The sequence below is a fragment of the Vigna unguiculata genome, chromosome 3, assembly GCF_004118075.2.
Source record: "Vigna unguiculata cultivar IT97K-499-35 chromosome 3, ASM411807v1, whole genome shotgun sequence".
In the NCBI taxonomy this organism is placed as follows: domain Eukaryota; kingdom Viridiplantae; phylum Streptophyta; class Magnoliopsida; order Fabales; family Fabaceae; genus Vigna; species Vigna unguiculata.
The window spans coordinates 992,128-1,048,664 of NC_040281.1; the positions used below are offsets into that span (position 1 = coordinate 992,128).

At 31.7% G+C, this 56,537-nt stretch overlaps 6 protein-coding genes across 10 annotated transcripts; 4 read left to right on the forward strand and 2 right to left on the reverse strand.

The window, feature by feature from the left end:
• Positions 1-445: 445 nt before the first annotated feature.
• LOC114179060 (pectinesterase inhibitor 7-like) lies at positions 446-1,702 on the forward strand. Its single transcript, XM_028065263.1, has one exon. It carries the CDS (start codon positions 540-542, stop codon positions 1,179-1,181), a length of 642 nt encoding a protein of 213 aa, XP_027921064.1. The 5' UTR covers positions 446-539; the 3' UTR covers positions 1,182-1,702.
• An 8,582-nt stretch (positions 1,703-10,284) lies between these two features.
• Positions 10,285-16,629, forward strand: LOC114179055 (aspartate--tRNA ligase, chloroplastic/mitochondrial). The gene is made up of 15 exons (XM_028065254.1): positions 10,285-10,833; positions 11,044-11,187; positions 11,464-11,573; positions 11,978-12,089; positions 12,224-12,295; positions 13,139-13,230; positions 13,447-13,567; positions 14,779-14,901; positions 15,088-15,283; positions 15,375-15,562; positions 15,655-15,726; positions 15,847-15,945; positions 16,023-16,103; positions 16,191-16,248; positions 16,323-16,629. The coding sequence occupies exons 1-15, from the start codon at positions 10,465-10,467 to the stop codon at positions 16,487-16,489; spliced, it is 2,004 nt and encodes a 667-aa protein (XP_027921055.1). The 5' UTR covers positions 10,285-10,464; the 3' UTR covers positions 16,490-16,629.
• Positions 16,630-23,224: 6,595 nt separating this feature from the next.
• Positions 23,225-27,206, reverse strand: LOC114179058 (pectinesterase-like). Its single transcript, XM_028065257.1, has 3 exons — positions 26,263-27,206; positions 25,097-25,570; positions 23,225-23,926 (listed from the first exon to the last, which is right to left on the reverse strand). Exons 1-3 carry the CDS (start codon positions 27,140-27,142, stop codon positions 23,712-23,714), a joined length of 1,569 nt encoding a protein of 522 aa, XP_027921058.1. The 5' UTR covers positions 27,143-27,206; the 3' UTR covers positions 23,225-23,711.
• Positions 27,207-30,334: 3,128 nt separating this feature from the next.
• LOC114179056 (pentatricopeptide repeat-containing protein At3g14330) lies at positions 30,335-33,713 on the reverse strand. Its single transcript, XM_028065255.1, has 2 exons — positions 33,479-33,713; positions 30,335-32,407 (listed from the first exon to the last, which is right to left on the reverse strand). The coding sequence occupies exon 2, from the start codon at positions 32,331-32,333 to the stop codon at positions 30,387-30,389; it is 1,947 nt and encodes a 648-aa protein (XP_027921056.1). The 5' UTR covers positions 32,334-32,407; positions 33,479-33,713; the 3' UTR covers positions 30,335-30,386.
• Positions 33,714-38,635: 4,922 nt separating this feature from the next.
• LOC114179059 (protein APEM9-like) lies at positions 38,636-43,910 on the forward strand. 5 transcript variants are annotated; one of them, XM_028065259.1, is made up of 8 exons: positions 38,636-38,922; positions 39,069-39,151; positions 39,906-40,022; positions 40,100-40,243; positions 40,317-40,394; positions 40,828-41,110; positions 41,891-42,243; positions 43,520-43,910. In XM_028065259.1, exons 2-8 carry the CDS (start codon positions 39,105-39,107, stop codon positions 43,647-43,649), a joined length of 1,152 nt encoding a protein of 383 aa, XP_027921060.1. In that variant the 5' UTR covers positions 38,636-38,922; positions 39,069-39,104; the 3' UTR covers positions 43,650-43,910. The 5 variants fall into 5 exon arrangements, with proteins under 5 accessions (XP_027921060.1, XP_027921062.1, XP_027921063.1 ...); XM_028065261.1 differs by having other exon boundaries at positions 39,069-39,112; XM_028065262.1 differs by lacking the exon at positions 39,069-39,151 and having other exon boundaries at positions 38,637-38,922.
• An 8,431-nt stretch (positions 43,911-52,341) lies between these two features.
• Positions 52,342-56,323, forward strand: LOC114179057 (pectinesterase-like). Its single transcript, XM_028065256.1, has 3 exons — positions 52,342-53,285; positions 53,978-54,451; positions 55,622-56,323. The coding sequence occupies exons 1-3, from the start codon at positions 52,406-52,408 to the stop codon at positions 55,834-55,836; spliced, it is 1,569 nt and encodes a 522-aa protein (XP_027921057.1). The 5' UTR covers positions 52,342-52,405; the 3' UTR covers positions 55,837-56,323.
• Positions 56,324-56,537: the final 214 nt, after the last annotated feature.

The following is a 56,537-nucleotide window of genomic DNA, read 5'->3' on the forward strand; positions in this document are numbered from 1 at the left end:
CGTCAATTTTATCAAATAGATAGAAGCTATATATTATAGCTTCTTCGTGAATAACGTAAAAGCAAACGTGCTGGAAATCATTACTAGCTCAAATGCTACTTTTCTTTTTCATTCAATTCACATTTCAATGCATCCAAATTAAACGAAAAAAAAAAGATAACGAAAAAAATAAAGCAATTTTTTACTTATTAATTTTTATTCATATAATATATTAATGTATTTGTTTGTAGTAAAATATGTTAAAAAATTACATTTTTTAAGTATTCTGAGTTATAACTCAATAACTAGTTTTTTTTTTTTTTGAATGAGAAAATAAATCAAAATCCAAACGTTGGACTTATTTTAATCTTGCATTGGAAGACAGAAATAGAGTCGATGGCAATATTGTTATTTGAGTTGAAAGGAGGAAGGTGGAAGTAATTTCACGCTAAACTTGTGCCTACAAAAACCCCTCTTCATTTCTCTCTCACTCACGGACACACACTACTCACACAAGGCAACAAACAAACCCATAACAGAAACAGAACCAAACTATAACAATGAGAACCCAACACCTTCGTCTTCACCACCTCCTCCTCACTCTCTTCCTCTTCGCAGCCGCATTATCTCTGGCGTCCTCCGCCGCAGACGAAGCTTCAGCCCCGGTGCCTGACGACGGCGACACCGAGTTCATCCGCTCCAGCTGCAACACCACTCTATACCCTGACGTGTGCTTCACCTCCCTCTCCCGCTACGCCAATGCGGTGCAGCAGAACCCCGGCCAGCTGGCGCGCGTGGCCATCGGCGTCAGCCTCTCCAAGGCCCACCGCGTGGCGTCCTACATCTCCAACCTCACGCGTGACGCCGACTATGGCACGAGCGGCACGCGCGCGGCGATGGCGGTGCACGACTGCTTCTCGAACCTGGGCGACGCCGTGGACGAAATCCGCGGGTCTCTGAAGCAGATGCGGCAGATTGGCGCCGCCGGCGAGGGCTCCGGATCCTTCCTCTTCCAAATGAGCAACGTGCAAACGTGGATGAGCGCCGCACTCACCGACGAGGAGACCTGCACGGACGGATTCCAGGACGTAGCGGAATGTGCCGTGAAAGCGGATGTATGCAATCGCGTCACCAACGTCAAGAAGTTCACCAGCAACGCTTTGGCTCTCGTCAACTCCTACGCCAGTAAGGGTTCGCCCTGAACTCTTCCCACGTGTCACATCACTCACCGTCTGATTTTAATCCTTTCCAAATTCCCAAAAAAAAAAAGGTTAATTAATAAACCATAGGTTGTGTTAATTAATTTTAAGTTACAAAAAAAAAAGAAAAAGATAAAAGTGTAGTGTGTGTGGGACGCGTGAGTCCTCCTTGTATGTAAATTTTGGTATTCTTGTAGTATCTGCTGTCACGCAAGAAAGTGGAGAAAGGCATCACTTCACGTGATAGAATGGAGAGTGTAGATATATATTTGCAAAAAAAAATAAAAATGAAGTGAAAGTAGTGTGTGGAACTGTGAGTTATGACACTTTAGTTTGTCTGGTTATTGGTTGATGCTTTAAAGAAGGATAAATTTGTAGGGTTATATGTTGTGTGGATTATTTGTGTTTTTTTGTTGTAGTTAAAAGAACAGTTGTAAATTTCAGGATTAGTCATTAATTTAAATTCGCTCTACTTTCTCCCTTTTGGAAAGGAAAATAAAATAGTGGTCATTGTTTGTTCCGAATTCATTTAGATTCTTTGACTTGATTGCAATAACGGTTGGTGGAAAAAGTAGTCGAGATTGGCGGGAGTAGCAATAGAGCATGGAATAGCTCTTCTCTTCGCAACTTTCTTCACATGGATGAAACATTAATAGTGTACAACATTTTAAAAATTTGAATTTGAACTTCAATTCAATTTGTGTGTAGTGTTCAATAATTTAAAATATGTGGCACAACACCTGTTTGTTTAAATGCCAAAGTAATGGAGTAATTTAGTGTGGTACGCATAAAATTTGATGGAATCATAGAAATATCAAGTTAATTACTGATATTCCCTTTTAGTACCAGACGAAATGAAGAAGGAATCAATTTTGTGCTTTTACAAAGGTTAAATCATGGTAGAAAAATACAGTTATCTCAAATCTAATCGACATTATTCAAGTGTATGATGGTAGAAACCTGTCCAACTTTGAGGGTTAAAAAATGTTTTTACGCGGTGTGAAAGGAAAGGAAGTGGGGTTCTAATTCAATCTTTAGAGACACCAGACATCACGGGACGATCAAATCATCACATGTATGGGTCTAATTCAAATAAAAAAACTTTGTCTGCTACCCGGTTTTCACTTCGGATAAAAATATTATTTCATTGTTGCTTCTCATGATTAAAGGAAGAAAACAAAAATCCTTTTACACTTTTTTTTTTCAGAATATAATATTAACAAAATCAGCAAGCTCTTTATTTATTTGAAGTAAACAATCAAATGCTCGATTTAAAACTCTTCTTCCTTTTATTTTGTTTGCTTTTTCCTTTAATATTATTTTTTTGCATAATGTTGGTATTCTCTTCTCGATTCTTTGATATTGTTAATTTGAAGGAAATGGAAAAGAACACTTGAGAGAAGATAAAAAAGCAGATTTCTCTTTAAATAACATATTTTTAAACTTTTTCTACTAAATTCATATTATGTGTCAAATATGATAGAGATATGATTAATCGTGTTTTTATTTCTCTATTATATTAATCGTGTTTCTGTTTTGTGGTTTTTGTTCTGCTTCTCTGATAATTTGAATATGCTATTATATTTAATGTCTATTTTTGAAATTTTAAGGTGTATTCTTTTAATAAAAATTCTCTTTTTCTCAATTCTCTTATTCAATTCACTCACAAAATATTTACCAAATATAAGTATTTATTATAATATAATTGGGGATGGGACAAATTAAATTGCTTACTAAACTATTATAATGAAGATAATTTTGATAGTTTTAAAAAATTAAATTTATAATAAGCTGCGTCAAAATATAAATTTATAATGAGTTGTGTCAAAATATAATGAAACCAAATTTTAAATTATTATTACATTATTAATAATATTTTCATTAATAGTTTTATTTTGCTAATTTGAATTTAAAAAAATAATAAAATAGATTTTACTTTAAAATAATTAATTATTAGTGAAATTGATACGAGTATTTAATTATTTTATTGATGATAGATCCGAGTATTTAATTATTACAGTAAAATTTATTTCATTACATTTTAATAATATCATTTTTTAATCTGTTTTTTTAATTAATGGTTTAGTATGTAACTTTTAAAATAATATATATAAACAAACAGTACTTATTTGTTTTTCTTCCACTTTCTTTTCCAAAACAAAAACCATCTTAATATATTTATCAACTTTGGATGAGGTTTGCCCAAAGTTGACTGTTGGCAACCACACAAATGTTCATCTTCGTCATCATCGTGGAATATGGCCATATGTATTTTTCTTCAATCATATTATGGAATAACATGTTTCAGTACGCAAAATTAAATAACCCCTGATCCTCAGGGTCCACACCAATCTTTATCAATCTGTTTCCATTGTTTTTTCATACACCACACCATTGATGTTCTTCATTATGTTCCCATGCACCAATATTTCTCTTTTCCTTTCCCTCATAATTTTTAATCTCACACAACTTACAACTTTTTATCACCTTACTTGCACTGGAACCATTTTATATCAAAGAAGAAAAAAAAAATCCTTCACAATATAATCGTACATATATTCTTATAATATAAAAAAAATATATACTTTTAAGTTAAACAAGAGTGTGTCATTATGAGATTAATATTTTCCAAGATAAAAACACACGGCATGAAGATGCATGATTATGAATAGAGTTGTCAAAATCGGTAATCCGACTTGATCCACCTCGACTTATTATGAGTTGATGATTTAGTGAGCCAACCTAATTCGGTTCACTTTTTATCGAGCCAAAAGAATTCGAACCCAACTCAGCTCATCACGGGTTAGCGAGTTAAACAGGTTGACTCACAAGTTCACTTAATTAAAAAAATATATATATAATTTTTTATTATTTTTTCAGTCAAAACTAAATTGCAATTCTAATTAAAATTTAAATAAACTTTAATACAATTCAAATACAAACCAAAATATAAAAAATATAAATTATTTATATGTTGACTAAAAACAACAACCTATTATGGGCTAAATATAAAGTTCAATTCGGCTCATCACGGATTTAACCAGGGTGAGTCAGATTCTAGATGAGTCGAGTTAAAAATCAATTCGTATTAAAATTTGTAAAAATTTTCCATTTAATCCGAACTTATGGTGAGTCGACTTGCATGCTTCAACCTGACAGCACTAATTATGAATGAGACTAGCCGCCATTAGTTGTAAGTTCGAACTTTTTGTTTGATGAAAAAGTCTTATCAACCCATATAAATAGATAATCCAATTGAATCTCACTATACCTTATCATGGCACGTAACAAGATACGTGCAAACAAGAAGTTATTTTGGAGAAAGATAATAATTATAACTATAATATTTCATCGACAAAGATTTGTAAACTAAAACCGGACACTAAAGTCATTTAGATTCTTACTCTTCATTTCTGATTCATCGTCTACCACAAAAGAAATGCAGTAATATGAATCACTCGTGTAACCTACGTAATTGCTTTCTTCTATAAAATATTATTCTAGAAAGATACCAATACCAAATAAGTAACTGTTCATCTATGCTTTGTGGTCAGTTTCAGACCACAAGAAATGTCGTGACATATCCTTAAAATTTTCTTTTACTGTTCAATTTGTCTTTTACCCCTGTTTTACACTTTTGTTTTATATCCAAACAATTTCTGGTTACTCAATTTTACGTCATCACTGATCAATTTCTCTTATACGATTTTTTAAAATTAATACAAGTTTTCTCGTATGTTAAAGTGAACGTTAAGTCTAACTTAATCTCACAAAATTGACTTGTAAAATAAGGATTGTAGTCTGTTAATGATCCGATATCGGATGAAATACAATGTCTAAGAAAGTTTACTAGGATATGTTCTAATTTAGCTCTTATACCATATTAGAGTGGAATTTAAGCCTAACTTAATCCCACAAAACAAACTTATAAAATAAGGATTGCACTCACTTATATATTATGAATTAACCTTATTTATACTTGATGTAACACTTTTAACAAAATCAAATAGAATTATTGAGGACGATATTTTGTTCTCCTCGCAATAATATAATGACATGAAATTGAATTTAGACAACAATTATTAAAAATTACTGCCATTAATGATAGATATTATTATTGTACACCACAAAGTAGTTTTCTGATACAATATTATACTAAGAAGTGCATTGACTGGGAAAAACAATTATGGAAAAGCAATTGTCCTTTTTCTTTTTGTATAAATTGGTTAATTTAATTAGCTTTAGTTACATAATACAATAAAGATAAAGATAGAGATGCTGTCTGGTCCTTTCTCTTTCATACATAGTTTTTTATAGTTGAGCTTTAGTTTGGGGGAGGCTGATTCTGGGGATGCATTTTTATATGTATTAATGGACACTGATTATTGTGTTAGGTTTGGATCCAGAATTATATGCATGCGTATGTGGAAAAGGTACACCAACATGGATTTTTGGCTCTTTTGTATTTGTTATTATTATTATCGCAACTCCTAGGAAACACCTATCTCGTCCCAAACAAATACATATGTATGCGTGTACAGTGTTTATTATGACTAGCGTAACAGATTGCGTATGTGTGTATGTATTTTTTAAATATACATGATATTATATTAGTAGATGATAATATTATAATGTTATTAAGTTAATATATATATTAAAATTATATTTATTAAAAATAAAGTGAAATATATCAGAACAAATAAAAGAATAACCATTGATAAATAAAGAATAAGAGAAGAAGTAGAGACATATGATTTTATAAAAAGTTTATAAAAATAACGGTCAATTTTAAAAAATTTAATAAATTATTATATTTAAAGGGTAAAATCAATATTTTGAAAAGTGGACACAAAAAGGAGAATCCCCTTTATATATTGTTATAGATTATTAGGAAAATAATGTTATAATGTCTATTTTTTTTCTCATATTCTACATTTTTTATGTGATTTAATATAAACTATTAATTATTTTAAAAGAAAAAATATTGATACATTAATCAATAATTTACACTAAATCACGTCAGAAAATAAAAAATGAGAATAAAAAAATAAGAGTCATAGTATATTTTTCTCAATTATTATTTTCCGAATAAGAAGGACACAAAATTGATTTCGAGCGAGCCAAATAATTGTGTTAGCTGCAAAGGTTTAATCAAGGTTTTGTCTTTTGGTAGGTGCAGTTGAATAAACGTGTGACCAGCTTTAGAACTAACTATTTTTGCTAACAACTTTAGTTTCCTCTTAATCTCGGCTAGGGTGCTACAATACTTTGCGATAAATAATGTATATTTCAAAGTTTTAGTTGGATAATTATGTTTTCAGTAAACATTATTTCAGAAAATTGTATTATTGATTCGGGGTATCTGTTAACTTTGTCGTCTAAAACTAACTAACACTCGATAGCTCCAATAATAAGTGATGAGTGAAATTGACCAATCATCGCAATGTAACTAGCTTTAGACTATGCTATACCATGTCCTTTTTCAAGAATTGGCTTCATATAATAATCGCACATTGATGATAAACCTTCATTTATGGCACCTTGAGTTTAGGTTTAATAAATTTCATATGAGAAAAGAGAAAAGTTAGTGAAACTCGAGAATTTTAAAAAAAAAAGTGTGGGAGTTTTGTAAATTTAAATTTGAGTGTGAAATATGTTTTTATTCTTTTAAACTAGATAGGAAATTAAAAATTTTCATTATTTCAAATTTTGTATACGGTATGATTTTTAAATTAATCAATAATAATTTTATACGTTCTAACTTAAATGTCAATTTAAAATATATGTAAAATTTTTGACATCATCAAATTAAATGAATAATATTTATTTACTTAAATTTAAAAACAAAAATATATCAAATTTTATGACATATCGAAAGTATCAAAAGATATATCAAATATATATCAGATAAATATTGATTGATACTTTAACATGTTAAGTCACCGATGGTTATTACACATTAATTTAAACTTTTCATGATTATTCTATATTGAACCCAATCGAAGCAATCAACATCAAATTCAGAGTTGCAGTAACATGAACCAAATTCACATGAAAATCTCATTTAAACAAAATAGAGAAATCACAACATGAAATTTAAAAATTTTCCGAAAACAAAACAAACAAACGACACTTAAAGCAAGGACAATAATAATGATGTCTTACTTCGAAGGGAGGCATTGGCCATCTTAAGATTGTCATGATTGCATGAATTACATTACGGTACACCTAGACCAAGTAGGTTTCAGCACCAATATTTTCGACAAAATTTTGATTTCATTTCATAACCATAATATAACAATAATAAATATTCTTATTGTTAGCCAAGTAAGAAATGTTATTATATGTTTAGGAAATAAATTTTATTGTGCTTTTTTAATTTTTAATAAAATATAGTTTTCTTTAAAACATTAAAAAAATAACTCAAGTGCATTTTGAATGAATATACGTAATCACTCCTTTCTTCTTTCATACCGTGCTGGTATCAAAATATTTTAATAAGCAATCTTTACATTTGTTCTATCCACCAAAGAAGTTGATAACAAATATTATTTTTGTGTTCAAATTTTATATTATTGCATGAGTTTTGGGGTCGAAAGATAGAGCGAAGGCGAAATTTGATCCAAAATTCTTAAATTTACGTATCAAAAGGATCTTATCTTATGTATCATTAAGAGGCTCTTTCGCCGTAGAATAAAAGATAAGTTTGAGACTTTTGGTGGATGAAAAAGAACCACTTAAACACAAATCCAGTCACGTGAACAAGCTTTATTTAACTATTTATATAGAATTGTGCAAATACTTTATGATTTTAAGGCATTGTGTTTGCGTAAACTACTCAATCAAAACCTTAAGTGAGTTGATGATTAGTTTTCTTTAAATGGATTCACTCCTGTGCCTAAGTGACAGTGTTTGTTTTGGCAAAGTAAAAATTACAATTTGAAAGAGATAAATGCAAAAGGATTGAGATTTGTTATCCTTTGAAACTTCGATATATTTTAATTTTTTGAATTTAAAAAAATGAATAAATATAATTATTTTAATTCAATAATGTTAATTTCTTTTGACATGTAAAACACATTTCATATTAATAATGTTGGAGTTATTTACATAGTTTGACACATTCTCAATTTAATATCTGTTGAAAAATACGCTCGACGTTTAAAAAAATAACATAATTAAATTAAAATGACTATTTATATATATAATACTTTTAAAATTTAGCGACTAAAATATATCAAAATTTAAGATAAAAACAAATTTTAAATTCGAATCAAAATTCAGAAAAAAAAAATTGGTAATGAGTGTAAAAGTTTGAAGAACATGTGTGTTGTTCATGCGATGATTGAAAGGTTGATGAGCACGTAAATTGAAGCAGAAATGAGAGTGACAGGTGCAGAGAGGGTTAAGAAAATTGTTTGGCATATCTCATGTGTGGGTTTTGGAGTTAACGTGAGATGAAAAGACTAGAAGCAAATGTGGTGCCAAAATGGGAATGAGACAAAAAAATCACCAACATCCCACGTACCTATTTAACCACAAAAACCATACATAAAAACAACACTTTCCCTTCTTTCCTCTGCCCTTCACGAGACCAACTCACTGTTACTATAATTTATTCAATAATATTTCTTTTATATGTCTCCATGCGCAAAGAAAGTAACTAGATTCTGTTAGTTTCACGGATGTTCACAACAGTCTTATTCACTCCCCCAATCATCTATTATGTTTCTTATTTTAATCATTACACTTTGGTTTCATCATTCACTTCACTATTTATTGCATAAGCTTTTTTTAATATGAGTAAATATTTAACAGAATCTATATACATCCATATTATAAATAAATTTTATAGTATCTGTTAAAAGTCTTATATTAATTAAAAATATGTCAATTTTACAGTATATAAATAGAGTAAAAATATAACATAATATAAGTTCAAACGATTTTACGTTTTTTTTTCTGAAAATAAAATAAAATTATTGGCAATGCAGCATTGTTGTCTAATTTTAATGTTTGTATTATTTGCGGCGCACGTTTCTCATCTATACAAGATTTGCATCCCTAATCCAAACACGATATAGTTTCAAGCAACAAATGATGGAAGATGTCCGCAATATTTTATTTTAGGGTTCACAATATCTCAATTTTTTTTCCGTTTTAGTAATTAGTTAGTAGTTATTTTAATATAATATAATTAAATTAAATTAGATCACTATGCATCATTTGGACTATCACACGTGGCTTGCTGAGTTCATTTTCCACTTACCACCTCAACATATATAAAGAGGATGAAAGTAAGACAAATCCAATTCACGGCTCGATCCGGTTTAGTAGCCTGTTTACAAGGAAGATTTCTTTTTTCACCCCCATAATTTTGTTTTCACCAAATAAATATAGAAAATCTCCATTTGTTCTTTGTGGTTTATGAAAAAGATGATTTCAGAGTTGTGACATTTAGAACTCTTTTTTAACCTTTTTTTAAGTAAATAATTTAAAGTTTTTTTTTCTAGATTATACAATTTACTTTTCTTAAACTTTTAGATTTTACAATCCAACAAATAATCTTTTATATATATAAAAAACTTCAAATTACTCAGTTTGAAAGAAATTTTTGAAAAATAAAAAGACGTTTAGTTTGTATGATTCTAATTTCTTTTAATCTAAAAAATGATTCCCGATTTTATGAACACGACCAAGCAACACAAGAGAGTGACAGCTGCAAGAAAGACAGTTCAGTCTTTTAACCACTCTCACAGGGTATACATTGAAACTATGGAGTATAGATAGAAACTATGGAGTGCAGAAAGAAATAAAAATTTTAAACCATCACGACACGGGCCCTTTTTTCACATGCTAGCCCAATCTTTATATTGAAACTGGGTCGTTTAGGTGAAAGAATCTCTCATCTGTTATCTCCCTCTCCTGGCAGTTTGCTTTTCTCTATTGTGTTCTACCATACTTAATCTTTCTTTTTCCTCATCTTCTGGTAATGGACACACCACAGTTATTCTTTTTCCTCCATTCACAGTCTCCACCCACTATGTTATGTGGGAGTAGCTATTCCTCTTAGCTCAAATTTGAGTTTTTTTTTTTTTTTTTTTTTTTTTTTTTTTTTTTTTTTTACGAATTCTCAATTTTTTCAATTTTGATTTTCCAATCTGTTTCCTCTACAAAGTCTGAATCTTTTGTTTTAATTCTGAACTTTCAACGGGTTCTCAAGGAAAATTCGCTACTGGGTATCCATTATCTAATTTTTATTTTTATAAACACAAAATCAACAACCATGTCCCTGTTCCTTAAAGCTCTGCCTTTGATGACCTCCCGAACCAGACCATCTTTAGTGTTTCTATGCAGAGTTTCCAACACAGTTCTATTGCCACTTTCCAGAACCAGAACAGTGTTTTCCGTTTCTGCCTCCGCAACCCCTTCAACACAACCACTTCCTTCTGCTTCTGAAACACTCACTTCCAATGCTAAACCACCTTTGGCCCTCACTGAATCCCTTGAGTGGATCAACAGGACTGCATTATGTGGTGAATTGTCTTCAAATGATGTGGGAAAAAGGGTCCAGCTTTGTGGGTGGGTTGCCCTTCACAGGGTCCATGGTGGCCTCACATTTCTTAATCTCAGAGACCACAGTGGAATTGTTCAGGTACTTGCCTGTTTTCGAATAGTTGGTTTTGTTCATCAAGTTTTCCTTGGAGTTTTTTTATTGGCACCTGAATGTTTATTTAGCTTCATTCATTTCAAAACAGTTTTTGTATTTAATATGCTTCTTTTGTACTTTTCTGTTATGCATTTACTACTTTACTGTTGTTTGTAATTGTACTGGGTGTTTATTCTAAATAAGCTTGAATTTCAGGTAACTACCCTTCCAGATGAATTTCCAGATGCCCATTCTGCTATCAATGACCTGAGGCTTGAGTACGTGGTTGCCATTGAGGGTGTAGTCAGGTCTAGGCCAAGCGAGTCAATCAACAAGAAGATGAAAACAGGTTCCATCGAGGTACATATTATTAGTAAGGGTAAATTTCATTTTGGTATTAAATTGACAACAATTTGTTTCCTGAAGATTTTATTTTATATATGAAAGCTCTTTATTTATTAACTTATTTATTTTCTCCAACACTTCTCCATGTTCCTTGCTTGTTATTCTTTGAATAAATGCTTTATACTGAAGTGATTGGTTTCTGGACTCTGAAGGTCTGTTTTTTCTTTTTTGTTTGGAATATTCTATTTATTTGTATCAACCACTTTTTGATTTATATATATCGTGTATCAGGTTGCTGCTAGTAGAGTTCAAGTGCTAAACTCTGTAAATTCAAAGTTACCATTCTTGGTTACTACGGCAGATGATGCAAAAGACTCTCTTAAAGAAGAAATCCGTTTGAGGTACTAGCTGTCAAGTTACATGACACTCACAATTGCTTATTTGTATTTATTTATGTTGGTTGGTTTCTTGTAGAGTTTGGTAATGATTAGAATCTTATTATTTTTGCTCGTTAATCTGTGGAAAATAACTTTTATTCTTTAATTTTCTGGAGTCACATGGTTAGTGCATTTACTTTTATGGATTTGAGGTATTCAAGGAATTCTCCTGTTAGTTTTATGCTCTAAATTTGCACATTAGAAAGTCACTTATTTAGTTATCAAATATTTGGTTTATCTTTAGGTTTTGTAGATAGAAATGAAAGAATTTTCTTGTTGAACCATCCAAGTTTCCTTCATTATACGCATTCATCATTGTTTCATATATGTCTATATGGGATAGCTATTGCTTACAAATCTTTTTGCAGATACCGATGTCTTGACCTGCGGCGGCAACAAATGAATTCCAACATATTGCTGCGACATAAAGTGGTTAAACTCTTTCGAAGATATTTAGAAGATGTTCATGGTTTCGTGGAGGTACTATCCTATGAGTTAATCACTTATGTTATTTTCTCTCTTCATTGTGTAATTGTACTTCTCGCCCTTGCTATTCTTTGTGGTTTGGTGTTTGATATCCTGTGTTGATCTTGCCTTTTTTGGTCATAAGATAGATTGAAACTCCAATACTGTCAAGATCCACTCCAGAAGGTGCCCGGGATTATTTAGTTCCATCAAGAATCCAGGTACTTATATCTTTTCAATTCATGCATGATACTAATAGTTTTTGTTTTTGTTGCTCGAGATTATGACCATAAAATTTGTCCAATATATTCAAACCATTGATTTATGTGTAATATTTTAAATTGGTTGCGTTTCTCTTGGTCAGCAATAAGGGTGTCCAGTTTGGACAATCTAGCATTAGATTTCTCTAAAAAAATTGGCAGTCCAGTGTTGTGAAGTCCCAGATCGTCTGGCTCAAGTTTTGGAGTGCAGTATATATACATATTGGACAACTTCACTCAATGCCAATTGGTTTTAAGTTTAACATGGTATTAGAGCCTATAGCTCACAGTAAGTGCCTGGTTTGGCAGGCTCGCCTGATTCGGCATATGTGGAGCTGGAGTATTGGGCAACTTCACTTAATGCCAATTGGTTTAAAGCTGAAATGTAACACCAGTTTGGAACTTAAAAGTATTGGTCCTGTCCTGTCAATACTGTGAGGCAGTTTCAATTTAGCTTCTGTCAGACCTAATCCACCCCCTGCAACTTTTATCCTAGTCATGAAGACAGAGCCAGTTCACCTCTCCTCACATCCTCATGAAGCAATGTCATATATTATACTCATGCCCTTGCAATTAAGTTTTTATGTTATAGTAGTGAAAAACATGATTGAAAGTTCTCAAACGATAGCTGTATTGGCTATTTGTCTGCATTGTGCTACTGAATGATGTTATTTTACTGGAGTAACATCTTTGAGTAAAACATTGCTAAGAGTAATTGGAAAATCAATACAAGCCTTTTTATCTATCTTTTGTGAGCCACACTTCATATAGTTTTGTTGATTCACTGTCACATGAATTATGAAGCCAGGAACATTCTACGCCTTGCCACAAAGTCCTCAGCTATTTAAGCAAATGCTAATGGTAGCTGGTTTTGATAAATATTATCAGGTTGCAAGGTAATATATTTTTCTTATGTTTGGCTTCCTTTAGAGAATATGTTATTCTCCCACATGTAGTGCTTTTTCACTATAAAAATAAGCATTTGTTTAAGTGACTATATAAACTAAGAATATACAATGTTAATTTCTGTAAGCCATACCAGATATAAAATTGAAGAAACTATCATGCAAGTGACTTTTCTGTTTGGATAAAATGCAATTTATGTTTTGCAGATGTTTTCGTGATGAAGACTTGAGAGCAGACAGACAACCTGAGTTCACGCAGCTAGATATGGAAATGGCCTTTACTCCTTACGAGGATATGTTGAAGCTTAATGAAGAATTGATTAGAAAGGTTAGGTTATACTATTTGTAATGGGACCTCTGTAACAACGGCTTATAAAACATTTTGAAACTTGGGAGTTATCGTGATTTGAGGTTGAAATTTCGAGCAGAGCAATAAAGTATATAAATAGAAGGGATTCCGTTTCTAAAGACAAATTTTAGGGGAAAAACACCACCTTGTTCTTCAATATATTTCTAAACTTCAACAGGAATATTATCAGTTGGTCATGGGTTTGAATCCAAGAACAACCTCTTTGATTATGTAAGGGTAAGGCTGTGTTGAATGACCCTTTCTTATACATTTGTATGGCAAGGAACCTTCTTGTCGTGAGGTACATTAGTTTTTTAAGCTAAACCTTTTGGATACTGATATTTTATGTATGTGGTTTTACATAAAGATGGCTAAATTTTGGACCATATTACTAATTGGTGAGTAATTGAGGATGATTTCGTGGAAGAGTGTGCCAATTGGCAGATTGTTTGGGGAGAAAATGTGTTATGTCTGTTTTAAAGTTATTCATCTTCAATATTAGAATATATATACTTAGTACTTATGTACTATTTGATTTAGAAGAAAACAAGAAAGAAAAAGATGAGAAAACGAAAAGCTTATTCTAGCTTATTTGGTTTATCATAGAAAACTCTATACCAAAGAAAACTCTGGAAGCTGTGAATGTAGGATTTTTTCTAATTAAACTAGCATCTTCTAGTTCACAGTGAGGTGCTGGATGACCCAAATGAACTTTAAGTGGTGGAGAGTGAGTCACATAAGCTCAAGTCTTTGATTGACATTCATACCTTATTATTTAACTTCATAGTAACCCTTTTTGTTGGTGTACCCGATGCTATCAGAAGTCCTTTACATTCAAAAGTTGGTTATATCAGTTGATATATTTATTTTTTGTTAGTTTGATATAGATGGTATGATGATGGACTTTTAAATTTAACAATTGATTTTCTGAATTTTTTTGACCAGCAGTAGTAAAGTTGCTGGAAAAGTAGCGCTGATGTCATTTGTCAGATTACAGTTTTCATCATTCTCTTATTTCTCGTAGAACAAACAATAAAAACGACAATTCCCATTTTCTTTGTCCACTTTTTCTTGCAAGCCAAACAACCTCATGAATTTCACTATTTTCTCTTTTCTTCATTTTCTCTCTTTCCATTTTCTCTCATTTGCCAATCAATGTGCTAAGTGTAAATAGGGCACATTTGTTGCAGGTTTTCTTTGAAATTAAGGGGGTTGAGTTACCAAATCCTTTTCCTAGGCTTACATATGCTGAAGCAATGAGTAGATATGGTTCAGACCGGCCAGATACCAGATTTGATCTTGAGTTAAAAGATGTAATGATCTATCTTTCACCTCCTCCATAGCACTTCTGTAGTTGTTTGTTGACAATCCTCTATTTTGTTTCTGTATTCTCTCTGATTTGGTAATTGTTATATCTTTCTGTTGTCTTGTATTGCACTAGATACCTATATTTGCTTCTTAAGGAATCTTGGTGTAATATAATTTTTCCGGACCTGCAGGTATCTGACATTTTCTCAGGTTCTTCATTCAAGGTTTTCTCTGATTCCTTAGAAAGTGGGGGAGTTATCAAAGTGTTATGTGTACCTTCTGGTACAAAAAAGTACTCAAATTCAGCTCTTAAGAAAGGTGACATTTACAGTGAAGTACTCAAATCTGGTGCAAAGGGTTTACCCTTTCTTAAGGTCTTGGATGATGGTAAAAAATAATTTTGCTATCAATAATTTTTTATGTTTTTGGGAGACATATATTATATTTCATTTTCTGTGGTGTTAACCTTTGACTTTAGGGAACATGGAGGGAATTTCTGCATTAGTATCAAGTATGGATCCTACAACTAGAGAGAATTTATTAAGGCGATGCTCTGCAAGACCAAGTGACCTCATTCTATTTGCAGTGGGTCATCATGCCTCTGTAAATAAAACTTTAGACCGTCTGAGAGTTTATGTGGCCCATGACCTAGGTTTGATCGACCATGTAAGTTAGTGGTTTCTTTTAGAGAAAAAAAGTGCTCTTTCTCAGCTATTTCTTTCTCTAATATTATTTTGTTATTTTGTTTGAGTTTCTAGGACAGGCATTCAATTTTGTGGATAACTGATTTTCCAATGTTTGAGTGGAATGATCCAGAGCAGAGGCTCGAGGTTTGTTCTTCTAATAGCAACTGATAGTGTATTCTGTTCGATCTTTCTCTACATTGGTGAAATATGGTATGTTCTAGTAAAGTGTTTTTTGTTATTATTCTTAATTATGGTTTAATGCAGGCTCTTCACCATCCTTTTACCGCACCAAATCCTGAAGACATGAATGACCTTGCATCTGCTCGTGCTTTGGCTTATGACATGGTTTACAATGGGGTGGAGGTATTTGAGATTCATTTAGTGATGATTTGACCACTGAAATCTGTATTAGTAACAGTTTGTGGCTATTTTTTTGTTAGATTGGTGGTGGAAGTCTGAGAATTTATAAACGTGACATACAAGAAAAGGTTTTGGAAATTGTTGGCATCTCAATGGAGCAGGTTACTGAAATAAAAACTATATGACTCCATTGCTGTGCTTTGTTATGTTCATTATATAATGTTTGAATGCACTGTAATTTGTTTCAGGCTGAAGCAAAGTTTGGTTATCTTCTGGAAGCACTTGACATGGGAGCTCCACCACATGGTATGGTGATTCTGAAAACAGTTTATAGTTAGTTAGTTAGTTAGTTAGTTAGTTGATTAATAATTGTTGTGTAGGTGGCATAGCTTATGGGTTGGACAGATTGGTTATGCTGTTGGCGGGTGCTAATTCCATTAGAGATGTCATTGCTTTTCCAAAAACAACCACTGCACAGTGTGCCCTAACCAGATCACCTTCTGAGGTGGATCCTCAGCAGCTCAAAGATCTCTCAATTAAAACATAGTATAGTATATATATACATTCAACTTTTTTTTTTTTTGTTATTTCACTGCACATCCATTTTTGTACTGGTGTAAGGAATAAGTTTTTAACAAATACTCAATGATTAATCTAATGACTAATGTTACTGTCAGAATTATGTCACTGTATGATATTTGCTAAAAGTATTAGGTATAATAAATAATTTGATTTGATATTTGAGTATTCAATTTATTTATTGGCTAGCTTTTTATTGAATTTTCCATGTGATGCACTAGTTTCTTTAGTTGATTTTTCTTCATGTTTAGTATTTTCCAGGTTGATAATAATGCACCGAAAAAAAAATTGTTCAGTATTCGTCAATTTACACTTGTGTGTGTTTGAAAATATTCTCTCAATTCAAGTATTGTTCCAATGTTTATCCGGATACATATAGAAGGTTAAAAATTTTGATAAGAAAAAATTAGGTTGAATTTTTGGGTCAAGTACATATGCCACCAAAAATAAAACAAGAACTACATATGTCACCAAAAATGCAAGAAGTACAACACTGAATCTAATATAAAATGTACTACATAGATGTTCTTCGATATTATTAATAAAAAAATCTATTATATATATATATATATATATATATATATATTATTTCCTCTCGTCAGCTAAGGGACAAATCCTGTAGTGGTTTACTTTTGAATTCTTAGATGAATAAATTTTGCAACTCAGTGTCTTATCTTATTGTATTCCTCTTTCGATTTCTCTTTTAAGAATAAAAGTAAAAAATGTTAGCTTAAAGTTTCAAAGTATGGTATGCATTATTGATATGGAAATGACCTTTTTTTAGACAGTGAAGGTGATTGATTATATCGGGATATTTAATTAGCATCAAGTAAACATACAATCTTATCTATTTAAATAGCTCTTTAGTTTATTGGTTGACAAAATGCTTTTTAAGTGATCATTAAGGCAATTAAATTCGTGACATTAATTTTAATACTAATATGTGGATCAAAAGTTGATGATCATCGGCGAATCTTCGTTAATAATTTTAGAGAAGTTTAAATAATACATTCGACATTTATATTTAATTATGATTATTAATATAATAAAAATTAATATATAATTTAGTATAACCGTAATTAAAAAAAATTATCTATAAATGAAATATTATCATATATTGGATATTCCTATATTTTGACTTTGGTACCATGTTAAGAAGACTTTAAGTCTAACTCAACTTCACAAAACCGACTTATAAGATGAGATTTACACTCATACTATAAACTCATCTTATCTTTAATCGACGTGGAATTTCCAATGCTTTTAAATATGTGGCCTAAATTATCCTATACTTTTAAATAAGTTACCTAAACTATTTAAAATTTAAAATTTTAATAATTAAGAACTTAGTTATAGCTTATAACTATCTAATTTTTGAACGTGTTTCTCAAATTTTTTTTTTTTATAAACTCTGAGTTAAAAGCAAATAAAATTCAGTATATAAATTAATAATAAAAAAATGTGACTTATATTTCTATTTTAAATAATGGTTCTGGTGAATCGTTGTCATGTAAGTATACTAAGATTTCAATTTTGTCGGTGAAAATGGTGTGAGAAGAAATGATTAATAACTACATTGGTTTCCAATCATACAGTATTACAACAATTATTTGATGGAAAATTCAGAATAGAGTCTCTTAACACAAGTCCTTGTATTCTACAAAGACTAATTTATGAGTTGATGATGTAGGACAAACAACATTCATTGGTCATGTTTCTACGCTTCCCAGCATGGTTTTCTTACATTAAATAACCTTAAACATTTATGCACGCATATCTTTTCACCCATTACAATATCATATTATGATCATATATATGATGAAAAACATGAATCAACAATGCATGTCATCGATTTCACCAAAAAGTAAAGGTAAGAATGATACATATATAGCTACCAAGTAAACTACAATGAGAAAATTAAATGTTTTACATTTCATGTATTTCTAATTAATAACAAATATTTTTGCGACTACCGTTTGAAACTGTAATTAGTATATATTAATATATAATGCATGCATCTACGTTATTTGATTTTTTTTCTTTTTTAACTTATATTGGTTTGTTTTTCTTTTACATGAATTTCAAATAATAGTGTAATCAAGTAAACATATTCTATCTTCTCTAAAATTATTTGAGTTCTAAGATAAGATGTAGGCAGGCACAATCCAATAATAGTGATATGACCACACAATTTTTGTCAGTGTTTTCTTAATAATTTTTAAAATAACGCTTAATTTAACTCCTGCCGACTACTGAAGATAAATATAAAAATTTGGCAAGAAGAGAAACTGTAAATATATGAGTATAACGTTTTTAAGTAAATGGACAAAAATAATTGTAATATGAAAAGTTTGAAAATGAAGTAGTCGTTAGGATTGTGAAAGAAAAAATTATCCATTTATCCAATTCCTCTGTGGAAGGCAAGGTGAATTAGAAGACTCACGTGGGATAAGAATTAAAAAATATTAATAAATAAGTAAAAAAACTTTTAAATTTATTGTATTAAAGTTTTAAATCGAAAATAATATTCATCGAAAATAATATTCTACTATTTGATATAAGCTTTTGTTCACAGCTCGTTGAACGTTGAATGTGTATCACTTTATGAAAAATCCATAGTGATATAATGCAAATAAAGATGTATTATTTGTTGTTAGAAGATTTTACAAACATGTAAAAGTATTTGAAAAGGAGCAACACTATTATCTTTTAGGTATAATTATTGATTTAATCCTATAATTTGTTGGTTTAGTTTATTTCGATCCTCTTATAACTTTTTGATTCAATTTAGTTCTCTAATTTTTTAAAAAGTTTAAATTTATTATTTTCATTAAGTTGATGTTAACACTATGTTTGTGTACATGCCACATGTCAATTCATAGACTTTTTTTAATTTAAGTTTTTTTTACTGTTTTTTTTTTTAATTTGAACTGTCACATGTCAGATTATGGTTGTGCCACACGACAATAGTAGTTGTTTTCAGTTTAATTTCTGTATTTAAATTTTTTTATCCAATTTAGTCCCTCTATTTTTTAAAATAATCCACTTTGATCCTCTTCAATTTGAGACCAAATTAGTAATTAAGTTTAATTACAACTTATATATACATGTTAAAATAATTTTTTAGATTTTAATCATCAAATTAGTTCAACTAAAGACAATTTATTTTATTTGTTACAAGTGTAACAAATTTTAAGTGTAAAAAATTACAAGTCTAAAAAATAAAATAATTTGAGTATTTAGGTGGAGTAATTTGATATATAAATTCTAAAAAATTTATTTTAACATGTATATATAAGTTATAATTAAGATTAATTACTACAAATTGGAGATGACCAAATTGAACTATTTTAAAAAATAAAATGACTAAATTAAATCAAAAATTTAAATGGGATGACTAAATTGAAAACAATTACTACCATGTGGCACAACCATAATTTGAATGTGACAGTTTAAATTTAAAAGAAAAAAAAAATAAAAATTTCATGAATTGACACATAGTATGTATGGACACAATTTTAACCTCAACTTAGCTTAACGGAAAAGATCAATTTTTTTTTAAAGTAGGGGATTAAATTGAACAAAGAAATAATAAGAGGACAAAAATGAACAAAGCCAACTAGTTAAACACTAAAATGTCTCATTAGTAACCAATTTTAGTAACCACAAGTTATAGTACTATAATAACCAATTTAGTTATTAATTTACAAAATAAAAAAATTGTAGTTACTAAAATAGTAAAATAGTCGTCGTTATGAATGAAAAATTATAATTAATCTCTAAATTGATTTCTAAAATTTAGCTATTAAAGGAAATTAGTCACTACATATTAGTTGTCTTTGTTTTTGATACCAAAGATATTTATTTCTAAATTAGTCTCTAATTAATTAGTGACAAATTTAGCGACCAATTATAATTTTTTATTGATAATATTTTAGTAACCAATAACCTTTTATTTTATAATCTAAACTATTGGAACTAACAATTTTTAGTCAATAAAATTCATTACTAAGAAATTATTTTAATAAAAAAGATAAATAATTAATTATACCTATCTTTTATTATGCTTTAGAAGAGGAGTTGAATTTTCAATAGCTTCATTCCCTAGATAAATTTATAATTATAGTGACAAGATTCCTTTATTCCCGGTACAGGTTTCGAAAATTGATACCTTTCTCTTACTCGTATTTACTATCAATAATATCAGAACAAAACATCAATTTCTCCTAGTTTGTTTTTTTCTTTTTTGCCGGAAATAACGTTTGAAAAACAAAATGTGTTTTTACATTTAGGTTGAGATTGTTGGTGGGTTATATAAAATATTGGTAAAATAATGAAGTATGGTTGGGGCAACGAGTGAATGTTTGATGTTAAGTTGAGAGTGTGAGCAATGACATATCTATGTTGTTTTTCAAACCTCTGATCGGTTGGTAGAGACATTCTGGTCCTACTTCACACACTATTATTGCAACACATTTCTATACTATATCTACTTCTCACACTCTTCTTAATCATACTAATCTCTTTAATAAATAAATATTAAATCAATTAATGAACTTGAAATCTCTTAATCACTTAGGTCCTTAGTGTTAGTGTTGGAGTGATGAAAATAAATTATAAAATTTAGAGAGTATAATAATAATAATAATAAGTTTTTCTTTATAATTAATAATAGTCATCTCGATAATAAAAATTATTTATATATATAATTTCTCTCTTAATTTCGACCCAAATATTAATGTTGGTGTTGTGGATATCTGTTGATTATATAATTATTTAATCTCTTATTTTTAGAGATTGATGGATTTAATCATTTTAATCAAATTTTGTTAAATTTATTTGACGTTCCAAACATGTTTTGCAGCTAACTCTAAAATAGAAATAAGTCGAACGAGGTAAACAACTCAAATGCTATCATGTAATACATTTAAATAAACTTAACAAAATTTGGTTAAAAAGACTAAATACAATCATTCCTAAAGTTGAATTATATTGGAACAAAGTTTATGAATAACTAATTTCAATTTTCACTTAAAATTAAAAGATAAAAAACATATTTGATTCGTTTAACAACTATCAAAAGTTATAATTTGATATCCAACTTTTTTTTCTCTTGCTTATATTACATTTAAGTAAATAAATAAATATAAATAAAATAATACTATTTACGGTTGTTAAATGAAAATATAAGAAAGTGATATTATATTAAAAAATTATTTATCGATGTAAGAAAAATTTACTCGTTTGGAGTTGTTATTATGTTGCCCCACGTACACAGATGCGTTTCCCTTTTTCAATAAGAACTCCAGAAAATCTGTAAATAATTAACACGTTGCACAAACAAAACTAATTATTTGAACATAGTTGTAAGTAATTTTTATCATAACTATTTATGAAAATAAAATAGACAATAGGTCAAACTAGTTTGTATACACTTCAGTTTTGTTTTGAAAAATCAGAGTCAAATATTTTAATTTGTGATTGTTTAATATTATTTCGAATTTTATATATTTTGTCCCACACAAGTGTTACAAAATTGACGCTAATTATATATGAAAAAGACAGTACACAAACTAATAAAAGAAAATCGACATTTACTTGTAGTTTTATTTTCAAGTTAAGCTTTTAATCTGTTTTTATTTTTCCTCCAATCATTTCCCTGGTTTTTGTTCAACATCATTGGAAATTTTTAATCGTAGTAGTTTATTAAAGATAAAGCGACCAAAAGACAGCTATTAGAAAAGATGGGTGGACCCTTTTAAGTCTTAAACATCTTATCAAACTTCTTTTTCTTTTCCTTTTCGACGATTATCGTATTAATTTTTCACAAAAGAATATGCATGCTAATTACAACTTGTTGGTAGCGGCTAAACAGGAAAAAATGCAGAAGAAGAAGAAGACTTGACATAACATGAGTTGTATTTTCAGAGCAAAACCGTTTGGTTTTTCTGTAATTGTATTTGATAGCTTTCACAATCCATACTTAGAATGTTAACATCAACAAAGGACCACATCCTAACTGTGTTTAACTTTCCATGTGACCAAGTTTCCTTAATAAATTATCATCTTAACTAGAAAACGACAACTTATACTATAATTAAGTATCATTAATCTTATTTGCGATGTGCTTTGTAGCAGTATAAACAGTTGTTTAATTTCATGCAATATGCATTTTATGACACACCCTTTCTTTTAGTTTCAGATGATTAAATAGCTTAACAGAAAATAAGAGCAGACAAGGATAATAATGAACAATGAACGTCTATACGATATAAAATTAGCAGAAATAAGCAAGATTAACGGCAGGGTCTTTATCTTTTTCTCCATGTCGGTTTAGATATTTTTTTTCTTCTAATTTTCAATTTCAAGCCTCAAATTTCTCGCCACTGGTTTGTGGGTCCTATATAGTAGGAATTATAATTAATTATCAATGGTGTTATTGGCACAAATCACTTTTGTTCTGAAAAGTATACATTTAGAATGACTTCTTAATCCATTTAATCTTTAATCAACTCCGAGATTAAAAGGGTGTTTAGTGAAAAGAGAAACAAATATTTTAAGATGAAAAAAATAATTTTTGTATGATTCCAACATAAAACATTTTTCTACAACCAAAAACAATAATGATATAATCGGGAGAAATAAAGAAATAAAAACATATAAGAAAAATGATGTTGAATATTTATGAAGGTATAGTACAAGATAGAAAAACTTGAATCAGAGACTTTTATACACTTATGCAATGAACACAGATGGGTGCCATTTGGCTACAATTATTCACATATATTTATATACATACAGGATTATCTTGATAACGTCAGAAAAAAAAGAAGAAGTAAAGTACAGAATATTGAATCTTCGTATCTATCTATCTATCAAGTATGATGATGGAGGGATCGATGCTTCCTTCAAGTTCTATCGACAAAAGGAACAGAGTGTCCTTAAGGTAAGGGGAGACGAAACCCACAAATAGAAGTACAGCATTTTGTGTACCCTCTGTACAAGGAAGAGCCCAAAACAGAAGCTACGTCACAATATAGTTGTCCTTTGTTTGAGGAAGTTGTTATGTCCCAATTTGGAAACAACACCACCCAAGTCCTCCCCACTTCACCCACCACACTGACCACACCACACACCACAACACAAGACAACACAACAAAACACATCGGTTTCATCATAGTTTTTGTTTTTCATAAACCTGCGTCAAAGGGCACGCCACTCCCAGGAATCCACGACCCACCGGCTAAGAATTCTCCGACGGTGAACTTTACAGCCTCGGCGCTGGAGATCACGCGAAAGCCTCCCCATTTCACCCTCCCTCCGGTGCCAGCACCTGCTCCTGTGTTCGCATGTTCACCGTAATATAGAGTTCCCAGTGCAAAGTTTCCACTCCACTCAGACCAACCTGTACAAACAACACCACTTTCACTTCTTCAAACGTAGGCACGTAAGTACTCCACTTACTACTTCTAACTCATGTTATTTTTTTTTAGATAAAAATATAGGAGAAAGCTGTTAAGATTAGAAGCATTTTGGTTTCATAAATCTTTATTTTTAATTATTTTAATTACAAAATTTATACAATTTTTTTAAAATAATTTTATTTAAATATTAAAAAATATTTTAAAATTTTAAAATTGATTTTTAAAATTAAACAGGTCCAACATGTGTAAGTTGTAAAAAAATATTATTATACAAGTTAAATAGGATAAAAAAATTAGGGTAAGTTTAGTTTTTCTTTTCTTTTAATTATTTCTTTCTATTTTCTTTTTAATTATATCACTTATTTATATCCACTTTTTCTTTTTCTCTCTGCCCCATACAACACCAAAGGGCAAGCAGGCTTCTGTAGCCAGTTATTATCCTTTTGAACACCCCATCTTTCTTAGAAGAGTATTAATGGATAGTAGTTATATATTTTATATAATTCTCGTTATTTTTCTCTCTTTTATTCTATTGTAGCATACCTAAATTATTTTTATATATATCTTCTCTTCCTTTGCTGTGTACACCTAAAATCATTTTACAACTCCAATTTTTTAATTAAAATAATTATAGTACTTTCTTTTCACTTAAAACTTATTGTCATACACTTTTACTATTAGAAAATTCTCTCTTACTAGTTATCAAATGATAGCAAGGTGTCAAAACATAATTTTACTTAATATTGTCCACTAGTTTTTTTCCTTCTAGCAATTATACTTGCATAATGAAGAAAAACGAGGAGTCCCACTTTAACCCTAGTTTTTCTCTCTCTTCGTAATCCTCGGAGAATATGAAAGTTTATAAGCTCGCTATCTAATGGGTTAAAGAAAATAATAAAACACACGGGATGTGGGTCTTACCCAACAACGAGTAGCCCTTATCTCATGTCTCTCTCCATGGTTTAGATTTTTCTATCTTAAAGTAAAAATAACCCTAAATAACTCCATCTTAAATAATTGGAGTAACCATCTTTAAAGTGATAAGGAAATCGTTCCAACCAATTATAATCTTCATTTTTTACTTGAGATAAAACCCTTTTGTATTATAGAAAATTGATGCAGTTATAGAGTATGAAGAAAAAATGGTGAACCTGCGGGGTTAATCAGGCCATCAAGGGCAGTCTTCATGATGACAGTCCTTGAGTACTTTTGCCATGGGCGACCAAGATAAGTTCTAAAAGAGCCCTGCACCGCTTTCAGGTCCCCAGCTGCAGTTATGAGACAGTTATGGATGATGATGCCTGTGTTCTCGTTAGGGTCGGTTCTTCCTTGTGCCGTCACCGTGTTCTGCTGGTTCCCCATCGGTTTTCTCACGTAGATGTTGCAGTTTTGAAGCACCGACACGGCGTCCCCGAAAATGAAGTCTACGGTTCCGTATATGTCACAGTCGCGGTAGAATTGGCGGTTGGCGTAGACGTATAAGGTGTCTTGATACCCCTTAAAGCTGCACCGATAAAACACCGAGTGGTCGGCGCCGGAACGGAGAGCCACCGCTTGGTGCTTTTGCGGTCCGGCGGTGTTCTCGAAGGTCATGTCCCGAGCAATGAAGCCATCTCCAGAAACAGCTGCAATAATGATCAACGGTTTTAACCTTTTACTAATGAGTACGCATAAAAGTTATAGATGCGAAATAAAATACAAAAAGCTTTTTATTTTTGTTTGTCTTTATCATGGAGAGATATTTCACCGAGTGTAAAGTGAAAATATTTTTGTTTGTGTCACTTTTGAAATAATAATAATATGAGAGTTTATTATGGTTGATTCCAGCGTGAAGGTTACTTTCACTGTTTGGAAAATGAAAAGTTCAGATTGTTTTTTCTTTAAATTTCTTGATAGTAAAATGATAAGAAGTTTTGATTAGGATTGTCCGTAACACTGAGTTGTACAGAAATGAGTACTACTCATGTCCCTGTCCCGACGGGCCCAGGTGATATAGGGTTTAATTTTTATATTAGTGAAAATTTAAATTATTATTTTTACATTTTTTTATCAGTATTATATTTCACATGTTCTGATCGAAAAAGAGAAAAACTAAACATTGATCTTGAGTAGATACTTTTTAGTCATTCAAATGCCATCTTTGAATTTTTGAGCTAGCTAGGTTGATGACAAGGATGGAAAGCTTTCATTTAGGTTTGTTGATATCTAGTTCTAGACACATGCATGACGAGGTTTTTCTGGTATATATATACAAACATAACATATATATACGTGAATGCATGGTTTATATGAATACAAGAGTGGACGATGAACTTACCAAAAGTAGCAGAACGGAATGTAGTGGAACCATCTTGCGCGTTGTCACTACCAGTAACAATAGTAGCACCCATACCATCTCCGATGATCATCAGGTTTTTCACAGTTCTCTTGATATCAATACTCTCTTTGTAAACACCAGCTTTGACGTGCACCACAACACGCCCTTTCCCACTGAGCTTAGCAGCTGCAGCAACACCCTCTGAGATGGTCTTATAGTTCCCAGTGCCATCCTGTGCCACCACAACATCAGCTTTTGATGTTGTTTCCTGAAGAAGCCTTCTGTCTGAATGTGAGATCCATGAAGGGAAGCCATCTGAAAGCAACTTTCGCCCACCATTTTGTTTAGTCGATGACAATGATGTCAAAGTCATAGCCTTGCTAAGGGACAGGGAATTGCTTAGCAGTTTGGAGAAATTGCTTAACATGTTGGGGAAGTAGTTGAGGTGAGTGGGAAGGTTAAATTCGGTGAAACCATTTTGGCATGTTTGATGATTGGCAATGGATGCACTCTGCCAAGTCAACCTGTCATTTAGATTGTTCGAGTTCACTGAGCGTTTGAGCTGATAAAGTGTGTCCTCATAGAGTTCCAAACAATCCTCCCAAGCAGACTTGGATCGCTTGTCCTTGAAATTATTGAGGTCCATGTTTGAGACAAGTTTATAAACCTGCATGGCTTGATCCACGGTGACCTTAAGGGCCAGGTCGTGGAAGGAAGAGGATCTAGCATCTAGGGTTGATAGTGTGTTGGTGGTTTCAACGTAATGTTTGCACACAGAGGGGTAAGGTGTTTCATTGCATGACAATGGTTTGCCATGCACAAGCAAGAGAGAATAAAGAAGACAGTATCCAATGAAACAGTTGAAAAAGAGGTTTTCCATATGGAAAATGCAATGATCGAAATGGCTTTTGAATTGGTGAGCTTTCTAGGAAACAGAGGATTTTCGTAGAAATGTTTGAGTGAAAAGTGCAAAGAGAAAGGTGCTATATATAGCCTCGAACATGGCATTGGTAGGCCATGGGGTTATACATATATGTGGATATAAAAGCGCATGAGGAACCCACATTAGGGTTTTCCAATTGAAAAGTGCATGGCCATGTCATTTGGGGGGGCATGCATGATGTTTACGTGATAATGTTTTGTGTTACAAATTAGTCAAATTCAATTAAGGGAAAGAAAGGTGTGTCTATGACATTAGTTGAAGCAGCGAAGCTAAGCCACAAGTTTATTCAACTTAGCGTGTGATGCAATTTTTGTGCCACGTAAATTCACTTTTTGGGACTTTAGAAACTTTTTGGCCACGTAGATTTCATAAAGTGGAAGTGACAGACGCAATGTAAGAATTAGATAATGGTCCATCCACTGTTATGCGCTTTTTCTATTTCAAAGTATGAGTTTAGTCGCCTAAATACAGTAGCTAGAGGCATTTAGCTCTCACTTTCCCATTGGATCCCACTCGTTTTGGTTCTCTAATTACATCCACGTATTCTCTCTTGCAAATTGATGAAACTTCTTTCAAATTAAGTATGGGAATCTTGTTATTATCACTTTTCCATCAAGCTTTATGACTACCCAAACTCTGTGGTATCACACTATTTCCTCTAAATTTGGTGTAGTTCCTTAAAGTTAATCTTCAGTCACGTTTCTTTGAAATTCAGGCACAACTTAGCATGAAATCTATAATTTTTTGTACATTACTCAACAATTTATATGTTTTTAAAAAGAAATGGTTCGTAAGATGACATTAGGGCTCTGTAATAGGAAGTTACAGTAAGCACAAAGTAAACTTCTGAAGTATATACAAGCCCAAAGACTTTAATTACCTGAGATAATACCATATATACTATATATGTAATAGTAAGTGTTATTTGGAAGATGTCTGTATAGAGTTTATCATGAAAGCAATTAAGCTGAAATAATGTTCTGTTCATTACCTTCAATTTACTTTCATAAAAATTACAGAAAAACCTCTTCGAATAAGTTTGTTTCCAAATCTCTTAATCACAACAATTCCTTTCTGTTCAATTATTGTCACACGTCTACTTTATCTCCCATCTCATTTTTTTCTTCTTATTCATTATATACTGTTTCTTGTCACTCATTCTTTTCTGCAGCAGTAAAGGAGAACATTTTTTTTCTTTAAACCAATGATTTACCATTTATCAACCAACCAGACAAGGGTATGTAATCATAACTTATTCAGCGTACTTTGAAAAATCATGTTACGAAGACTTTGCAAACTATAGAAGGGGCCAGAGCTAGAGGGATATATATTTAATTAAAATTTAATAAAATCATTCGTGTAAGTAAAACACAAGGCAATACAGACTTAATAATATTGATGTTTCTTCACCTCCCTCTTGTCACATCATCTTCCAATAATATTAGGTGACTTTTCATCATTATGAATTATTTTCGTAAATAAACAAACAAATAAGATTAACGAAAAAGACGTGTTGTTGTCTTGGGAAAAAAATGCTTTTTCATTCCTACATTTGTTTTGCATTCAGACCCAACCAGAGAGACCTAGAGAGGAGGAAAAAGATAGAGAGGGTGGTTTCATTAATTAGTTGCAGTCCAATGGTAACACAACACAACAAAGTAGCTTCCTAACACATGAAATTACACGTGAAGGTTTGCTTTTAGGGTTTTGGTATTAGGGTTCTTCATTGTTATCTAAATCAGAGTAATTAATTAGGTGACCGTCACACAGTGTTCTCTCCCCCCTTATCCCAACAGGGAAATTGCAGATTGATACGGTTGTTGGTGAGTCGTCTACATTTTTCGTGTATAAAATACTGTACACTTTTGTCGCACCACGTGGCACCCAACACCTCATTCTTATCAAACTTTTCTTAAAAAACTATATATATTACAATGAGTTGTACACGTGTGAACTTAGTGGCCTCAATTTCTTGGTATTCGGTTTGGATAATTTCTCCTTGTTTTGCCTCTACGTCGTTCTTTAATATGTAATTAGTCGAAAGTAATAATATATAGTCATTTTCGTAATCTCTTTCATTAGGACAAAGACTACTCCAACCACCAAGGCATGCAAAGCCATTTCCATGATGAAAAGTAGTGATCCATAACAAAACATGGTCGTCAAACAATTTAGGATTAACATTGGCCACAAATTTTATTTCTACAATTTTCTTTAAATAAGCTTTCCTCATCATGTTTAAAAATTAGGTGAAATAGATTTTTCGTTTACAAATATTGGCTTTGTCTTAATTCTTTTAAGAAATATAATATGTTATATTTAATGTAATACTATAATGAGTAGTGCTATGCGCATGTGAATTTTTTGAACGACGTGTATATCACATAATAATAATCACGAGACATCCGTTACGTAGGAAGTACTGAATGCATTATTTTAAGATTTTTTTAAATAAAATTTATTATTAATATTATAGTTTTTGTTACTGGGAAATTTAAATATTAGTTTTTAACTAATTTTTTTATTTTATTTTTGTCTCATTTTATTTACTATTTTTTATTTATTTCTATATTTATTCCACGAATATAACCATATATATGTCTAACCTATAGTTGTGAGATCAAGGTTTAACCATAGTTAGATTATCAACCTTAAACCGTCACCTTCACCAATTAAATTAAAAACTCTGTTTTAAAAATATTGGCTTACAGTTCTTCCCTATCCTTTTGATACTTCTTATGAAGATATTCTTTGGGTGAGAGCTGTCCTATACTTGCTTATTAACATTACCAAGAATCTTAAGGTCTGTGTTGATTGTCATTCTTAGATGAAAGTTGTTTAAGAAGTGTAATGAGAGGGTTCTATGTTTGGTTTTTCGGTTCGAGTATTTTGAAAAAGTCTTTTTTAATACATACTAAGAAAACAAGTTGTTTACATCCGCTTTGATTGGTAGCTGTAATTCTGATATCAGCTTAAAGTTGAAGCTTCTGCAATTGTTGCTTGAGATAAAACTTTTCATTCCTTTTACATCAGTCTGCAAAATTTATTTCGTATTTTATTGTTAAACCGAAATTCTTGAGAATGTTCTATTTACACTTTGTAATGTAGTAACTTCTAAAAGAACAATGCTGCCAAAAGCTCGAATTGGATAGTATTAAATAGTTATTCGTCTTGGTTTTGTTTACCAATAATCTTTACAAGAACAAGTGCCATTTTGAAAATGGTGGAACCGGTTTGTATCTCGTAATACAATTAGTCTCTTTGTCACTTTTGAAACAGCCTTCATCCAAGAATGACAATCAACACATACCCTAAGATTCTTGGTAATCCTAATTGGCATTCCTGCGCCAGTGTTAATGAGGGCAGCTACAGCAGCAAGACGCTCACTGTGCTCACAAACCCATGTTGCTTTCATATCTTCATTTATATCATGGAGAACAACACTCGTGTTAGGTATATATCCCAAGTCTTTTATAGCATTTGACAACTCGTTCCAAATTTTAATATACTCAGCAGAACGACGAAAATTAGTGCTCCCTCCAGCCACAAATGTATGAATCTTGTGTTTTATTTGTATCCAACTGCACCCGACATCTTTCTTGATTCCGGTCATGGCCATCCTTTCCCTAACTCTCTTCACATCTTCCCACATTCCTGCATTTGCATATATATTTGAAAGCATCACATAATTTCCAGGATTGTTAGGTTCAATCTCAAATAGTCGCTTAGCAACTATTTCAGCTAGAGGAACATTTCCATGAAGTCGACACGAGTTAAGCAATGACCCCCAAATGCTGCCACTTGGTCTCATTGGAATGTTCTCTGCCACATTTAATGCCTCCTCAAGTTTCCCTGACCTACCCAATATGTCCACCAGACAAGCATAATGCTCTAAAGATGGTTGCTCCCCATAATCCTCCATCGCATTAAACAGTCTTTGTCCCTGACTGGTGAGCCCTGAATGGCTACAACCCGAAAGCAAGGCAACGAAAGTAATCCCATCTGGTTTGATGGAAGACCTTATCATTTCATCAAATAAAGCCCAGGCTTCATTTATTTGACCATTGATTGAGTATCCAGCCAGCATTGTATTCCATGATGTCAAATCCCTGTTGTGCATTCTGTCAAACACCTTTTTACAATAACCAATTTCCCCGCTTTTGGCATACATATCCATCAATGAGTTTAGCAAAGGCACATCAGCATTCTTCCTAGACTTCACAATCTGCCCATGTATCTCCTTCCCACTATGAAGTGCAGTAAGCTGAGCACACACGGGCAAAGCAGTTGTAAGGGTAACCCAACTGAACCCCATTCCTTCTCCCTGCATAACTCTAAAAGCACCAAGCGTCTCTGATGGTCTATCTTGTCCAGCTAAACCAGCAATTAAAGTGTTCCAAGACACCACATTTCGTTGAGGCATTACCTCAAACACCTTTAAGACCTCATCTAAGCACCCAGTTTCCACATAAAACCCCAAAAGCGCGTTATTCACCACTTGATCTGCTTCTCCAACATCATGCTTCACAATTTGGGCATGGATTGCTCTCCCAAACAGTGCATTGCCCGAATCAGAACTCGCCTTGAGGGCCATTGAAAACGCGAAATTCCCTGGCTTCGTGCACTGTGACAACATGTCACAGTAAAGAAGCAAAGCTTCATGGGAAAACCCGTTTCTCGAATACCCAATAGCCAAAGCTACCCACACAGGTTCTGGTGGGCTCTCGTAGCCAATTCGGAACACATGGTGAGCCTCATCGACTCTGCCGCAAACGGAGTACAGAGTGATGAGCTTGCTCTTCAACGTGGGGCTGTCCAAGACTCTGTTTTGAGAATGAAGTAAGTGCAAGTGGAGTTTTCGGCCATGTTCCAAGGACCTTCTGGAGATGCAAGCATGGAGGAAGAGCGAGATACCTTCTTCTTCTGCTTCTTTTTCAATGGGTGTGGGCTTTGATGATTTGATTAGGCGAAGAGCTTCATCTAAATTGCCCCATTTGCAAAGAGATTTTAGGGTTGAATTGAATGGTGTTGTTCTGTGTTTATGGGTATTTGTGGTTCTAGGAGTGAAGGTAGCTGTTATCTTTGATTTGACAGTTATGGTGGTTGGTAGAGAGATGGGAAGGAGCATGATGAAAACAGACACTGAGGAGGAATGGTTTGTTTTTCAAGATTAGTTCTGAAACTCCGACGAAGGGGTCAAATCTGCAGAAAAATAATAGTAATCATATAACCTCAAACAAACCCAAGCCACAGAATCATATAACCTCAAACAAAAGGAATCCCAAAATGAAATTACTCATTCATCATATCACATTATCTATGACCGAATGAATTCAACGTCTTCCAAAATAACAATCGTGATCAAGTTCCTGCTGTGCATTCAATCATCCAACCAAAATCTATATACCTATTTCAATAATTAATTCAACAAATTCAACTTCATTATCTCAACAACAATAACCTCCGCAAGACCATAAACTCCACCTTCGTGAAGCCAAATAATCCTCTGCACAATCTTCATCATCAAATTAAAAGAAAAACACATTGGAATAATCCCAAAAAACTAAACCAATCATAACACCAAGCCACTCATATAACAGCTCCACCCCTGTTTTTCATGCAAACAGAACTTCTTTAAAAAACAAATCATGCATATCAAATGATACCAAATAGAGAAATCCAGAAAAAGCCAATAGCTCACTCAACCATAAGCATGATATTAGCAAAACCAAAAGCAATAATAGACAAACCAAATAATCTTCATGTGGCCATCATATGCTTCAAAACGAATGAATAAACTCATCAATTACATCAAATACACAATCCATGACCCTCCAGAACTTAATTCCAAACATTCGAAACCTTCTTCCCCTTATTAGAAACAATTTTAATCATCAACATTCACATATAAGTACCTAAACCCCTCAACCAAAAATTTCCTGTTCAGCATTAATCAATATCATCATCCTTACTTAAAGTTGACAGCCTGTTATAATAATCCAACAATCCCAAAACTCTGCCGGGCATCAATACAAGTTGAACCCAAACAAGAAACAAATAGAAGCATCTAAAATATCAATGGAATCTCATATAAACATTACAACCTGGTACTCCAACACTAACTCCATACAGAATCAACTTAAAATCAAAATCATACACACACATTCCACAATTTATAAAGAACAGCAGCTCGATTGCTAATTCGTAGCCAAACAACAATTTCAATTTAACCCAGATTAATAAAACAGAGAAAAAAGAGCAAGGATTAGACACCTCAGTAGCGCTTGAATCCTTTCTCTTCTTCTTCTCCTCTTTACTTCTCCTTCTTACGCTTTCTCTTCCACCTTTTTCCTTTAATCCTCTCTTTCTTTCTCCCGTGGTGTGCCTGAAATAAACAATCCATGAACTTTGTTTCTCAAACTCATCTTTGTTTCATCTATTTCTTATTTGAAGCATCTTCGAGGAACATTATCTCTGGACATCATTCATTTCAAATTTATGTGGTAAGTATATGTCTTGAATAGACATGTGTGAAACATCCGATTTTGTGTGGATAAATAAAATGTATTTTTAAAAATAAAAAATATATAATAAATAGGAAATTAACAATAAAGTTTGTAAGATGAGAGTGAAAAAATTAAAATTAAATTAATTAATTAATTGGTTAAGTTAATTAGGATTAAATTAATTCACTCACTGCACAAACTTTATTTCACCCTTTTTCTCTCACCAAACACACACGTCACACACTAATCTAACCTGATTAAAACACACTAATCTGAACTAATTAAAACACACTTCACGCACACACCACTAACCAATTCACACTCCACTCACAGATTCACTCAATTTTCTCACACACCTCACCCTAATTAACTCACGCACACACCACTCAGTATTTTCATTTTTCACTCAATCCTCTCACATAACCCTTACACTCTCCACTCACGCGGCACTAGAGATGGCAAATAAACCCGTGCCCGTGGGTATCACCCGAACCCGTCCCCGTTTTGACGGGGAATCCGCGCTTTGACTGGGTATGGGTATGGGTATGGGTAATACCCGAAATTTTCAACTGGGGATGGGGATGGGATATATATATACCCGCCCAAATACCCGTTCCCGCTTAAATTACTAAACTATTTATAATTTATTAAATAATCTAAAAAATATATAAATAAATAATATATTTACACATAAAATATAATATAATATAATATAATATAGTATATATACATATAAATAAAATATACTTTTATTTATATATATATATATATATATTTACACATATACATGTAATATAATATAATATAATATAATATAATATACATATAATATATATACATAATAATATAATATAATATATATAATATATACGTATAAAACAAATTAATCATTTAACTAGTGAGATCTTTTATAAACAAATTTATAACATTACAAATTTATAAAAATTTAAAAGAAATATATATATATATATATATATATATATATATATATATATATATATATATATAAAAGCATAAAATATCTACGCATATACATATAATATATATACATAATAATATAATATATATTATTATATTTATATTGTTATATAATATAATATAATATATACTTAAAATAAATATATATCTATAAAATATATATATATATATATATATATATATATATATATAAACATAAGATATCCACACATATAATATATATACACATAGTAATAATAATATAATATATAATATAATATAATATATATAAATAATTATATATATATATATATATAAACATAAGATATCCACACATATAATATATATATACATAGTAATATAATATATAATATAATATAATATAATATAATATATATATATATATATATATATATATAACATATTTCTCATTCTCTTTGTTTTTTGTTATACACTTTGTTTACTCTCTCAATTGTCTGGTTTGTTTTTCAAGATTTAATTTTGAAGGTAATTTTTCTTCTTCTTATTACATAATTTTTACTCTCTGTACATGGTTATGTTCAAATAGGTGTTCCTCAATTTCATTATATGAAATAAATTTTAGGTTACACATTTGATTATCTTTATTTATTTATTTATTTTCATGAAAATGTTTGACTCTTATTTTGTAGCTCTTCTTTTTGTTACTTTGGTTATACACTTTTTTACTCTCTTTTAATTATTTGGCTTGTTCTTTAAGGTTTAAGCAGATCTTCAAGGTAGTTTTTCTCTTATCATAATCTTAATTATACATTTTTTTTTTCGTTATGTTATGTTCAAATGGATATTCTCAAATTTGGGTCACACATTTAATTATCTTTACTCCTTTATGATAATTTTATTTATTATTTATTTTTTGTTTCATGATAATGTTTAATTCTCAATTTTAAGTTCTCAATTGCATAAATCCTTAATTTAATTCAAGATCAAAAGATGAAGAATCTATGTTTAAATTTGAATTATTATTAATTTAATTTTGTTATTTGTGCTATTTCGTTTAAGTGGTATAATATAAATTTTTAATAGTATAAAAAATATTTGAAATATTTTTAAACTTGATTATTGGTTTTCCTTTTATATTTTGTTAAAAAAGAAATTAACCTTTTTAGTTTGTTTGATTTTTTTTTGTTACGTATGTTAGTTTCTAGAGAAAATGAGCACAGGAGATCAAGATTTGCAGTACCAAGTCCACCACAGTGTTCACAACAACCAACTCCCTTTCAAAGTTCCAATAATGACAGTCAATCTCCATTGAATCCATCTACGCAAACACCTTCAGAAGTTCATGATGAAATACATTCAACAACACAAGTAGAGCCTGAGAAAGGGAAATTGAAAAGTGTTGTGTGGGAACACTTTGAAAAGATAAAAGTTGATGGACAATACAAAGCTAAATGTAACTATTGCAAGAAACTGCTTGGTGGAGAAACAAAGAATGGAACAAAGCACTTGCACCATCATACAAACATATGTATTCAAAAGAAGGCTTTAGCAAAATCATACAAACATATGTATTCAAAAGAAGGCTTTAGCAAAAGGAAAAGGGGGACAAAAAACACTTTTTTCTAAGATTTCAAGTGGCAAAAAGGAATTGGCTTGTGGAGCTTATAATGAAGAAAATGTCAAGAGGGAACTTGCAACAATGATTATATTGCATGAATATCCATTGTCAATAGTGGACCATATTGGTTTTATTAGATTCGTGACAACAATTCAACCATTATTTCAACTTCCTTCACGAAATACGATAAAGAAAGAGATACTCGGCATCTATGAACATGAAAAACAAGTTGTTATGAAGTTGATAGATACAAATAAAAGAAGAATAGCAATTACATCGGATATGTGGACTGCAAGCAATCAAAAGAAAGGGTATATGTCTATCACAGCTCACTATATTGATGACAATTGGACATTGCAAAATATAATTTTGAGGTACACCTTTTTTAATTTATAAATTTTCCAGTAATTTTTTTTATGCACCTCTAGAAAGATTATATGTCTTACAAAATATTGCTTAATTTATAGGTTCATTTATGTTCCCGCACCTCACACAGCTGATCGACTTTGCAATGTATAAGTTGAAGTTGGACACACTCATTAAGAAAGGGTCTTTGCTTCATATGCGTTGTTCAACACATATCCTTAATTTGATTGTGAAAGAAGGGTTAGCCGTCCTAAAAGAAGGGGTGGAAAAAATTCGAGAAAGTGTAGCATATTGGACAACAACTCCTAAAAGAATGGAAAAATTTGAGGAAACAGCTAGACAATTGCGAATTTCTTTCACTAAAAAGTTAAGTTTGGATTGCCCAACTAGATGGAATTCTACTTACAAGATGCTTGATATTGCCATATGTTATAAGGATGTGTTTTTTAGGTTAAAGCAACGTGAAGCTCAATACACTTCTTTGCCAACTGATATGCAGTGGTAATTTGCAAAGGATGTTTGTCGAAGGCTAAAATTATTTAATGACATCACAGAAATCATTTCTGGCTCCAAATACCCAACTGCCAACATCTTTTTCCCAAAGATTTGTGAGATCAAGATTACAATAAATGATTGGGTTAAATCTCCTGAGATAACCATTCAAAATATGGCAATACAAATGTTAAAGAAATTTGAAAGTTACTGGAGTGTTATTCATGATATATTGGCAATTGCTTCAGTTTTAGATCCAAGGTACAAGATGGACATGTTAGAATATTATTTTTATAAATTGTATGGTAATGATTTTGATCTGAAACTTAGTAGGATTCGTCAAATGTGCTATGATTTGGTTTTGGAATATCAATCAAAAAAGAATGAAACTTCTTCTTATAGAGCTACATCATTGGAGTTGGGAAAGGATGTTGATAATGATGCGAATGAATTTTTAGAGTTTATGGCAAAAAAGAAAAAATCTAGAACTACAGTTATGAAAACAGTTGGATTATTACTTGGAAGAAGATAATTTGCCGGTTACACAAGAATTTGATATCCTATCATGGTGGAAAACAAATGGGTTAAAGTTTCCAACCCTTCAAGCAATTGCAAGGGATGTTTTAGCTATTCCAATAACAATTGTAGCTTCTGAATCTGCTTTTAGTACTGGTGGTCAGATATTAACTTCTCACCGTAGTCGACTTCATCATATTACTATAGAGGCTTTGATGTGTACAAGAAGTTGGATATGGAACTCAAACCATTTAGGTAAGTTACTCAAATTTATTAATATTTTTTGTTAGTATTTTTTGTGAATTCTCATCTAATATTCTACATTTGGTGTTTGTAGGTGTTAAAAAATTAAAAGGAAAAATGTTCTCATGAGTGAAAATGAATCTGATGAAGAAGGTACATTATATTCTAGTAATTAAAATTTTCAATTTCAATTATTATATCATATCTAATTTTTCATTTTTTTTCTATGTGTAGGTGGATCGAATGCAAATGAAACCACTGATCATTTGTAAAATTAATAAATATTTTGGTTATTATAAAATTTTAGTAATGTGTAATTTTTTAGCTTTTATATAATTATTTGAATTTATTTTAGTTGTTATTTGATACTTTAATTTGAGATTTATACTATTATAATATTTTTCTTAATATTTGACATCATGAAAATCAAAAAGAGTATGTTATTTTAATATTGAATATTTTGATAGTATCATGATTCCGTTGGTGTGATTTTTAAATTTTTTTTATAAAAAATATTTAATTGATATATGGAACAATAAAAAAATGGGTATGGGTATGGGTATAAGAAAATACCTGTTACCCGGTGAGGATGGGGATGAGTCAAAAGTTGTATATCCGTTGGATTTGGGGATGGGAATGGGAATGGGGATGAATTTTTATTATGAGGATGGGAATGAGATCATGATACCCGTACCCGCCCCGCCCCGCTCCGTTGCCATCCCTACGCGGCACACACAGGAGGTTTTTCCTTCTCTTTCCCAAACCCTCACTGACACACACACGATTCTAATTACTCTCTCACGTTTCACTCACGGGGGCACACACTAATTCATTCACGCACTCACTCAGGTGGAGGGGACACAATATACAGGTTTGAGAGAGGAAACCCATAAGGGGGAACAGAAAAAGCACTACACTTCACCGAATAGGACCCAACAGTGAGAACGATTACGCACCCTCTGCCTCAGCCGTTCATCGCCGACGAGATTCACTCAACAGCAGTGTCTACATCCGAAGCTCTATAGCTGCAGCCCAAGGTATCTATGCCTCTATCCCTTCTCTTTCGTTCACGAAAAACCTAAGCTATAAACAGCCATTGGCCACTGGTTGCTCCTCTTTGTCTCTGTTTTATTGATTTCTGGCTATGGTCTGAATATTAATTGGATTATTTTTGGGTCAACAGTTGTTAAAGCCAAATTGATGAGGCTGCTGAGTAGCTATGAGTTGGTATTCGAGTTGCTATCATTGGCAATCTGTGGAATCTATGTGTGCACTTTTAAGTCGATTTTGTTGGTGTTTTTTTGATTCGTGACTGGGTTCATATTTTTTGATTGTTTCGGGTGGGAATCATTGGATTATAATGTATCTAAATTTGTATTTGGATATAGGGGCTAGAGTCCGCACTGTGTGGGTTACATGGGTGAGGTAGGAAATGGCCATGAAAAAAGAGAATGACTCGCATTGGTATAGATTTAATTCCATAATTGATTTGTTTGGAACAAGAAATGTCATCATCTGGCTAGGACAACCTGATATATAACATTGCACAGAATAGAATAGCAAAGACAACTATATCAATAAAAAAAAATGTTGGGTTCATTTTATTTGAGTTGCTGGTTGCTATTCCACCCTTCAGAGCAGAGCATCCTCAGGTTTATATCTTCTTCTTTGTATGATGGATTTTTTAGATGGTTTTTAAGTTTCTTTTCATGTCAGTTTTGCCTCTATATGATTGAGTTCTCTCTTATTGATCGGTATAAAAAAAATTTCTTGTAGTGCCCAATAAAAAACGTTTTAAAACTTGAAACACCGTCTTAGTGGCGTTGCTGGCAGAGGAGAGAGAGAGAGAGAGAGAGAGAGAGAGAGAGAGAGAGAGAGAATAATGGAAGAAACAAAGAGAAAGGGAGAAGATTATGCAACATGAAACCATTGATTATTATGTAATAGATAATACATAGATGAATAGTTGAAGAAAAGGGTGTTCTTGATTTTCCCCTTTTTGTGTTTTTGATTGGTGAAGTGAGGAGGAGACTATGCAAATTAGGACCGAGTCGATACAAATCAAGACGACGGAGTTGGAGTCAGAATCAGACTCTGAAGCTGCTGCTATATGGAATGAAATTGAGGCTTCAGAGAGGTAATGGAATAAGTGAATCAATTGTAGAACTACCCAAAACCAGAATCTGTGTGATGATTGTGTTTTTTCCGATGCAGCTTCCTTGTCTGTTCTATGTACCAAGAAGCTGCATCAGCTGCATCCTCTATTTTGGAACGCTTGCGTCATGCCTCCCTTGCAACTCCAGATATGCTAGAATCCACTGCCATGGTGCTACTCCAGGCACTTATCCACCTTCCCAGGTTTTTCTTACATTCTCATCTCTATCTTCTCCACAGTTCATTCTAAAATTGAATCATCGTTGCTTTGCTGCAGGAATCAACACATTCTCGATCAACTTAGACTGCATTTCATTTCAGTCAAAGCTATTCCTCCCCGTGTTCTTCTTACTGGGTAGGTATGCTTGTTTTCTTTAACATCTTCTGGTTAATAACAATTTCACGTGCCTTACGAGTTGGCTTCAGCTTAATTCATGTTCAGCGTCAATCAATTTGATTCTCACCTTGTCCATTTAGGCATTGCAAAGTTTAATACTCCCTATCACTGTGGATTGAACAGGTTTCCAAACACACCCTATGTCATGTATGATTGCCATTTTTTATTTTTATTCTTGATGTGAACATTTCATCCCTAACACCTGAATACCCGAGATAGCTTATTCGTTCCGGATCATGATTCTGCAGGACACTTGTCCTTTCTATAGTGTTTGACAATAGGGTTGTACTGTTTTTATTTTTTCCATATAGATATGTCTACAAACAAGGTATTAGTGAAAGACCATGTGTAAGGAGAGTGATACTACCTCTTTTTATTATTTTTGGTTCAGAGCTTGTTTTCAAATTGCACAAGGTTCTGGGCTTGGTGTTCAAGAATTTGTGGAGGATTTCCTCAATGGATGGAGTCTTGAAGATGCAAGATATTGTGCAGTCATTAAAGAGACAAATGTAGAGGATGGAAGTATAGAAGAAAGACACATAATTCTTGAAATTAATGAATATGTGGAAGTTGTCGAGCTTTATTCCGTCACACTTCTTGCAACAGTTAGAAAAGATGTAGATCTTGCAATCTCCTGGGTTGAGAATTCTTCATTGCCTGAGGAAAATCGACAGGTATGAATGTTCTCCACAAATCAAGTTTTCATATTAGTGGTTTTGTAATCAGGCATTTGAATTAGAAATTAGAAATGAGAAACAAAGTTATGGTGTAATTTTGATTAATTGAAATAAAGCAGTTCACTGCATTCTCTTTTGTCTTTATTGGTGGAAGGAATTAGATGTATCCTTTTATCGGTACGTTAAATTTATTAGTCTGAGCTGACATTTGAAAAAATTACTTGGCGAGCTTCTTTTTTTTATAAATACTGTTGTTTATTTTGCTGTCTGCAGTGGTTATTTCATTGGTAAACTTTATCTCTAGCTTTAATAACTACTCTAAATATTACAACCATTCTCTTAATGCAATAGCTTATATGTTAGTAGTCCTCTTTATTTATTTAAGCATCAGACTCATACAAAATCAGAGGTAAATACAAGTATGCCATCTAAAGCAGCCCTCTCATTTTCACACTGGAAAAGTCCATTTAAAAGAATTATTTCAAAAACTCCTCCCAAATCAATAGAGGGCTTATTTATAGCCTATACAATAACTGATTTAACTTAGTTGCCCACACTAAAATTATAACTTGACCTTTTTTCTCCTTCTATATTAAACTTGCAGAGTTTATAATACTCCCTAAATTTATTCCTGACATAACCACTCTATTTGGTCCTTTATTGTAAATTAAAAATAATAAACTCTTCTAGTCTTTTTGTAAGTATTGCCTTGTTTGCTCTTAGGCAGTGTGCTTCCCTCAGATTTGCTAACTATTTCTATGACATTATATTTTTTAGGGACTTCTGAGAAGGTTATATTCCATGCATTCTCCTGAAAGTACTATTGTGTCACAACCTTTTCCTCAGTCACCTACAAATAGAAATGAAGATTATTCTTTGAAAGAACGAAATATGTCCGAAGGATTACCTCAAGCCTCCAAAACCAAACATCTAAACAATGAAAGTAATAGGTCCAAGAATGCTCTTATAAAATTGTCTAAACAAATAGAAACATGTTTCTGTTGCTTCCGTGGTATCCATTTGAAGATTGGCTCTACTAAGTTTGTCATAACTAGTGGGAAGATCATGCTTGGTTGTTTACTACTGTTCATCTACTATGTTTTCAGAAAGAAGCAAGCCACTATAAAAAGGTACTCAATTAAATTTTTAGCTCCGTGGTAGAATGTATCTCTAATATCTGTTTTCTGCATCCTCTCATCTTCGAGGATACAATCACCATTTCATATCAAAATCATCTTTAGTTTTATATTAATCATATTTGTTCTTACCTGTTTAGTTGCTATAATTCATCTTGGGCAAAATATCACCTCTTTAGGACCTTTATTATTCTGATTTGTATAGTTGTATTTCTTTGTTTCCTTGTTTAATTTATTACCTCAAGCAATTTAATAGATTCCTGATTCAAAAGAGAGCTACATCCTGTCTTCCCTTTATGGGGCCCTAGCTCCAAACATCAAATCAAATTTTCCCCAGTTAATTTTGTGTGCAGCCGAAATTGGGAGAAGATCTGAAGCACTGATTGGTCATTTGAGAGTAACCAAGAAATAGATAGAATATGTTGAAAGGGTTTAGATTTTAGCTTTGCTGTGGAGATAGGAGAGAATCATGCTACCTTTGAAAAGTTCCTAAGAAAAACCAGAAGATGGTCCTAACAAAATTCCCATAACTTTTCTGCCCCTGACAACTTTTTAGAATTTAGGGCAAGAGAATAAGAATTAATAACAATTTTCCGTGATGATAAGAAGCTTAGAATCACATAGTAATAGATGACAACTTGCTTAATGGATGACAGATTCCTAAATATGTTTCTTCTCATTCCTCCCAGTGTTCCAAACCTGTCAACTACTCCCATATTATAATGTTAAAACTTGAAAAGGAGTGTTTTAGACCATACCTAGAACTGATGGACATCAAGATTTTGAGCAGGCAGCTTGAGTTATGTTTTTTGACTTGAAAAACTTGTGATTCCTAGTATTATTAGTTACAGAATTTGTAGGATATTTCGTAACCTTCTCTCAAGAACCATGTTATTCAATGGATTGACCTATATTTCGTGTGAGGTTTTCAGTCTCTTGTAATTTCTCTTTTAACCATCTAAGGCTGAGATTTTCCAATATAGTATCTACGTTCTTATGGAATCTGTTATAATAATGAGTAAAATCCATTTCTCTTTCTGCTGTGTCATGGTGAAGACCATTTTATTTATTTTGGGGTTGAGGCACCCTTGGTTAACAAGCAAGTGTATTATACTGAATACTAAATTAATAATTTGCATTGTTTACTGTAGCCAAACTCATTGAATGGATTTATAAAGGTTATAGCAAGTTCTGCAATATATATTTGCTCGCTCTTTGTGCTTCATAGGGATTACATGGTTCTGAATGACTGAGACTATTCGTGATTTAGGATTTTAAGAAGACAAGCTATCTCCGTAAAGAGGGCTTTGGTAGATTTGTGGCAGCTTGCGTTTTCGTACCAAGTAAATCCTCTGGCAGCTGTTCAACCGCCATCTGCTGCAACACGTCAAGGTCAGTGAGGCCATGATGGAATTCTTGACCGAGCATTTCCATAATCAGAAGCTTGTCATGACACAACTGATCCTCAACCAAAGTTTCAGTATGCTAATCAATTGCACCTTTGGATAACAATATATGTAACAATGTAGCACCACTCATCCTTCTATCAGTACAAACTTTCTTAATTTATCATTCTGTAGCTATATATTATGTCAGAAAAAAGTGAAGTATTGTATAATTGCATTATATGTCAGGAAGTGTTGCCATAATTTGTCCTTAAACTCTACATTTTTGCCGTGGCCAACTGGTTATTGTTTTAACACTATTTTTCTATCCATAGAAAAGTGGACAAAATTACAGAACCCGGTTAAAAGTAATAATTTACCAAATAAATGTACTGGTGAAAATTTTTCCAAAGGGCAATTTGGATGCAGACTTGACTGTTAAGCCTGCACCAGGAAATTATAGCATTTGAGTTGGTATATTTAAACTATATGTGCAGACGTGATTGCTAAGCCAGTCAAAGAGACGCTATTGAATTTAAAAGTGTAGAGGTTGCAATGGTTGTATAACTTCTTATTTTCTAAGGAAATGTAACTTCAATTTGATACAATGTATCGTACAAGTATTTGATTTAAAGTATTTGATTCGTTATTTACAAGGCAGAATGTGAACTGGTGAAATGTATGACAACAATTAATATATGGAAATTAATTAATAAGATTAGCTACTTTAGTTATTTGATGGACATTGATTAAAATAAGATGCTGGTTCAATCTCATAATGTTGATATGACAACACAATGTGTGTGTGATATGGCCAATTTTTCAAGTTTAAGATCAAATATATGTAAAGATAAAAATGTTGAGAATTTATCCTATTCATAACAACAAACACTTTAATCTTCATCATATTGTGTAAATAATTACAATACATATGTATACCAAATAATAAATAGTAAAAATAGAAAGGCTATATTTTGAAAGATAAATTTTACTTAAATAGATTAATTATTTAATATTACTTAAACTTTGAGGCTCTCTCTGTCTGCTCAAACATACCAGCCTTTTAAATTGTTTGTTTTTGTCAAACCTATGACCGGTTGGTAGAGACAAATTGGCCCTACACATCTACAATTGCAAAATTTAGATGTATTTTGTTACGATAATACCCAACAAAATATGATTTTATATCACTGATATAATAAGTTTTGTGAAATTTATTTGTAAAATAAATTTGTATAACTTTTGCGCAACCTAAAAAGAGATAAAATAAAGATAAGATGAATTATGTAAATCTAATATATAACTAAATAATGTTATGAATTTATGTGAATACTGCACATTCTAAGTAACTTTCACACATTAAATCCTGCTAGTTGACAACAAATGGAAAAACAAAAAATTATATACAAAGAGTTCCTAGGTTATGTAATTAATAAATTAAGACGGGTTCCAATTATACGATTTTCGAACAAAATAAATTCAGTTCCTATCTATGACATATAAAATATGAGTTTATATTTTTGTTAGAAAATTAAGGTAAATTATATTTAATTGGAATTAAAAAAGAATTTATTATACACTTTTAGCTAATTATAAAGTGATGAATTTTAGTTTTAATTGAATTTAAAAAAAGGTATGACATAATGTCCAATAAGTAATTTGAATACTTTAATTTAAATCGAAAGACACTTTATATCATCTCCTATTCCAAGTAGTACTTAGAGTGCAAGATAAGAAACAGAGAAGAAACAGGCAAAGTACAAGATTTTATTAGTGTAGACTATGAATAAGGAAAATTCCAACACAAACTTCATTATTTTGTGTTCTTCATTTCAATATTCAGTGTCGTCATGACTTTTGGAAACAAAGAAGCTGGCCAACATAGCACACAAATAGGATTCAGTTTTGACTTTTTGGGTAATTTCATTTATTTTCGTAATAAAAATTATTTGTTGACAAATTTGTTTTTTCGAAAAATTTGATAAAATTTTTTAAAATAAAATTAAATAGATTATTTTTTTATGTTTTATCAAAATAAAATAACAGTAATATATTTTTTATCTAAAAAAGTTATTTGTGAAATTTTGTTTGTCAAAATATAGTTATCCATTTTTATAAAGCTGTTCAGACCACTGTTTCTACTCCACACTTAACCCTACAATATACATACCAACTTCATCTTCACCTATCTCCATCGCCTCTTCCCATATACACACATAATCATCTTCTCATTTCATTTTTAATTTTAGTTTTGCTCTTATTTGCAAAGTTGTCATATTATTTCTCCATAAAACTGTATACTTTTACTATTTTTATTAAAAGCATTGCAAAGAAATAAAAATAAGATGTTTTTTTTATATATATAACAAGGCTATTCATATATAAGGATATGTCTGATATAATAACCATATATTGGTACGAATCCAGAGGATATGATCCATTGATAGTTAGAGACCAGTTCTTTTTTAAGAAAAAAAAATTTACTGAAATGGAATTTGTGATTCTATATGAATTCGTACAAAGAGTTCGGTATGTTTAAGTATGATTTCAGTGTCTGAAGTATATTTCAGTTCTCAAACCTTAAAAATAAATAGAAATAATCATTTTAATCTAATAATAATTTTTTTTTGGATTTCCTTTAAATAAGAAAATAAAACAAACTTAAGGGGCACTGCATTCGGTTTCCTGTCTCATACCATGACCCACATCTTTCTCCAGCAATACAAAAAACACTAATTTTTCGGTCAAATACATCTTTTATTTTCATTTTCGAATAAATGTACATATAAATTTAATAATTTATCCAACAACAATAATAATAATTAATGAATTAGTTAGCATGAATTATGATTTAGTATTGGATGGTTTAGAACCGTCGGATATATTGCTAATTTATTTATTGGATAAAATTTTGTATTTCGATGCAACTTGCGAGAAGGTACACAAATATTAATTTTTATTTACATAAAAAAAGATTTTGGAAAGAAAATATAACATATTTTAAATTGATGAGTTGGATATCTATCTATAAAGAGAGGTTAATGAATGAGTTAGATGATCTTTCATGAAAGAGTCATAGGGTGATACATTTTTTAATATATATATATTCTTTATAAATAATAAATGGACCAATGAGTTATTTTTGGCTTATTAATTATAAATGAAGGGATATGATTGGTCAAGGATGGTGATTCATTGGCCCTCCCATCGCCAAACACAAACCCTAATCCTTTTGCATGTCTTTTTACAAAACTACTTTTCTTCAAATAAAAGATTCTCCATTTTGTCAGGGCTTTGAGGCCCAACAAATGTTGCATTGCTTGTTATATATTCTTTTTTTTATTATTATTTAACTAGTTATTGGATTGCACTGGTGAGTGGATTGACATAGATCATTATGTCTCATGGACTAAATGCAATAAGTAAAAAATGAAAAAAAAACATTGGCTGAATAAATACCAAATAAAAAGATAAAACATTTTTGTTCATTATTTGGGTAAGTCAAAATGGGTTAAATGAATTTTATAAAACTATTTATATTAATTAGAATTTTTTTATTTTTATTTTTGTTAAATAACTGTTTTCTTAGTGTAAAGTTATTTGGTTAAATTTCTAAAAAATGAACATACACAACAAACCATTTTCCTTCAATGTCGACATGAAAATATTAGGGGAGATTATATATATATATATAATATATATATATATATATATATATATATATATATATATATATATATATATATATTAAAACTATATTAATATTTTTGTTTACTGTCTTTGTTGTTTATTTCTTTTTCAAAATTTGATGAAGGAAAGTTGAAGCTTTACACTATGTAATTTTTAAAACAAAAAGGAAATAATGGGCGAGAAATTATGTAATTAGGAAAAGAAAAAAAATGATAAAATAGAGATTGTTGGAACAAAAATAAATAAATAAGTGAAAATTAAATTTTTATGTTATTTGATTTGAAAAAGAAAGATACAATATTATTATTTTTAATTTATATAAGCTAATAATATTAATTTATTAAGAAACTCCTTAATTTTGTTCCTACAATTATTTTTTCTGAATAAATATTTATGGAGAAGTTCTACCATCATCTCTGCAAGAGTTAGGTACCACAAAATTAATTGATTGGGTAGGTGAACTGTTATACGATAGATTTAAGAGAATGATTTGGCTTTATACAAGATAAAGATAATCTTGCTCATGCATATCGAACGTGATTTCACCCTTCTTTTTTTGCATTTGAGTGATCTTTTTCTTTCTTTTTTTCACAGATCCTACATAGTTCTACTCTCGTAAAATTTGCTTATATGTGTATCAGAATGAAAAAAAGAATCCATATACTTAGATTTTCTATCATCACTTCTTATTCCAGTTCTATCATTACCATTAATTCTAAGAGGCAGACACCAACAGAACCATGTCATTTTCATCTGAAATCAGGTCCACATAATGGCAACAATTTTCAATGTATCCATCTTCTTCACATAATACTTAGTAATTATTATGATCTAGTTAATGGATTTGCAACTTTGTTGCAACTATGGTCTGGCACCACCATAATGCCAAACGCTAAATTTTCATTCTATACATTACATGATGAAAATCATTGAAATTTTACGTGCACAAAATATAAAGATAATTTCATAATATATAAGTAATCATAAATTTCACCTCCTAAATTAATTCTGTAATTAAATTAAGTTTAAAATCCACTTTTGATCGGAAAAAAAAAAATTGCCCTAGAAGTCCTATGTAAAGTAGTACTTCTAAGGCTATAAAACAGAATCATTAGGTTCACAAAAGACTACAAGAGTAGTGCCAAAATTAGAGAAAGAGAAGGCAGAGACATGATCAAAGAAAGGGCTATGGCAGCACGCATTATAACAATATATGATAATTTGCAAAATAAAGTCAATGCAGAGGCTTTGTTACCAAGTCATGATCTGCTTCACTAATTCGTTTGGACCCTGTGTTCTTACTTTTCTTCTTAAATAATTAAATGGGTTGTTGTTTAGTGTAAACTTTGCTTACTCATGGATATAATGGCAATTATTTGATTTGATGGGTTCCATTAGATTAAGTTTATATGAAAACAATGTGACATGTATATGCATAATTGAATGGATGAGAGTATATATTAAGAATTTTCCTTTTCCACTTTATAAAAGTACATGCAGTGTCTTTAGTGCATAAGTTCTGGAAGACACTTACTGTGATGTTTCTTATCACTTCTAGTTGAGATAAGCTTAATCCAAAGCTAAGTCCAGAAAATAAAATGTTGAAGGAAGAAAAATTGAAAACCTTACCCGATGCAGAAGAATTTAAGCATGAATTCTAATAAATAGATGAATTACAAAGTGTTAAATACGCATATGGTATGAAATCTGATAGATGCCAGAATTTTTTATTACGTGTAAAGAGCATTTAATAACTTTAGCTTCAGATTACAAAAGTCAAAAGTCCAAGATATTTATCTGTTGCTGATAGAAAAACCAAAGTCCAAGATAAATATCTGAAATAAATGCTTTTACTGTGTTTTAGTTGTTTTCGAAATCCTTGAAATTTCATATTTACTAACATCTCACAAATATCATTCTAATCACTGTAAAGATATTAGAGGCACTAAAACCTCAAAAAAGAAAAAAAAAACGTTATTTAACACCCTTCAATAGCTAGTAAATTTCAATACTTTCTAGATACAAAACTATTAATAAGGAAATATTAAAGTAAGAGCATGCATGGTTAATTATTATTTTTTTTACAAATATACCATAAATATTTTTTTTTCATAAATTAAAATTAATTAATGCTTAATAAATTGATTGATTTTAAGATGTTTGTTTTTTCACCTCATAAATTCTTAAAAGATAAAATTGCTCAAAACTAGTCTTACAAATCCATGAACCAAAAGAATTTAGGAAGTATAGAGATTTAATGTTAATTAGAATTTGAGAAGTCCACACCTTCACCCCTAATCCCTTATAACAGTAAGCCAATATTTTTAAAACAGAGTTTTTAATTTAATTGGTGAAGGTGACGGTTTAAGGTTGATAATCTAACTATGGTTAAACCTTGATCTCACAACTATAGGTTAGACATATATATGGTTATATTCGTGGAATAAATATAGAAATAAATAAAAAATAGTAAATAAAATGAGACAAAAATAAAATAAAAAATTAGTTAAAAACTAATATTTAAATTTCCCAGTAACAAAAACTATAATATTAATAATAAATTTTATTTAAAAAAATCTTAAAATAATGCATTCAGTACTTCCTACGTAACGGATGTCTCGTGATTATTATTATGTGATATACACGTCGTTCAAAAAATTCACATGCGCATAGCACTACTCATTATAGTATTACATTAAATATAACATATTATATTTCTTAAAAGAATTAAGACAAAGCCAATATTTGTAAACGAAAAATCTATTTCACCTAATTTTTAAACATGATGAGGAAAGCTTATTTAAAGAAAATTGTAGAAATAAAATTTGTGGCCAATGTTAATCCTAAATTGTTTGACGACCATGTTTTGTTATGGATCACTACTTTTCATCATGGAAATGGCTTTGCATGCCTTGGTGGTTGGAGTAGTCTTTGTCCTAATGAAAGAGATTACGAAAATGACTATATATTATTACTTTCGACTAATTACATATTAAAGAACGACGTAGAGGCAAAACAAGGAGAAATTATCCAAACCGAATACCAAGAAATTGAGGCCACTAAGTTCACACGTGTACAACTCATTGTAATATATATAGTTTTTTAAGAAAAGTTTGATAAGAATGAGGTGTTGGGTGCCACGTGGTGCGACAAAAGTGTACAGTATTTTATACACGAAAAATGTAGACGACTCACCAACAACCGTATCAATCTGCAATTTCCCTGTTGGGATAAGGGGGGGAGAGAACACTGTGTGACGGTCACCTAATTAATTACTCTGATTTAGATAACAATGAAGAACCCTAATACCAAAACCCTAAAAGCAAACCTTCACGTGTAATTTCATGTGTTAGGAAGCTACTTTGTTGTGTTGTGTTACCATTGGACTGCAACTAATTAATGAAACCACCCTCTCTATCTTTTTCCTCCTCTCTAGGTCTCTCTGGTTGGGTCTGAATGCAAAACAAATGTAGGAATGAAAAAGCATTTTTTTCCCAAGACAACAACACGTCTTTTTCGTTAATCTTATTTGTTTGTTTATTTACGAAAATAATTCATAATGATGAAAAGTCACCTAATATTATTGGAAGATGATGTGACAAGAGGGAGGTGAAGAAACATCAATATTATTAAGTCTGTATTGCCTTGTGTTTTACTTACACGAATGATTTTATTAAATTTTAATTAAATATATATCCCTCTAGCTCTGGCCCCTTCTATAGTTTGCAAAGTCTTCGTAACATGATTTTTCAAAGTACGCTGAATAAGTTATGATTACATACCCTTGTCTGGTTGGTTGATAAATGGTAAATCATTGGTTTAAAGAAAAAAAATGTTCTCCTTTACTGCTGCAGAAAAGAATGAGTGACAAGAAACAGTATATAATGAATAAGAAGAAAAAAATGAGATGGGAGATAAAGTAGACGTGTGACAATAATTGAACAGAAAGGAATTGTTGTGATTAAGAGATTTGGAAACAAACTTATTCGAAGAGGTTTTTCTGTAATTTTTATGAAAGTAAATTGAAGGTAATGAACAGAACATTATTTCAGCTTAATTGCTTTCATGATAAACTCTATACAGACATCTTCCAAATAACACTTACTATTACATATATAGTATATATGGTATTATCTCAGGTAATTAAAGTCTTTGGGCTTGTATATACTTCAGAAGTTTACTTTGTGCTTACTGTAACTTCCTATTACAGAGCCCTAATGTCATCTTACGAACCATTTCTTTTTAAAAACATATAAATTGTTGAGTAATGTACAAAAAATTATAGATTTCATGCTAAGTTGTGCCTGAATTTCAAAGAAACGTGACTGAAGATTAACTTTAAGGAACTACACCAAATTTAGAGGAAATAGTGTGATACCACAGAGTTTGGGTAGTCATAAAGCTTGATGGAAAAGTGATAATAACAAGATTCCCATACTTAATTTGAAAGAAGTTTCATCAATTTGCAAGAGAGAATACGTGGATGTAATTAGAGAACCAAAACGAGTGGGATCCAATGGGAAAGTGAGAGCTAAATGCCTCTAGCTACTGTATTTAGGCGACTAAACTCATACTTTGAAATAGAAAAAGCGCATAACAGTGGATGGACCATTATCTAATTCTTACATTGCGTCTGTCACTTCCACTTTATGAAATCTACGTGGCCAAAAAGTTTCTAAAGTCCCAAAAAGTGAATTTACGTGGCACAAAAATTGCATCACACGCTAAGTTGAATAAACTTGTGGCTTAGCTTCGCTGCTTCAACTAATGTCATAGACACACCTTTCTTTCCCTTAATTGAATTTGACTAATTTGTAACACAAAACATTATCACGTAAACATCATGCATGCCCCCCAAATGACATGGCCATGCACTTTTCAATTGGAAAACCCTAATGTGGGTTCCTCATGCGCTTTTATATCCACATATATGTATAACCCCATGGCCTACCAATGCCATGTTCGAGGCTATATATAGCACCTTTCTCTTTGCACTTTTCACTCAAACATTTCTACGAAAATCCTCTGTTTCCTAGAAAGCTCACCAATTCAAAAGCCATTTCGATCATTGCATTTTCCATATGGAAAACCTCTTTTTCAACTGTTTCATTGGATACTGTCTTCTTTATTCTCTCTTGCTTGTGCATGGCAAACCATTGTCATGCAATGAAACACCTTACCCCTCTGTGTGCAAACATTACGTTGAAACCACCAACACACTATCAACCCTAGATGCTAGATCCTCTTCCTTCCACGACCTGGCCCTTAAGGTCACCGTGGATCAAGCCATGCAGGTTTATAAACTTGTCTCAAACATGGACCTCAATAATTTCAAGGACAAGCGATCCAAGTCTGCTTGGGAGGATTGTTTGGAACTCTATGAGGACACACTTTATCAGCTCAAACGCTCAGTGAACTCGAACAATCTAAATGACAGGTTGACTTGGCAGAGTGCATCCATTGCCAATCATCAAACATGCCAAAATGGTTTCACCGAATTTAACCTTCCCACTCACCTCAACTACTTCCCCAACATGTTAAGCAATTTCTCCAAACTGCTAAGCAATTCCCTGTCCCTTAGCAAGGCTATGACTTTGACATCATTGTCATCGACTAAACAAAATGGTGGGCGAAAGTTGCTTTCAGATGGCTTCCCTTCATGGATCTCACATTCAGACAGAAGGCTTCTTCAGGAAACAACATCAAAAGCTGATGTTGTGGTGGCACAGGATGGCACTGGGAACTATAAGACCATCTCAGAGGGTGTTGCTGCAGCTGCTAAGCTCAGTGGGAAAGGGCGTGTTGTGGTGCACGTCAAAGCTGGTGTTTACAAAGAGAGTATTGATATCAAGAGAACTGTGAAAAACCTGATGATCATCGGAGATGGTATGGGTGCTACTATTGTTACTGGTAGTGACAACGCGCAAGATGGTTCCACTACATTCCGTTCTGCTACTTTTGGTAAGTTCATCGTCCACTCTTGTATTCATATAAACCATGCATTCACGTATATATATGTTATGTTTGTATATATATACCAGAAAAACCTCGTCATGCATGTGTCTAGAACTAGATATCAACAAACCTAAATGAAAGCTTTCCATCCTTGTCATCAACCTAGCTAGCTCAAAAATTCAAAGATGGCATTTGAATGACTAAAAAGTATCTACTCAAGATCAATGTTTAGTTTTTCTCTTTTTCGATCAGAACATGTGAAATATAATACTGATAAAAAAATGTAAAAATAATAATTTAAATTTTCACTAATATAAAAATTAAACCCTATATCACCTGGGCCCGTCGGGACAGGGACATGAGTAGTACTCATTTCTGTACAACTCAGTGTTACGGACAATCCTAATCAAAACTTCTTATCATTTTACTATCAAGAAATTTAAAGAAAAAACAATCTGAACTTTTCATTTTCCAAACAGTGAAAGTAACCTTCACGCTGGAATCAACCATAATAAACTCTCATATTATTATTATTTCAAAAGTGACACAAACAAAAATATTTTCACTTTACACTCGGTGAAATATCTCTCCATGATAAAGACAAACAAAAATAAAAAGCTTTTTGTATTTTATTTCGCATCTATAACTTTTATGCGTACTCATTAGTAAAAGGTTAAAACCGTTGATCATTATTGCAGCTGTTTCTGGAGATGGCTTCATTGCTCGGGACATGACCTTCGAGAACACCGCCGGACCGCAAAAGCACCAAGCGGTGGCTCTCCGTTCCGGCGCCGACCACTCGGTGTTTTATCGGTGCAGCTTTAAGGGGTATCAAGACACCTTATACGTCTACGCCAACCGCCAATTCTACCGCGACTGTGACATATACGGAACCGTAGACTTCATTTTCGGGGACGCCGTGTCGGTGCTTCAAAACTGCAACATCTACGTGAGAAAACCGATGGGGAACCAGCAGAACACGGTGACGGCACAAGGAAGAACCGACCCTAACGAGAACACAGGCATCATCATCCATAACTGTCTCATAACTGCAGCTGGGGACCTGAAAGCGGTGCAGGGCTCTTTTAGAACTTATCTTGGTCGCCCATGGCAAAAGTACTCAAGGACTGTCATCATGAAGACTGCCCTTGATGGCCTGATTAACCCCGCAGGTTCACCATTTTTTCTTCATACTCTATAACTGCATCAATTTTCTATAATACAAAAGGGTTTTATCTCAAGTAAAAAATGAAGATTATAATTGGTTGGAACGATTTCCTTATCACTTTAAAGATGGTTACTCCAATTATTTAAGATGGAGTTATTTAGGGTTATTTTTACTTTAAGATAGAAAAATCTAAACCATGGAGAGAGACATGAGATAAGGGCTACTCGTTGTTGGGTAAGACCCACATCCCGTGTGTTTTATTATTTTCTTTAACCCATTAGATAGCGAGCTTATAAACTTTCATATTCTCCGAGGATTACGAAGAGAGAGAAAAACTAGGGTTAAAGTGGGACTCCTCGTTTTTCTTCATTATGCAAGTATAATTGCTAGAAGGAAAAAAACTAGTGGACAATATTAAGTAAAATTATGTTTTGACACCTTGCTATCATTTGATAACTAGTAAGAGAGAATTTTCTAATAGTAAAAGTGTATGACAATAAGTTTTAAGTGAAAAGAAAGTACTATAATTATTTTAATTAAAAAATTGGAGTTGTAAAATGATTTTAGGTGTACACAGCAAAGGAAGAGAAGATATATATAAAAATAATTTAGGTATGCTACAATAGAATAAAAGAGAGAAAAATAACGAGAATTATATAAAATATATAACTACTATCCATTAATACTCTTCTAAGAAAGATGGGGTGTTCAAAAGGATAATAACTGGCTACAGAAGCCTGCTTGCCCTTTGGTGTTGTATGGGGCAGAGAGAAAAAGAAAAAGTGGATATAAATAAGTGATATAATTAAAAAGAAAATAGAAAGAAATAATTAAAAGAAAAGAAAAACTAAACTTACCCTAATTTTTTTATCCTATTTAACTTGTATAATAATATTTTTTTACAACTTACACATGTTGGACCTGTTTAATTTTAAAAATCAATTTTAAAATTTTAAAATATTTTTTAATATTTAAATAAAATTATTTTAAAAAAATTGTATAAATTTTGTAATTAAAATAATTAAAAATAAAGATTTATGAAACCAAAATGCTTCTAATCTTAACAGCTTTCTCCTATATTTTTATCTAAAAAAAAATAACATGAGTTAGAAGTAGTAAGTGGAGTACTTACGTGCCTACGTTTGAAGAAGTGAAAGTGGTGTTGTTTGTACAGGTTGGTCTGAGTGGAGTGGAAACTTTGCACTGGGAACTCTATATTACGGTGAACATGCGAACACAGGAGCAGGTGCTGGCACCGGAGGGAGGGTGAAATGGGGAGGCTTTCGCGTGATCTCCAGCGCCGAGGCTGTAAAGTTCACCGTCGGAGAATTCTTAGCCGGTGGGTCGTGGATTCCTGGGAGTGGCGTGCCCTTTGACGCAGGTTTATGAAAAACAAAAACTATGATGAAACCGATGTGTTTTGTTGTGTTGTCTTGTGTTGTGGTGTGTGGTGTGGTCAGTGTGGTGGGTGAAGTGGGGAGGACTTGGGTGGTGTTGTTTCCAAATTGGGACATAACAACTTCCTCAAACAAAGGACAACTATATTGTGACGTAGCTTCTGTTTTGGGCTCTTCCTTGTACAGAGGGTACACAAAATGCTGTACTTCTATTTGTGGGTTTCGTCTCCCCTTACCTTAAGGACACTCTGTTCCTTTTGTCGATAGAACTTGAAGGAAGCATCGATCCCTCCATCATCATACTTGATAGATAGATAGATACGAAGATTCAATATTCTGTACTTTACTTCTTCTTTTTTTTCTGACGTTATCAAGATAATCCTGTATGTATATAAATATATGTGAATAATTGTAGCCAAATGGCACCCATCTGTGTTCATTGCATAAGTGTATAAAAGTCTCTGATTCAAGTTTTTCTATCTTGTACTATACCTTCATAAATATTCAACATCATTTTTCTTATATGTTTTTATTTCTTTATTTCTCCCGATTATATCATTATTGTTTTTGGTTGTAGAAAAATGTTTTATGTTGGAATCATACAAAAATTATTTTTTCATCTTAAAATATTTGTTTCTCTTTTCACTAAACACCCTTTTAATCTCGGAGTTGATTAAAGATTAAATGGATTAA

What these genes read in the sequence shown, in the direction of transcription:
- LOC114179060 (XM_028065263.1), top strand. Translation starts at nt 540, where the DNA reads ATGAGAACCCAACACCTTCGTCTTCACCACCTCCTCCTCACTCTCTTC.
- LOC114179055 (XM_028065254.1), top strand. Translation starts at nt 10,465, where the DNA reads ATGTCCCTGTTCCTTAAAGCTCTGCCTTTGATGACCTCCCGAACCAGA. An exon ending in ATGAAGAATTGATTAGAAAG is followed by an intron (nt 13,568 to 14,778) that starts GTTAGGTTATAC and finishes CATTTGTTGCAG; the next exon opens with GTTTTCTTTGAAATTAAGGG. An exon ending in TTGGCATCTCAATGGAGCAG is followed by an intron (nt 16,104 to 16,190) that starts GTTACTGAAATA and finishes AATTTGTTTCAG; the next exon opens with GCTGAAGCAAAGTTTGGTTA.
- LOC114179058 (XM_028065257.1), bottom strand. Translation starts at nt 27,142, where the DNA reads ATGGAAAACCTCTTTTTCAACTGTTTCATTGGATACTGTCTTCTTTAT. An exon ending in ATTCCGTTCTGCTACTTTTG is followed by an intron (nt 25,571 to 26,262) that starts GTAAGTTCATCG and finishes TCATTATTGCAG; the next exon opens with CTGTTTCTGGAGATGGCTTC. An exon ending in TGGCCTGATTAACCCCGCAG is followed by an intron (nt 23,927 to 25,096) that starts GTTCACCATTTT and finishes TTGTTTGTACAG; the next exon opens with GTTGGTCTGAGTGGAGTGGA.
- LOC114179056 (XM_028065255.1), bottom strand. Translation starts at nt 32,333, where the DNA reads ATGCTCCTTCCCATCTCTCTACCAACCACCATAACTGTCAAATCAAAG.
- LOC114179059 (XM_028065258.1), top strand. Translation starts at nt 39,473, where the DNA reads ATGTTGGGTTCATTTTATTTGAGTTGCTGGTTGCTATTCCACCCTTCA. An exon ending in GCACTTATCCACCTTCCCAG is followed by an intron (nt 40,244 to 40,316) that starts GTTTTTCTTACA and finishes GCTTTGCTGCAG; the next exon opens with GAATCAACACATTCTCGATC. An exon ending in TGCCTGAGGAAAATCGACAG is followed by an intron (nt 41,111 to 41,890) that starts GTATGAATGTTC and finishes TATATTTTTTAG; the next exon opens with GGACTTCTGAGAAGGTTATA.
- LOC114179057 (XM_028065256.1), top strand. Translation starts at nt 52,406, where the DNA reads ATGGAAAACCTCTTTTTCAACTGTTTCATTGGATACTGTCTTCTTTAT. An exon ending in ATTCCGTTCTGCTACTTTTG is followed by an intron (nt 53,286 to 53,977) that starts GTAAGTTCATCG and finishes TCATTATTGCAG; the next exon opens with CTGTTTCTGGAGATGGCTTC. An exon ending in TGGCCTGATTAACCCCGCAG is followed by an intron (nt 54,452 to 55,621) that starts GTTCACCATTTT and finishes TTGTTTGTACAG; the next exon opens with GTTGGTCTGAGTGGAGTGGA.